The following is a 72,089-nucleotide window of genomic DNA, read 5'->3' on the forward strand; positions in this document are numbered from 1 at the left end:
AAGAGATGAGTATTTTGGAAAAAATCTATGAAACTTAGGGGCCAAGTTTTCTAGGCTTATAAAGAGAGGGGTATGACTATAGGAGGAAATGAACTAGCCATTTTGAGCCTCTTGTGCCATCTATATGAGAGTATTGTTCTAGGGTTTTAGAGGACAAAAAAGAGTAGTGCTTAGGCTATGTATTATGTGAGAGCTTTGTGAGAAAAAAATCTTTGTAATCTGTCTAAAATAGGGTTGATCTCTACTGCAATGAAGTTTATTTTTCTTCATATTATTGTGCTCACCTCCTTTTAGTTTTCCTCTATTGGTTCCCTTGCAAGTTTGCAAGTTTTTCGGTTTCCAGATTTGATTTTAGTTTTGACTTTTTGGCTGAAATTTCAACACCTTATGAGGTCATTCTTCTTGTTGTTAGAGAAATTTGCATACGAATGCTTATGTGATGGAATCTTGAATTCCCTTACCTCTAGACAATCAACTTCAACAGTTTCATTGCTCGGTGTTCATCTTTCTTGTTTCCTTGCAAGTTCTGATCTTTCAAGTGCTAAGACAGATGGATTGATCTTAAATGGAACATATGGTTCATATACCATATGTGGAGTCATGTTATCTCGATTTTCTCTTGTTAAAACTTCTCTCTATTTTTGCTTTTCGCTTGAGTTTTGAGGTGAGTTGGGTGATCCAAATAGGAGAAGGCCATCAATTTCGCAAGAAATTTGTTGAGGCGCCTATTCACCTCCCCTCTAGTCGCTAATCTCGTTCCTACAATTGGTATCAGAGCCGGTTTGATCACTTGTTGACCTTTACCAGCTTTGTGATCCGTATGTGATAATGGAGAGAACTGGAAAGATTCCTCTGTTTAGTGGTCGAGATTTTTCGTATTAGAAGGTGCGCGTGGAGGCTTATCTTCTAAGCCAAGGAAGTGTAATTTGGGATATAGTTGATTCTAACTATGTGATTCCTGCTACTCGCACAACTCAGATTCAAATCGAGCAGTATGAGAACAACAACAAGGCTAGAAATATTTTGTTCACAAGTATGAGTCAGAATGAGTTTGACAGGGTCCAGCACCTCCGTACTGCCTAGGAAGTCTGATCTACTCTGAGTGTCTTTCATCAAAGCATCAATCAGATTAAGGCTATACGCCAAAGCACAAATAACCAAGAATATCAAATGTTTGTGCAAGACCTCAGAGAGTCTTTAGATACAATGCTTGCTCGCTTTAATGGGATTGTTAGCAATCTTTGATCCACTGGTCTTCTGCTCTATTCTAACCATGAGAGAGAATCAAGCTTTTCTATGCTCTTGACCGTAGCATATGGGAAGTGAAGATCTCGAGCATTGAGGAGTCACCAAGTTATGAAACATTGACTTGTGATGAACTCTTCCGCAAGTTCAAGTCTACCGAGATAGCCAAGATGGCTCGGATAGGTCTTGAAAACCCTCTGTCTCAGAACATGACATTGGTTTACGAATTGATATATGGGTGTTTGCATAGCCCGTTGGGTTGAACTTGGTTGCCTAGTTTGAACTTGACATAGCACTAGTTTGTCTAATCTTTACATTGATCATAAACTATGGATATTTTTGTGGTAACATCTTTTGGATAATTGAACAATATGATCAATACTTGCTTCACTCCCGGTGCTTGTGACATGAACTCACTTCAAGACTTTGTGCGTCTTTGAGTTATATTGTTTACTCCTCATAGTGTTTTGACATCTCTAGTCCTTGCAGGTGCTTTGTGATTTATATGTGACGCTTTGTAGGCTTGCATTTCATCTGCATCTTTGGCATTGTATTGTATACTTGATGTTTTCATTGCCAAAGGGGGAGAAAATATGCCCAAAGATATTATGCACAGATATTCAATAAAGGAGGAGAAAATTGCATTTATCTAGAAATAAAAGGGGGAAAATAGGAAATATGCAATCATCAAGGAGTAACATGTGTTTTTGAGTTTTTCTTGCACTTTTGAGGTTTTTGGTCCGTCTTTTCCTCTTTTAGGTTTTTTTGACCTTTATTATGTCAAGTGATATATTTTGCTCTTTCTCGAGTTTTTAGTCACTTGGATGAGCTTATTTTATTTTATTTTCTTCAAATCAAAATCTTTGTGCTTTGAGGGTTGTCAATGCACTCATCAAGGGGGAGATTGACAAACCAAGTTGAAATGTTCCTTGGTTTACTTGTGATGAGTGATTATCATTGGTATTTCTTTGGTTTGAAGACCTTTGGTTTTGCATGAGCTTTGATGTGATTTAAATTGATTTAGGATTTTATTTTGACTAACTAGAATTAGAGTTGGAGATATGTGTTTGCTTGTCTCATGGTGTGTAGGTAATGAATATAACTTGGCGATCGACGGCGTGATGATCGGGGCCAAGCGGAGTGCTTGATGCCAGACGATCAAGGAGGCCGAGCGGAGTCAAGGGTGATCCTAGCTGAACACGTGAAGGTCGAGCAAAGCATGAAAGGGGGATGGAGATGACGTGTTGACAAAGTCAAGCGAAGGGGATGTAAGTACAAGTGACAAGGCGACCAGAGGGACCAGGAGTGGAAGAGACTTGCAGGTGGTCAGGGTCGCAAGAATGAGTAAACCCGTCAATATCGGAGCGCTTGCTTAAGGTGTAAGCAAGTGGGGAGTCACACTTTGAGAATCGTGCTAGGGTTTCGCGGTTTGGCCTCAAAACTGTGGGAGGACTGGAGGAGTACGTGGCACTTTTGCGAAGCTTACGTCGATGCGAAGCTTAGTCGTGAAGGCGCCACGGTCGTCCGATGAATCAAGAAGAAAATAGACCAAAATACCCTCGGTGATAGGTAGGAGTGTACTACAAGAGAGGGGTATTTTAGGAAAAAGCTAAGAAACTTAGTGGTCAAGTTTTTTAGGCTTATAAATAGAGGGGTATGGCTATGGGAGAGATGAACCAGCCATTTTAAACCCTTTGTGACATCCATATGAGAGCATTATGCTAGAGTTTTAGAGAAGATAAAGATGAGTGTTTAGCCTATGTATTTAGTGAGAGCTTTATAAAGAAAAATCTTTATAACCTGCCTAAAATAGGATTGATCTCTACTACAATAAAATTTATTTTTCTTCATGTTATTGTATTCAACTCGTTCTAGTTTTCCTCTATTAATCTCTTGCAAGTTTTTCAGTTTTTCGATTTGATTTTTTGGCTGAAATTTCAGCACCTTGTGAGGTCGTTTTTCTTATTGTTAGAGGCATAAAATTTGAATACACACGTTTATGTAATGAGGTCTTGAATTCCCTTGCCTCTAAATAATCAACTTGTAGAGTTTCGGTGTTCAGTGTTCATCTTTTCTTTTACTTTGCAAGTTGTGATCTTTTAAATGCTAAGACATATGGATTAATCTTAAATATAATCTATGGTTCATATACAATATGTGGAGTCGCGTTGCCTCGATTTTCTCTTGTTAAAACTTTTCTCTATTTTTGCTTTTACTTGAGTTTTAAGTACGTTAGATGATCCAAATAGAAGAAGATCATCAATTTCATAAAAAATTTATTAAGACGCATATTCATCTCTCCCTAATTATCAATCTTATTCCTACCGTATGTTTATATGTCATCTTGTAATCACAAAAGACAAAACACTAATGATAGGCCACCATCGGTAGGATAGGGAAATGGAGGAAGGCCACCCTCGAGGGAAACAAAATCTATGACATCTAGGCCGGCCACAGATGTTAACCCGTACCCTTTCGTGGAAAAGCCTCTTTGTTATCCCAGCGAGTTACTATGTTTATATTATTATTTAAAAGAAATAAATGTCCTAGTCCATCTTTATTTGTGTACATATGACGACGAAGTCCTCACTGCATGCAACCGTGCACATGCGTTGGAACCAGCCTTGCGTGCAACGTGCTACACGTGTGGCGATCAGGGTGTCATACACTGACACACACGCAGTCACGTACTCCTCGTGGCCGTGCATGTTGGCAGGGGCAGTCCTTGGATTAGTGACTGCCACTGCATGCCCGACAAACCTGACGATCATCTACAGAAACAGTAACATCAGTAGCCGTGCAAAGGCACTTCTCTATTTTCCAAGAATTAAAGAGTAGTAATATGTCAGGCACCCAAGTGGCTGTGAAGCTTACTATTATTTCCTCATATAAGGGAAATCGAAGGACAAAATGTGTTCAGTGATTTCAATTTGTAGTCTGGTACTCTGCGTGTCTCCCTTTTTCTTGTTCGACGAACTAAAAAAAGCACGCATGCTCTTCAATCAGCACCACAGAATGGTCTGACTCCAAAATTTCACTGAAGAAAGAGCAAAGTTTTCATACCTAGAAAGACGGTGCACGGAAAAGAACTCAAAGGCTGGGTTCAGGATATATCACCAAAAAGTTCAGGCGCAGAGAGCCAAGAGCTGGGGAGTTTTCAAATCAGGAAGAGTGCGGTCTGGTGTAGCATCTAGGTCTCTAGGTAAGAGGTAAGAGTTTCGGTGATTAATGACAACCGTATCATTGTGACTAATGTATACGTTTTGAACAGTATCAAAGAAAAAGAAAAACTTAATTGACAATGATGTCTTGATACTCTTGCCCTTTAAGCGCTTATATGGACGATCAAAGGACCGGTACATGAAGGTTAAGGATCTTCTAGTTCTAAGTGTCATAAGAAGATGAAGGACACTTAGAGTAGTATAGGTTCTATTTCTTTTTAGTCTTTTGACCGTACTATAAAGATGGGTTAAGAGTTATAGTTTGACCTAGATAAGTCTAGACATAGTTGATGCACACTTGTGAAGTTCTATAGCTAGGTTGGTCATACAAGCTTTTGGTTCAGTATCCAAGAAGTTAGAACTCAAGATTGTTTGAATTAGATAAATTCAGCGAAAATTCAACTCACCGGATGATCCTCTGTATAAAGAGTGTACTCACCGGAGTAATTTCCTAAGAGTTCTGAGTTGTAAAATTGTTGAAGACCACGCCGGATGGTCCGGCGTTCGAGTGGTGAGATCACCGGAGAAATATTTGCAGTGAAGTCTCGGCTTAAGTCTACACGCCGGATGGTCCGGCGTTGTGAAGAGTAAACGCCGGATGAATTTATACAGAGAGGTTGCAAACTATCGTCTAGCCGGTTTCAATGCGCCGGATGGTTCGGCGTAGAAAAGAGTAATCACCGGATGAATTTATACAGAGAGGTTGCAAACTATCATCTGGCCGGTTTCCATGCGCCGGATGATCCCGCGTTAGTCCGGATGAAACACCAGAGCTTTAACGGCTAATGGAACAGTTAACAGCTATTCTGTCAGGGGTATTAGCACCGGATATTCCGATGTGAACCGAGTTATTCACACCGGACCTTTCGGCGTTAAGAAAACTTCTGGGTTGTTAGGCAACGGCTAATTCTTGATCCTTAGCCTATAAATACCGACTCATTTGGTCTCTTTTCGTGCTCTTGCGACCCTGTAGCAGTTCATACACTTGGTGTGTCATTTAGAAGCAAGAGAGAGCACATGTGTTAATTCCAAGTTCTTAGTTGAAGATTAAGGACTTATTTAGTGCTTGAAGAGTAACAAGTGTCCATCCAGCTATTGTCTAGGCTTGGTCTCTGTCAAGTGAAGCTTGAGGCTTGTTACTCTTGGTGGTTGGCAACACCTAGACGGTCTTGGTGATCGGAGGTTTTCTCGGTGAGCTCTTGGAGGACTTGTGGGAGCCCCGGGAAGAGATGATGTACTTGGTTTGATGCCCGCCAATCCGGAGATGGAGAAGGGGCAATCAAGAGGGAGCACTTGAGTCTTGGTGACTCAAGGGGGAGCTACATCCTTGGTAGATGCTCCAACGAGGACTAGGGGGAAGTGCCAACTTCTCGAAACTTCGGGAAAAAAATTGGTGTTCTCTTCTCCAACTATTTACTTTCCCGCATTTTACTTTGAGTATCTTTGTTCTTGCGAGTCCTTCTTTAAAATTCTCTCTCTTGGTTATCTTGCTTGTTTAGTTGCCTTGTCCTAGTTTAAATCACGTAGTCGCATTCTCTTTCATCTAGGCTAAGGTTTTTATTTGTTTTAAGCGGTAGAAGTTTTAATTAGCGCCTAATTCACCCCCCCCCCCTCTTGGGTCATTCGATCCTTTCACCTGGCATGGTGGATGAGAGCCACTCTGGCTATCCAAGATGATCAGCCCATGCAGCCACCGCAAGAATTTCCCTTCCTGTTGCCATGGCTGATTGAGGGCATGCATAGGCAAGGCATTCTTGACTACCAAAAGGGAGGCTCTCCATCTCCATATAAGGTTCCCCTCTTCTTCTTCTTCTTCAGTTGCTCCTCTGTTGAGTTTGGTGTTTGTGTGGCAGCACTGCCACCTTACAGCAGGTTTTTTTAGATAATGGAATAATTTAAAAGCATCCCAGTCTCTACATCTGACGATGTATCTGGCCAGTCCTTATTACAACCTTCTTTCTATGATGTAGACATTGTCTACCATATAGATAACTTCTCTCACTTATTACAATAGGATGGATTATAATGTAGACTCCGTCCGTAACATAGTCACCACACTCACATGATGTAAGAGAGACAAAACGACCATCACAATTTAGTATTATTGTAATCTATTACTAAACCTCCATCCATATCTTGCAAAAATTTCCATTGTGGTGGTTTCCAAGAGTCGGCACACCATTTGCATACTAAGCTGCACCTCCTCCTTCTGTAGTAAGGTACAGAATCTCATCCAATAAGTACCGCTGGAGACAACCTGCATATAAGAATTAATATTTGCTTTATCAAAAATCACATCATTCCAGCTGAGCCAAAGTGCCTAGCATATGGCACCTGTCCCCACCAAAATTTGTTTTTTCGTTTCCAAACATATTCCATCTAGCTATGTTCCAAACATGTTTGAAACATTAAGTGGAGGTATTAAACCAAACATCATGTGCACCGTATGCCAAATAAATTTTACTAAATGACATTCAAAGAAAAGACGTTGTATTGTTTTATTTGTATCACAGAAGCAACATCTCTCACTTTCTTTCCAATTTCTTCTAGTTAAATTATCCTTTGTTAAGATTACACCTCTATGCAAAAACCATAAGAAGACTTTAATCTTTAGTGGGAGTTTCAGTTTCCATAAATAGCGATTAGAATCCACTATATTGGAATTAATTAGAGCTCGATGCATTGAACTAACAGTAAAAATTCCATTTTGGTTACGCGACGACCTAAAAACATCCGATTGATCATTTAATTGAACCGATACTAATATTGCCACTAGATTATACCAAGCCACTAACTTATTACCCACTAGATCTCTCCTAAAATTTATATTAAGAGGTTCCGACCAAAACACTTCTGCTATTGTTGCTGACTTTCTATATGCTATATTATATAAAATTGGATATTGCTCACTTAAAGTGGTACCATCTAGCCATACATCTTCCCAAAATCTAATCTGAGTGTCATCTCTTAGTTCAAACTTTCCCAGATTTAAAAATAGAGGTTTGACACTCATTAGACTAGACCAAAACTGTGAGTCACCAGGCTTTTTCTCCACCTGAGCAATAGACTTTCCCCTTAGGTAATTGTTCCTAAGAAGTTGCTACCATACACCCTCTTCATTTATTAGTTTAAAAAGCCATTTGCTCATTAGACTCTTATTTTGAATATCTAGGTCCTAGATGCCTAATCCACTCTGATCCTTCGGTCTACATAGCATATTCCATTTTGAAAGTCTTTTTTTATGCCCATCAGTCTGCCAAAAGAATATGGATCGGTAACAATCTAATTTCTTTAAAACTCCTCTTGGAACTTTAAAGAATGATAACATAAACATTGCCTTATAAGATAATACTGAGTTTATAAGAACTAGTCCACCTCCATAGGATAAGTGTTTACCTTTCCAGGTACTTAGTTTCTTTTCAAATTTTTCCTCCACCGCTTTCCAATCCTTATTTCAAAGAGACTTATGATGCATTGGAATACCAAGATACCTAAAGGAGTAAATTCCCATCGCACATCCAAAGATTTGCGAGTAATGGTCTTCAAATTCTTTGGCCTCTCCATAGCAAAACAATTTACTTTTATGAAAATTGACCCTCAAACTAGATAGTTGCTCAAAAGCACATAGCATGAGCTTTGTATTCTTATCTTGTTCTAGATCATGATCCATAAATAATATTGTGTCATTCACATATTGGAGAATCAATAAACCATCATCAACCAAATTTGGAACTACCCCTTTTATTTGTCCATCTTCCTTAGCTCTTGCAATTAAAATGGCCAACATATCAACTACAATATTAAAAAGAATTGGTGAAAGAGGATCACCTTGTCTTAGGCCTTTCCTAGTCTGAAAAAACCTACCTATATCATCATCCACCCTTATACCTACACTACCTCTTGAAATAAATTGTTCTATCCAACTGCACCAGTGTTCTGAAAAGCCTTTCATTCTTATTGCTTGTTGCAAAAAATGTCATTTAACCTTGTCATATTCCTTTTCAAAGTCTAACTTTAAGATGACCCCATTCAATTTCTTTCTATGCATTTCATGAATTTTTTCATGTAGAACCACTACTCCTTCCATTATATTCCTTCGTAGCATGAAAGCAGTTTGTGTTGATCTTATTATATCATCAGCAACGTTCTTCAAATGGTTTACCCCTACTTTCGTGAAAATCTTGAAGCTCACATTTAGCAAACATATTAGACAAAATTGTTGTATTTTTTAAGCACCCTTTTGTTTTGGTAGCAATGTAATAATTCCAAAATTAAGGCTGTAAAGAGGCAACCTCCCTTTGTGAAACTCAATAAAAAGGGCCATTTCATCACCTTTTATAACCTCCCAAAAGGCATGGTAGAACTCAGCTGGGAATCCATCAGGTCCTGGCGCCTTATTATGCTTCATTTGGAAGGCCGCCTCTTTGACCTCATTCTCAGTGAACATTTCTATTAATCTCTCATTATTAGTATTGGATACCTGAGGAATGTCATCCCTCGAAGTCTCATCCTATTCCTATTATCTAGAGGACCAAAACGGCCTTTGTAGTATTGGGTAAGATTTGCTTTTAGTTGTTCCTCTCCTCTAATGATTTGATCTCCATGTTCAAGCTGAAAAATTCTTGATTTCCTATATTTTCCATTAGCTACCAATTGAAAATACTTGGTATTGCAATCCCCTTGTAACATTTAATCTCTTATTCCCTTAAGAGATGGACCAATCGTTCCTTCAGACAATGTTTAAGGTTCACTTCATGTGGTTGCAATATCGTACTCTCTGCCTTCTTATCCAAATCGTCAATACATTTGAGAAGTTCTTGTTTCTCCTTTTTTTTATATGTGCCACTGATATTTTTGGCCCATCCTCTTAAAAACTGGCGAAGCCTTCTAGTCTTATTTTGCCAGATTTCAAGAGGCGAATGGCTCATATGCTCTCCCTTCCACACCTTTTCTACTATCTCAAAAAAAAAAAACCTTCCGAGTAAGCCAACCAAGTTCAAATTGAACCTATGTTGATTAACACCCCGAGTAGCATTTCTAGTATTGAGTAATAAAGGTGTGTGATCCAAGATTTCTCTTGTCAGGGTCTGCACATTTGATCTTGGAAATTTGAGTTCCCATTTTGTACTCGCTAGAATCATGTCTAGCTTTTCATATGTAGGAACCTCTCATGAATTACCCCATGTGTATTGACGACCTGATAATTGAAGTTTTTTCAAATCCAAGCTATTAATAAGTACATTAAATAAAAAGGCCACTTCTTATCATAATTACCATTACTTTTCTCACCAGGGTTTCTAATAATATTAAAATCCCTGCCAATCAAAATAGGTAACAACTCCATTCTGCAAGCATGAACTAACTCAATTAGAAAACTTTGTTTGTACTTTGATTAGGTCGCTCCATATACTGCAACCAAAATCCATTGAAAACCATCCTCTTTATTTGTTATCTTAAAATTTATATAAAAGTCACCATGAGCAATGGTTCCAATATCAAAAGCATCTAGGTTGACCCTATGAGCATCCCACCAAAACGACCATGAGGCTTTTTCCAACTCCATAAAAAATTCCTTCCCCCACAAAAATGTTTAAGCTCAGAGACAATGAAATCCTTTCTATTTGTCTCTACTAAACCAATGAAATCTAATTGCTGCTCTAGTGAAAGTATTAGATAAAAAATGAGACTTAGCTAGATCACGAAAACCTTGGCAATTCCAAAAAACACCCTTCATGATAGAAGTTGTACTTGCTTTTTGACAGATACTCCCTTTTGTGGTTTAACCTTTTTAGAAGAGCTGGATTTATTTTTCCTTGGGACGGCTTTAAAGTCACAAAAATGACTATCATCATCATACATTACTTCCTCCGTCAAGTCCCCACACAGATAACTAAGATCATCTTTATGTATACCCTCCTCCTCCTCCAAATCACTTTCCTGCAAATGTATAGTATTGTCATCTACAACAAATTTATTTTTAGGAGTTGCTGATAACCTATCTCTCTCAATTTTCTTAATTTGATTAATACCAACAGTCAAGTCATGTTCCATAGAAACTCCTAATTTAAAAAAAATAGAGGATATACGCTTATCTGGAATTGAAAGGATTGAATTTTTATACGTACCCTCCGCTGGTGTCTCAAGGTTGCGAATAGCCACCATATGAGAGGCTCTAGAGAGAGAATCTTCATCTGTTGTGCTTTGCCGGCGCTTGCTCCTGCGCTCTAGCAATGGTGCAGACCTACCTCAGCGAAGCACAAGATTAGTCAATGCCTCCTCTGACTTCAACTCATCTCTATTTTTTGTCCTCTCACCATCGTGATCAATCTAGGCCGGTTGCAGCTCAAGCTTTGGCCCAAACTGCTGTTGCTTCTCAAAGCAAGATTCTTGCAAATTCTCGGTTGGCACCTGACCAACGGATGCTTCACCAATTTCCTTGTCATTGTTGTTCTCTTGCCCATTGTTTTTCGGTCTCTTTACCTCTCTATGTTTCATGTTCTCATCTTCTTTTGCTGCGTTTGCATCATTATCTCCATTGGGGTTATCAATATTCATGTCCCCCTCATTTCCCTCTAGAACTTGTTCCACAAGAAGATGAATGTTATAGAATCTATCTTCAATGACCACACTAATGACCTTCAGGACCAAGTCTACATCCAATACAGCAACTCGAATCCTACCAAATTTGTTTTTGACTGTTGTAACCATATCAACAGACTGTGTAGCTCCAATCAACGAACCCACTGCCCACATAATAGAGAAGCAACGAAGAAGATTCTTTGGTAGGTTCGAAACACGGATCCAGACCTTTGGTAGTACAAACCCCTCCTCCTATTCCTGTCATTCCTCAAAGTGAATGCTTATTCCATCCTTCAGCTCAACCTTGCCAAAAGCAATTGCTCTCTGTAAATCAGTCTTTGAAGAGAACAACACCACAAAGCTATCTTCTTCATGAGCCTTAGGTTCTCATGACCATTTACCAGGCACAAGCCTTTGGAGCTGCAAGACCAACTGTTACATTGTAAGTTGTCCCCCAACCACCCTCACCAATGCACATCTGCTCTCTTTCTTTGATTCTTGAATTGGTGCATGTGGAATGTAGTAAAAGCCTAAACCCTCAATAGCATAACCCATTGCTTGAGCCACCATCTTTGGTCCTTTGAAGATATGACATCTATGAGTAACGTGCTCATTACTTTTACATATTTCATACAACAAGGTCATCGTGCAGCCAGGCATGCCATGACTCTTGTGGTAGCATCTAAAACAAAATTTCACTTTTGATGCAATGTTACCATTTTCCTGTTGATCCTTTGAGGAGCCAGCCCCAATATCAACCTTGCTTCTGCCCTTGCCTAGAGTGAATGTCCTAGGAACAACCTCTAGCATTGCATTGCCATTGTGTGTTGCTTCTTCAATCTCCTTTCCTGCACCTTGTGATCCTTGTTGTCCTCTATATCTGCCCCAAGTTGAGCATATGGCTCCGCCTGTGCCAGTACCTTTGGTTCTTGAGCTGCATGATCGGTTACTCCTCCACTTCGGCCACCGACAGAACCAGCAAAACCAACCCTTCCTCGCCTGGCAAAATCAGCACATTCTCCATGATGGCCATCGTATCTAGGTCAACGTCTGCCGAAACCCCACGCACCCCAACGACCATAGGAGTTCGCGCGAGGCAACCGACATCCTCCATATCCACCATAGCCACCATGGTTGTATCCTGGATGAAACCTCGGCATGCCTCCATAGTTTCCTCCATAGATGAAGGTTCATCTAGCACTAAGTATGGTTTTGATAATTAATGACAATACCTATAGACTAATAATTATGTTGAGAATTATTTGTAGTATTTTTCATAGGTGATGCATAATTAATAGAGAATGAATTCATTGAGGAATACCATGAAGATCAAGAAAGATGCATCGAGATCAATGAGCTCTAGGTGATGCTCATGAGTTGAAGGAGAAGATTGACAATAACCATGAATGCTAAGTTACTTGTGGAGTTCAAGTACCAAAAGGTATGAGATTCTCAAATGAGTTTTATATATTAACCCACATGCTATGTGCTTCAGAGTGGGGTTAGGTTTCATATGAAGATTGATAATAAAGAGTGAAGGCTAAGTTACTTGTGAAGATCAAGTGACTTAAGGTATAAAGTTGTCAATTAGATTTTATGGACTAACCCATGTGCTTTGTGCTTGAGGGTGAGTTGGGGTTAGATTACATAAGAAGGCATGAGTTGAATTGAGATATTCAAAATGTCAAGTTTAAATAAGCAAGAATAAGACAAGCTTAGTGGAAAACTTGTATGCTTGATGCTTGTGGTTCATGCCTAAGTGGTGAACTGGATGAAGATGATGTGAAAAGAGAAGTCTTACATGCTTGGTGTATGGGAAGCAATCAAGTGAATTTCATCAAGCTTTCGAAAGATCAAGTAAAAATCAAAATAGAAGGGAGGATGATCATCATCATCAAGAGAAGAGGAGTTGATAACGAGCCTTGAAGAGCTATGAGAAGCATCACTGCTTGGATAATGTGTTCGTCAATTCCGACAAGATTGCTCAAGGCAAAGGTATAACTAGAATAGGTTTTTCTAGTTTTGCAAGTCTCAAGGAGTTTGGCGGGAGACCGGGTTATAGGATTGATAGCCGTACTATCAAGAGGGACTGCCGAAAGTGTTGTTCCATCGTTGTGTCGAGTGCTCAAACCACGTGCTTAGTGCAGGATGGGTTTGTGTTGAGAATTCGCTTTCGGAGTCTAGGGTATCTAAAAGGTGTTTTAGATCTAACCCTTTGTGTTATCAGTCTTAGTGACGAAAAATGGTTGTGGTTAAATCTTAGTGGTGTTTGGCATGTTCCATATGATTCCTAGTTTAATCTTGGGGGGGGAGGGGGGTTAAGCTTTCGAAAATAGGTGGAAGTGTCTGAATCTTCTTCAGAAAGTTACTAGCTTTGATCTAATGTGTTTGAGATCATGAATTCAGTAGAGATGTGTAGCCCTCTGAATAAGCTTTTCATAGAGTCCAAAATCGTCGAAATCGAACTTCAGGATCAAAAGTTGTCGCCGTTTTTAGAGGGTTAGCTGTACTGATATTGAAAGTTCCGATTCCTAAAATTAGAAGTTCTAATATCAGTCAGAAATTCTGATGTTTTAGAAATCTGATGCTCTCGGGTTTGGAGTTAGCTTTTAATCAGAAGTTCTGATCTAAAACATTGGAAGTTCCTATGTGTGCTGGAAATAGGTTGTAATGGCTAGTTTTTGACCGTTGGGATTCATAAGATCGAAAGTTCCGATTTGGGGGATCAGGAAGTTCTGATCTGTGTAGTTTGAGTCCAACAGGCTAGTTTTTCAAAGTGGGGTACTTATACCCCTTGTCCTCCTAATGTGGAGGTTTCTTGGCTGCCTTTGTGGTGCTTGTGAGAGGTGTTTGAACTTGGTGTTCTACCTTTCAGTACTTTTCTTCCCTCTCTATCAAGATTTGATGAGACTCAAGCCTTTGTGGCTTAGTGAATAGAGGGAGAGAGCTGTGAAGGGTGTGGTGCTTTGGTAGCCCACAATTGTCACATTAGCTGTGTGTGTTTGAGCACTTTGCGTTGATCATGCGCGAGTTCGAGAGTTTGTTACTCTTGGAGACCACCGTCTCCTAGACGGCTCGGTGGTGGATTGTCGACGATCTTCTCAAGTGAAGATTGTGAGGAGGCCTGGAAGTGGTTGCGAAACTCATCATCTCCAGAGTTGAGGAAGAGTTGACCATAGTGGAGGCGAGGAGTACGTGTGTGTAACCTCCTGAGGAAAAAGGTTAAAAAAGATCCGAGTCAAGTGTGACCGAGCTTCCTCAACAGATACATAGGATATCGGTGGATATCCGAACTTCGGTAACAAATCATTTGTCTTTATATTTTCTTACTCTTATGCATTACTTTGATATACATACTTGTATGCTTATTTGTATGTACATTGAGTTAATTTCATGATTTTAAAATTTATTGTTTTGAACTGATCAGAACTTCCGATTTGGGAAATCGGAACATCCGATGAACAGTAAAATCAGAACTTTTGATGAACACTAATTTCACAACTTCTTATTAGAGTTTTGTTGCATATATAGCATTTAGGCTAAATAGTAAAAGGGGTCAAAGCTTTGTAAAAACGCCTATTCACCCCCCTAGGCAACATCATTATCCTTTCAATAGCCACCATCAAACCCTCTGCCATCATAGCCAATGCGAGGTCCCTAATTCATGCCTCTACGCCTGGTATCAGCTCCCCTTACATTTGCCACACCACGCCCAACGCCTCCACCCTTCTCACCATCATGTGCCATTGCTCTCTGCACCACCTCGGCATAACTTGGATGAGAGGCAACAGGGCAAGCAGCCGCCATAGAAGGATTAGGGTTGTTCTATTGAAACGTGATTATCATGGGTAGTTGTTTAGGTCTTCCTGATCTTGTAAAAAGAGTTTTGAGTCCAACCGATACATGAAACAATGTCGTTTTATTTCCATTATGCACCAACACAACCTTTGACGAGACTGGCCCAGGTACAATTTGGTGCCCACGAATACTTTGAGTATCCTGTTTTAAAATCGGCATCTTAGAAATATTCAATTTCTCCAGCTCTTTCGGTGCTTGTAATTCCTGATCCACTTTTTTCTCCCATAATTGATACGAATTTTGAATTTGTGGCCCCGCTTTTGTCTCTTGCAACATCATCATCTTCATTTCCAATGATCTGCACCTGACTCAGTAGCACCCGGGCTAGTTCCCGATGATTGTATCTCACCAGCTTCCTTCCGTAGTTGTACCTCAGTGGCGATCACCTTCGCCGTTGTATAGCCTGCCTTTACCGCTGTATGAAAAATTTCCACTGACGTTGGCATAGCAATACCATCATGTTCAAGGTCATCGTCATCCAATGACACCTAGAATTTGCCTTCACTCGCCTCCGATCCGTCAGGGGATCAGACCCTCCTTCCCGCCTATTCTCTGCAAACACAGTGCTGGTGTACATACCTCATTCGCCGGTGACGGAGCAGTCACCATCATACTCTGACTGCAGCGTCTTGGATGAGAAGATGCTGAGATCCTACTCGCCTGCAGGCTCCAGCCTGTGGACAAGGAGAGGGGTCAGGTGATGCATGCCTCATTTTGGTGAATGGCATCTATCATCTGTTGTTTTCCTTTCAAATGGCAACAAAGGTGTGGTGTTGTTGGAAATCAATGGTAAGGATGGACGCGCAAGAATTTTAGATCTTCTGTGAGTGTAGGGAATTTCTATGGATATAGGTCCAAGTTCTCGCTATAGAAATCGGCCTTGAAAGGAACACATTGTGGCGTTTGAGGAAGATGAACGTTCACATCACACTTTGGCTCACCATATCTGGCTACGATTTGATTCACGGCTACTACACTAAATGTTAAGTTACATAAACATTCACGCTAACATAACATGTGTATATGTTTTAAAAAAAAAATCAAAAAATCACGCTCATAGAGTTTAATCTTGAGAATCTATGTGTGATTTGTTTTAAAGAGGCTTTCAAAGCTTGTTGGCATGTATGAGTGCATGTGTCTACAAGTTGTACTAATATTTCTAAAAAAAAAGTTTGTTAGCATGTTTATAGGAATTTTCACAATTCTACCGAAATGGTGGTTTATACCGGACATTTTTCCCTATTAAAATAGATGCAATGTTTGCCCTAGCAGCTCAACTATAACATGATTTTTACAATATTGGCCCATAGATTTACTTCGATGAAGAAGTACCAAATACACAGATTTGTAAACAAAACCAGTAGTTGTGACATGATTCGCCCATATATTTGCTGCCCCTTTTGACAACTTTATTCCGTTCAAAGGGGCAAATACTAGATTCGAGCATTGGAATGATTCTGCAAGTCGTCATAACCTAAAAGTTGGATTTCATTTTCCATAAGAAAAAAAAAAGACAGGTTTCCCTCCTATTCATGTAACTTTCAGATGGATAAAAGCATCTGAAAGGCGTTGTCGCTTCAAAGGGCCAAGTGTATGAATTCTGATAACAATCTCTTCGAAAGAAGGGGGGATGCATCCAAAGAAGCAGCGCCCGATAGGACGTGCAATGGTGCACACCTTTAAGATGCCGCCCTTTTGCAAATATGATTGAAATTATGAGCATATCATTGATAATGCATGCATCTCAGAAAAAGAGAAATATCCCATACGTTGCACTTGCGAGGGTGGTGCAAAATGAAAATTCAACTCAGAATTACCGTATATAAGCACATGGCATGAGTTGTTCCATGAAAGACATCCATACAAACAGTATTCACCAAACCCAGACCAGGTAAAATAAATAGAGACAAAATGGCGTTTCACATTCTGCGACGTTTAAATATGTCAACATGTGGCACAACAAAGGGAAAAAAATTAAGTTTGCATTTAACGTTGGCAATAACACATGCCCATAAGTCTAGAATTTGAATGCAAGCAAAAAGAGAAGGCAATGCACCACAGTCGTTTATTTTACAGGTGGGGATTTCTGCATCTCTAGTATCATGCTTGTATTCAGCGAAACTCTTAAGATTTTACTGCCTACCCTGCACAACAACAAAAGAACAAGTATCAGTGATCAGCAATAGATAACAGCAAAAGAATAGCCAGAGTAGAAACATTAGTTCATAAAGTATATTATTAGTGCCTTGTTGCTTCGGCTTGCGCCTGATAAAGACCGACTCTCGGTGACAGACAAGATGACAGCTGTCTCAATGTCTGGCAGGAACTTTAATTTACTAGTGTTTGGTTGCTTCTTTTGATATGTAACATATACGAAACTTCTAAGTGTGGTTGTAAGCTTGGTTAGCTTGTGCAAGAGTTGTGTGATCTGGTAAGCTGGTGACGTCAGCAGAAGGTTGAAGAAAAATGTAACTGCTTTCTATAAAAGCAGGTGAGGCAATTTTCTACATAAAAAAGAAACATAAGTTCATAGGCATATTCCACTGGAGAAGGGCTGCTGCAGAATGAGTTCTAGCTCTTATATTTTGATATAAATGGGTTTAATGCGTTCTTGCAATGTTATTATTGCACTCTACAATAACAATTTCAGTAAATCGAGGGGCATGCAAATTGAAAATGAACAAATTAGTTCATAAATCTAAAAATCATTTAATAGGAAGAAAACTGTAGCCAGACATCTGACCTATGCATAGTCACTGTATGAATTCAATCTATCACTAGCCAAACACTACAGGCAAGATAGTAGCAGGTTTCTTTGAACTTTCAGGTTGCACACCGAATGATGCCATATTGTAGATCTAGATATACTGGCAGTCTAAAATGGTATATTCCAGTCCAAACAGTAGTACCATTTTACAAGTAAAAAAGTGTATATCAAATGCTCTCATACCTGCCAGTTCCCTTGTCCTTCACCTGGGCTAGGATACTGACCAGAACCCTCTTGCCAGTTATCTCTACCATATGCAGGTCCTGCCCCCTGTTTGATGTCTCCACAATAACTAGGATTCACACCAGGAACCCCTTGGTTACTACCAGGATACGTTGATGGAGGTGGCTGCCCATAATTTCCAGGTGTTGATGGTTGGCCATAAGTTCCAGGTGCTGAAGGGCCACCAGGCCTGAAATCTCCTCCCTGCCCTTGCGAAAAGTTCCTGCGATCTTGTGGATTGTTGTAACCTTGACCTTGAGCGGTTGGATTTACATGCCCTTGGTACTGCGGTGCTTGACTGTGAAATCCACCAGGCGGTCCATTGTAACCTGAACGGTCTGCATAATCATTCCTCCCATAACCTCTAGCATCTTGTCCAGCCTGTGCATAATTCTGCGGTGGGGCATAGCTTCTTCCATCTTGCTGCGAGCGGTATGTTTGGAAGTTTCCTTGCTGTGGCAGGCTATTCTGGTAACTTCCTTGTGGAGGGCTGTTCTGGTAATTTCCTTGCTGTGGAGGACCACTCTGGTAGTTTCCTCGGTAGTTACGGTTCCTGTCAGTCCTTGATGGCTTGCTATAATGAACAGGTGGTGGTCTTGGAGTGATGACACCATTGTCATATTTGTCTCCTGATGAAATCAATACATACATACAGCATGAATTTCTATCAAGTATCATGAAATTGATGCACTAAAAAAATTAATCGTGGCACAATTAGAAACTATAGGGAACGCATGGATTGCTTATTCACTCAGAACACATCAGGAGTATGTAAAGTTAATAAATAGTAAATTCAGGAAAGAGAAAACAAGAATAGAACATACCTCCATACTCCTTTGTCTCTGGATATAGATATGAATCAGGCAAAATGAAAACTACTCCAGGCAATCCTGACCAAAATACCAAAACAGGCAGGTAAGTACTATAAAGTTATAATCATATTAGTTGCAAGAACATAAATTTAGTTATCCTGATCGCTCACCGCGAAATTTCTCTGACATTTCCTCAGTCATTACAGCCTGAAAACCAATATAAGTTGTTGTACTAAAAGCATACATCCTCCTCTTAGCCTCCTCATAACTACAAGAAGCTCAGGGCTTAGTAATTGAGGCAATATGTTACAGTTGCTTGAACTTAACTGTTTATCTCAGATATAACAAAGGTTAAGCACCCTAAGTAAGAGCAACAAGTCAACAACTTGACTAGTTAAGAGCTATACCGCAAATATACACAATAATGGCCTCAGGCATCAAAAGAACAATAAATTGACGAGTTAAGAGCTAAATTATCATGTATATACAATAACTGCATGGGGGACCGTTCACCAAACATAGATCACTGGCACAAAGATTCCAGCTAGTGAAACACAGAATAATATGAACAGCACAATGCTGCAGAAACAAGAAACAATAGGTGGTGTACACATGGTGTGATCCTGGAAGCGGAAACATTATTTGGCAATGGATTACTGTACATCTTCTGGTAACTGAAATTTTATATTACTCAAAATCAAGTTAATAATTACTAATCCTCCAAAGATAAATCCTTCTTCTTACACTTTCTAGAATTAATCTATCTTAACACAGAAAACAACAAAATAGGAGCAATGTAACAGTTCAGAGCAAACACGTGTTGCTTTTAGGCAGACCTTGAGATACTACTTTCAAGTTTCAACATTTGCCCTCATGTCGCCCTTGGCTAATTTATTCCCTAAATTAAAAGCAGGATGGCTCACCCGTTGAAATGTTTATAATGATCAAGTAAAAATTCAAACAGGAGAGGGAGTTAGATGGTTTTGACACTATGTGGCAACTTTTTAATCCCACGTTAACACAAACTAATATGTACATGAAACCACTTTTGATGCTCATACTTCCATTGCAATACTAGACGAAACTTGCATACTGTCCCTCAAATCACCCATCACTCAATATACACCCTCCTCACTCGTACTCCAATATAAGCCCTCATTAACTACCCCTGATATCAAGCACAAAAGAGTTTCTCAATGACACACCAGAAGTAGAACCGATTCATCACTTTATGACATAAAGGAAAATGGTGAGATAATTTACATCTGCAGACACCAAATATGAATGAATTACTCACATGCTTGAAGCTAACACACTAAAAACAAATGTCCAAGATTCGACTTACTCCAAGCAATTGAAACTTCAGATTAGTACCAAACTGCTTTGCAAAGGGAAATGAACCCTCTTGACGCCTAAAAAAGGAATGCTCCCTCCAGTCACAAACAATTACATTTTTTGGGAATTGGCAAGGTCTCCAAAATGGACAGTGGCCATTTATCGTATTGTATTATATTTGTAAAACCCAATAGGCCAATACTACGAAAGTATTTTTTAAAGACGAATTTGCCTGTATCATCTCATATTTGCCAATCAAAAATCAAAGTTGAAAAAGCTTGACTGCAAGCATTCTGAAACAACACTTATTTTTTACTGGGCTAGTACATACTAGTATCAAACACCAGACCAGATTAGAGTAAAAAAAGGCCACCAATCCGCATCAGCACCACAACAATACCAACACGTGCAGCACTTCAAATCAAACACCCTACTGATCCCCTATCACCCAGACCATACACAACACATGGCCTGTTTGGTAGAGCTCCCCATGATCCAAATTCTCTTGAGGGAATGATTCTCTGAAGAAAGTGATTATGTGGATGAAATTGATTCCATAGTGATTCTCTAAAGTAAACTCTATAGAGGAAGTGATTCTATGTGAAAAGTGAATAAGAGAAAACTACTTTTTTCAACTCCCAGCATCTTAGTTCATTTTAGATAATCACTCTTCCAAAATCACTCTGGAAGCTAAAACCTAAAATCTGAAAACTACTGTTTGGCGGAGCTCTCCCTGATTCCACTCCGAGAGCTCTGCCAAACAGGCCCACAGCGAGACCAACCAATCGCACAATTCTGTATCACATTTCACCACCTATGGGAACAAATTCATAGCGGCACCAAGCCCAATTCCCAACAAAAGTCAAACATTTCTGATACAGAACCGATACGCCGGCATGAAATTGATGGACCTTAGCTATACCTTCCAACGACCTTGGCGAGGGTCTGGAGGTAGGTCTCGATCATCTCCTCGCGGGAGGGCTTGGGGTCGGGGAACTCCATGGTGATGAGCCAGTGGTTGTAATCGCACCCCTCGAAGAGGATCTCGTCGGGGGAGATCTTGCTGTCCTCCGCCCCGTAGTCCCCTCCCCGCGCCGCAGCCGCCGCCGTCGACCGGAACCCGGCGGCGGCACCGGGGAGGAGGAGCCACGGCCGCGGGAGCGGCAGCGGGACGAAGGGAGCGAGGAGGAGGGACCCGGAGTGGGGTGGCGCGGCTGAGGCGGCCACCGGGCGGAGGAGTGGCGCGGAGATGGAGGCGGCGGCGAGGGCCCGCCGGAGGCGAAGCGCGAGGGCCATGGCGGGCTAGGGTTTCGGGGAGGAGAAGCTTCTGGGGTTTAGGGGTTTGTGTGGGGGCGAGGGAGCCGGGGATTTATTAGCAGGTAAGTGGCTGTGAGGTTGAGTCCCTGACAGGTGGGGTCCAGCCGGGTTCTTACGGTGGGCCCAGCGAATGCCATTTTCGTGCGGCGATTGGGTTCGATTTTCTGGGGTTAGTAAGGGTCACAGGCAGGTGGGCCATGAGTTGCTTTCTATCCGGCCATTATGAACCCTGGCAGGTGGGCCAGCGAGGATGGATATTGTCCGGTTGGCAATAGCATATGAGCAATTATCTCTTTATATATAAGCGTTACAAACGTAAGTATGAGTTCATGACCTGGGCAAATCAGGATTCAATCCAAATCTACCACATCATCGTTTTAAAGTGCTGCTCATAAAAATTTAATCCGTACATATTTACCCATTGCGCTATTCAAATATGTTGAGCAAATAGGAGTACTACTAGAGGCACGTCTCTCTTCTATACTAAAAGGAAGACAAACCACTCTTCGATCATGGTATATTTAACAAACGACTTTAGTCAATGACTATATGCGACACGACCATCTCTTGAATAAGCCCTACATCGGAGGAGATGAAAATGTATCACACCACCAACATATATACATCCCATATGGCTATTTGACTCATTGGCACTCAAAAACTTGGAACATTGCTCACATGTGTTGGAGCCACCTAGGGCAAATGACCACAATCTTATCTACACCCAATCAATGGTCATTCACCTTCCGTTTCTTCATTTCGGATAGCCAAAATTACATCATCGTAGCCCGTGCACGCTTCTTACATGCCCCATACTATGACCGGCTCGCTAGCCACAAAACATCATTCACCACTGGAGCTTTGGCTTTGCCATGCTTGTAAATCTATGTTCTTGTTTCCTATCTTGCCACTACTCCAGCAATTCAATTCGGCAAAGAGCTCTTGATCTGGATAAGTGGTGATAGGTGCCTCTAACAGTGATTCCGTCTTCTACACTTATAAGAATGTTTACATATTTTTGTGAAAGAGGAAGCTTTATTAATAATGAAGTAATATCATTACAAACTAAGACATTGACACACTCTGGAACAATAGAAAAAGACACACAACGATGACTCAACCTAATAGCTAATTGCTCAAGCTCATGCGCAACTTTATTCTACCCTCTTCATATCTTGATAACTTCAACACTCTGCAATTGTCGGGCTTCCTATACGGTTTGTTGAATAATCGGTTCCACCAAGGAACAATCAAGCGAATTTGCTTAGAGCTTATGTACTATTATCGAGCAGACGGACTCAAGGATCATTGCCTGGTTAGGCCAATAGCCAGCCAACTGATCCCTTCCAAGCACATTGTAGCTTTAGCTTTCTCTGCATCCCTGCAATAGAATAAAACACGCCAAGTGGTCAAATTTGGTTGCCCTTCTTGATTATCGATAATGATACCAATCGCACCTGCACCCGTCTACTCATTGAACCCACCATCGCATTGATCTTTAGAGCTCCCTCCCTAGGAGGAATCCATCTCTTATCCTGCGGATCACCATGTGCATTGCCTTCTATTTCCCCACCAATTGTTTGTCTTTAGCATCCAATGGGTGATCATGTTGTCGAATTTGGCTCAGTGATCCATATATCATTTCAGGAATTGAACCGAACCCTCAATAAAAATTCTTTCCCCAGCTTGCATTAGCCCATTACGTACACTCCAAGCGTGCCAAATAATCATAAAAAAATCAGAGGTTACCTCAGCAAGGTACTTAGCGACAATCATCAGCAACCAATTTGGGCCAGAGACCTTAATGTTGCTTTGAGCAGGCAGACTTGATCTTATAGCATGTCGTAGCGTAGAGGCATGAGGGCATATGGCTCTCAAATAATCAAGTTATCTTGAAACAGAACTGAAACCCTTCTTGCTCCAAGATCACAGAGGAATCTGTACATGTTGTAGTGTTGTCATGACACCACCTAGCCCTTCCTTGTTGGGAGTCGTACACCAGACCTCCTTGATTCCAGTAGCAAGCATTGCCAACCTTTCCACATGATTTCATATCGAAAGATCTTCACTTTATGGCGTTCCCACCTGCGATAATAACTAGCAGAAAAATCTCCAAAAGGAGGTGAAGTGGAGGACTCAGACATAGGGATGGTAATAGGTACCTGTTACCCGCTATCTGACAGGTAATTACTCTATTAAAGGCCGGGTATGAGCTATTTTTCATACCCACGGATTTATTAATGGGTAAAAATCTCACTCATTGGGTGGAGCGGGTACAAGTATATTCTCATAGTACCTAGACTCGTTTACCCATGGGTCCGAGTCCCTCATCAAGCCACCAGCCCATCTCCTACTTTTGTTGGCCCAAAAGGCCAAGAAACCCTAATCAGCTAAGGGCTAACCTCATCGCCCCCAAGTCGCCGCCCACACCCCATTCCCCAATCCGTAGTTCCGCACTCTATAGTCCTTGCCTGGCCGCCGCACGCCGCGCCCCACCGCAGTGCGACAACGACGCGCTAACACAACATCACTCGGTTGCTCCTGGGCCTCAGCCTCCTGCAAGCGGCAAGCCACATTCTCGCTCAGGCGGTTGGCGTATCGCCCCAGCCCCCATAGTCCTACTCGGCAGCTCGGTGTGTGTGTGTTGACCGTCGTGCGAACAATCGATCGGCGTTGCCCAGTGATACAGCCTTCGTCGAGTGCCTTGGCTCGCCGCCCCATGTAGGTGTGGCCTCCCAGCCGCTGTCACAGCCCCATGCCACCTCCCAGCCACTGCCGCCGCCAGATCCATCGAAAGCTTCCCAGAATCTTGAAGGATTCTTCATTGTTTCTATCTTTTGCTTTCTTGGAACTGATCGAGCTTAACTAGGTTTCTATTATTTTGTTCAGAGCTGTGTTCACCTATGATGAACTAATCATCTAAATGAGATCAGGAAATGATGTTTTGTTAGTTCTTGAATCAGTTTTTGTGTTCTGACAAAAACTCATAGAATATTGGTTACTTGCTTTGGCAATCTATACAGCTTCCGTACCCCAATGTGAGAATGCAGTTGCCTTGTGTTATGCTGCTACTACCTGCTAAAGTGGGGTAGGTAACTCATCGGGTACCTGTTACCTGCTAAGTGCGGGTATAGATAAATAATGTATCCATAAGCGGGTACGGGTATTATAGTGATAATGTATAATTGAGACGGATATGGATATAAGATGGTAATACTTGGCAGATTTGTACCTATTGTCATCCTGCTCAAACATTAGCAAAGAGGGGGGGAAATGCCGATTTCTTCACGAGCTTAAGTGGTTAAAGAAAACAGCATACTGTAGAAAACGCGCCTCCGTTTCTCTTCTTACATTTTGTACTTTCATTCATTTTGCATATTTGTCCTTGAGATACTCGCATATTGTCGAGTTCTCAGGCATGGCATGACTCATGCCGCCGCCTTCGGCTGCCGTCTTACCACCTCTGACAAAAATTATAAACGCTATCCTTTTCTCGCTGTAGGTAGACTCAGTTGTTTACAGGAAAGGCTATTCTTTTCTCAAAAAAAGTCTAGAAACGCAGAAAATTATCAATTTTTATGTTAGAAAGGATCCATGATGCCACCACGTCACACCTGTTCCGGTCGACATCCTCCGACCATGTTCTTCATGGGCTGACGCATAAATAAATATAGTTTGAGGACCTTAATGTAAAAATGGCGAGACATTCTTGTTAGTCCAGTTCCCGTCCCAATACATGCGGAGCCAGCCAAAAAGTCACGGGACTCGCTGACGAGCCCCTCCTGCTCTGCTCTGCGCCGCCCCCTGCTCTCTGAATCGTCGGAATATTTCTTTCTTCCCCAATTCCGGCCGGATTCCCCCTCCCAGAATGGTGGGATCAGACGCGCTGCAGTCCATCGTCTACGCCCGTGGATCGCTCCGCCTCCTTGATCAGGTTTGTGTCCCTTCGTCTTTTCTGCTTCCTGTGAAACGTGGATGCGCAGTTCTTGATTGGGTTTTCGGGTTGGTTTTGGTTCGGTGCAGAGGAAGCTGCCGCTCTTGGTGGTCTACATCGACGTGAAGGGCTCCGCCGATGGCTGGTGAGCTGGAGATTTTCTCTTCTCGATTCATCTCCTCGTTCTTGGTAGTGACTAGTGTGACGGGTGTTCTGGGGAAGTTGGAGTCGTTTGCTGCAGCAGATGAATGTTCCCAATTTGCTAGTTTGGGACCCCGCGTTCTTGGTTCATCCCTGGCTCTGTCCCATCCGCGGAGCTGACGGCGAGGAGGGGGATGGTGGTTTCGAGATTTCTTTTTTCTTGAAAAGAAACATCCACACACTTTGTGTTGTTATTTTACTCAAACTGAAAAGTGCAATGTTGTCCTGCTGAAGTATGAGACTTTCAGTGGTCGAGAGCTAAACTTTCCTTTTAAAATTGAAGGGTGCTATTAAAGCTCCAAGCTTTTGGTTTCTCTTCGCTTTTGAGTACTTTTGTTCAGTTCAGAAGGGAATCTTAGGGAAGTGAAGGGAAATGTTGCAAACTTGCAATGGAGGCACATATGTAATATGTTGAGATGGTCAATGTGGAGTACAGGAGGGAGTATATGAGGGGGAAAAAATGATGAATTGATGATTCATCCATGTTCGTTCATAGTCATAAAACCTATTTGACTTTTAATTGCCAGCCATCATTAGAACGAAAGTTATCTCTTAGAATAACTATTTCGGGCAAGTAGAACTGTGCCTTTGTCGTTGCCATGGTCAAAATCAAAGAATCATTCTTCATTGGTTTACAACCGTTCCTTCTGTGGTTCAATTGATTTGTGTATATTTCTAACCAATTTGGTGGAGCTCGTGATAACTGATAAGTTTTTTTTACATTATTTATAATGCAAAAGTGCTTTCTGCCTGTTCAGTGATTATCGCAGTGACTTACTTTTTGGTAATTTCGTCACTAGAGCTGTAGAAGGATATCATACTGAATCTGTGATAAGTGAAGTCCTGACCTTCTGAATTTCCATTGATGAAATTAGAGAAGAAAGATACGAATAGATACATTTCAGTAACTTCGTGGTATATTCTCCAAGTAATAAACCTACTGCCCCATTGAAGTGTAACCAGTGATGCATACCACTGGATAAGCTTCAGATGCCAGCTCCGGTGAATCTTTTTGTTTTTCAGTTAATAATGCTTATTTCATACTGACCATTGAACTCCACAATATTCTTCAGGAATGCGATCAGAGACATGGTTGTCCGTGGTGCTCCAGCAATAGCCATAGCAGCGGCACTAGCGTTAGCTGTGGAAGTTTCTGGTCTAGATTTCACTGGTACGCCTGCAGAAGCAGCTTCTTTTGTTTCCAAGAAACTGGAATACCTTGTATCCAGGTAAGCATAGTTCAACTATTGAATATTAACTGTTAATGACGTGTATAATTCCTTTTTTACTCGTGTGGGACAAGTTTGGTCCTGCTGTTCATGTTATCCGTGTGAACAGCGTGTCTAGTTCTAGTATGCATATCTAACCTGTTTTATTTTTTTAATTTCTGTATCAGCCGACCAACTGCAGTGAACCTATCTGATGCTGCAACAAAACTTCAGACAATTGTGTCGAAGACAGCTGAAAATGCGAAAGATGCCAAAGCTATCTTTCAGGTGCGAACCTAGATAAATATTTTTAGTGCACTTTCTGCTCACCAATACTTATTAACTTACAGAAACAAATTCAATTGGAATGAACTATGGCAATGTGGTGTTGCCAGCACCTACATAGTTAATCCATCCTGCAACCTACGTTTCTTTTAATCTAAGCTAGTAGTAACTAACGTGATGAAGTGAATAGGAGATGGCATGAATGTGGAGCCACAGATTAGTTGTATTGAACCAACATTGGAACTGTGATTCTTTAGGGTCCACTTAAAGTTTTCCCTCCAGCGTTTGCACTGAACTGTAGAGTTAAAAGTCAAAGCTGAAAATTATCTAAATTTGAATATATTCTTCAGTTTTTCTCAAGCTTACCCAGGAACTTACCACAGCTTACTCGAAATGTTGAAATTGTGCGACCCAGATTAAGAGAAACAAAAATTAGTTAACATGCGCAGGATCAAAATGTGGTTAAGTAAAATGTTCATGTATTTAGTTTTTCGTCAGTTCTAGCTACACTATGTTCTTATGGCATGTAATTCATTACTTCACATGACCCTTCCGAATTTGGGAGGAAAACCTCAAAGTTTTCCTGTTTGGTTGAGAGTTGGATGGACATATCTTACCTCTTACTAACATGTTCAATACTCCTTACTTCAACCAGGCCTACATTGAGGCTGCTGAGACTATGCTAGTTGATGATGTGGCTGATAATAAGGCTATTGGGTCACATGGAGCCGAATTTCTTCAACAGCAGCTCGGAAATTCAAAAAATATCTCTGTTCTAACTCACTGTAATACTGGAAGGTAAATTTTGTAAATCAAAATGAATTGAATTTTTCTATATGTCATGCTCAAATATCTTATGTAATGATATTTTATCGCATTCTTTTTAATTCAGCCTTGCCACTGCTGGTTATGGAACTGCCCTTGGGGTTATTCGTGCTCTTCACTCTGGTGGAGTTTTGGAGAAGGCCTTTTGCACTGAAACTCGTCCATTTAACCAGGTAACATTACCATGGGAATATTGACTTAGCTTCTCATTTTTTGTTCCAAGGCATGGAATTTGACTACAGCCATTTAAATCTATGGTACAACTTCAAATGACTAGCCACTGAATATCAATTTAGTTAGGTCAAATATATTCCAACAGGGATAGCTGATTATTTTAGTTTGGTTAAACATATTCCAATAGGCATAACTGATTACAACATTTTCTTCAGCATTGTTCTTAAGATAAATTTTCCCAGTGTTGTTTATGGACATGTAAAGTTCATGCTGATTTGCTGTCCAGGGATCCAGGCTTACAGCTTTCGAGTTGGTTCATGACAAAATACCTGCAACACTGATAGCAGATTCTGCTGCAGCTGCACTAATGAAACAAGGACGTGTTCAGGCGGTAATAGTTGGCGCTGATCGTATAGCCACGAACGGTAAACATCCACATCATATCTCAAACCTACGGAAAGTTATATGTTCCTTTTGTTGACTGTTTTTCCTTTGTGGAATTTCAAGGTGACACGGCCAATAAGATTGGTACATACAACCTTGCCATTTCTGCGAAGCTTCATGGTGTCCAGTTCTATGTTGCAGCGCCCATAACTTCCATTGATCTCTCACTCCCATCTGGGGAACAAATTGTCATTGAAGAGAGGTCACCTAAGGAGTTGCTGAACTCTGAAGGTGGTCTAGGAAAGCAAGTTGCCGCCTCGGGTATATCAGTCTGGAACCCAGCCTTTGATGTTACTCCAGCAAATCTGATTACTGCAATCATAACGGAAAAGGTATATATATATATATCCATCCTTTTGAAATGTCTTTGCGTTATGCACTTCTGCTACTGGTCCAATATGCAGCAGAACATTGACTGATAAACTTTTGTGCTAACTGGAATTTTCACCTTTATTAACAGGGTGTAATCACAAAATCTGATGCTAATGGAGCTTTCGACATCAATGGTTTCATTCAGTCTGCGAAATAATGCTCTCCAGTTAGGCTCATTTTTTTGTATATGGCATAAATGCGCTGGAGCATCCTCATCGTCCAAGTGATGGTAGATGGCTCATGTTTTACTCTATACAATAAGATTGCTCCTAGTGGCAATGGAAAATAAAGTTTCGGTATCGGCATGTGCTGTACTACGAGGATGTGGCCACGCCTGCTGGGACTAATAAAAACTTTCTTGAGAAATCCATGGTTTCATTGCGACTTAGACCTTTCCAGCTCGTTTAGACAAATGACAGGATTTCTGCTCATTCATTTCATTGAAGGTAGAATAAAGTTCAATATAATACATTAGATGTCCCAGGTGGGCACATAGGAAAGAACCACCAACATACAGGATACTTCATTAGCAACACCTAGCTACTCAACTAAGACGAAAGGGATACATCAAAGATTAAATTTCACATATTATATTTTATGGTCCAAGTGAAAGAAAAGCCGAGCCCTAGGTTATATGTCACGTGTCACTTAAGCCTCTATTATCCTTGTCCAAAAGGCAGCAACTCCAACGTTGGCTTGAATAATGTGTGAGATGCCACTGGATCTCCCCTTCAATCTCAGATGATTATCTAGCTTGTATCCCTTTCAACTCAATGAGAAGGGACTCTCAACTGGAAACCTCCATCCTAGCATCACTGCGTCCTTATCGACACCGACACTTCTCGCGTTCGATGATTTGCAACTTTTCGCAGACTCAATTCAGCACGATTGCGAGATGATTTTTAAGCAAATCGGCAACTAGATGTATTAACTACGGATTAGACCAAGTCTCAATCCCCATTTTAAGCTGCTATTCACATAAATAAGTTCATCCTGATCATCTTGTATTCGCGTTATATAATGTTCATCCTGATCATGGATAGTTGTAAGTAATCAGATGGGTGGAACGTAATAAAATCCTCATCGGCGACGGAGATGGATTTTTTCAAAGAGATGCAATTTTTCAGCCGCAATCATGGATGTATTCAATATGCCAACGCGAAAATGTAGCTAAAAATGGCCCAACTCTTTCGTTTCACTTAATAGTGAGGTGAGAGGGGTGCGTGCGACAACGTTTAGCTGCTTCACAGGGCTCAACATATGCAGTCAACCTTATGAGTTATAAAAGCGCCTCGTGTCACAAAATCGTTTTTACCATCCTTTTCTGTCCAGTTAAAATTTTACTCCACAATAACTTAACATACAAAATAAGCAAATGGGTACAACCCAGAAAAGCAAAAAGTGAGATGTTTGAGTGAACAAAAAATGATTGGATTGGGCGCAGGCGCACACAAAAAGACCAATGGAAAGCAGCATTCGTAAGTCTGAACCCATAATGCGCATGAATCACATGACATCGACAAAAGTGAAAGAACGGATGCAGCACATGCCAACCCAGGCATCAGTAATATATACTGATACACCTAGAACACACCTCTTGTTAAACGCTATTCTACACCCATGAAAATAAAACCATAGGAAAGAATATAGGAACATAGAATACACGATTTACAGGGCTACTCTGCAGGACGCCTATACAGGTGGGGGAGACACAAATGAGGTGCAAAGAATTAGTCGGCTGGCCAGCCAGCCATTATCATAGGGTGGCCCTAGAACAACCTCTACTAATTACACAGCTACGGGAACCAGCCGCTGGCAAGAGGCGGTAGCAGCACTCTAGCACTTGAGCAACGAGACTAACACTATAGTAGCACCTTTCATTTCCGCCGATGTTGGGCCATCTTTGCATGAGCCTGCGCTATCCTATCGGCATACATTGGGAGGCGCCTGATCTCGTCGATCTCTTCGAGAAGCTTTTCTTCAGTGATGTTATCCGTGATGCTCCTCATCACCTGTAGGTAACGATAATAAATAATGAGAATACTGCATTAGTTCCACTTCCTCATCCCACATGTCCGGTTCTTGTTGAACTTATGAGCAAAATATGATGCTCAAGTAGCAGCAGAACAATTTTAACTCTGGTGCATGAGTTGAAAATTGTTAAAATGAACATATTAGATAATAAGCATGATCCTAACAAGATGATGAAAGCATAGAATACAACTTTGGTATTGTTTAACTTTTAAGGAGAGTTAGCCATGCATAGAATACGATGAAGAAAGGCAATGCACCTACTGTATTCTGGAACAGTGATTTTGCAGTAACAGCAAAACCATTTCTCAAATGGATACATATAACTTTTTCAGAAAGGATTGCGATCATTTCACATGCAGACATATGCTTAAAGAAATAAATTAACAAAGGCTGTAAGAGGATATGAGAACCAGCCTTTCGGTATGTGTTGATGTCATTTGGAGTCGATTTATCAGATCTAATACGCATGCAGACCCAGCACTGTTCTTCCTTATTCCAAGAACACTCAACAATCCTCCCAATGACAGAGGATGGGTCTATTTCATCTGCACAAGTTTCAGAACATTAGCAATAAACATGCAGATAGTACTGAAATTCCAGCACATAGAATGAAGAGAAATAGGGTATTTCATTCCAGTTTTCATTTTGATGCATGGTTCATTCTGTTAATGCACGAATTAATGAGATATTTATACTGTGTCTGGAATATAGGGAAGAGAGCGAGAAAGGAAAGCTAATGCAACCAACCACCATGCAAAGAAGGCAGAATAAGGAATATGGCACCCTACTAAAAATCACGATTCTCAAGATTGGCGTTAGTTACTGAGAATCCTACACATAGGCACGTTGCTAAATGATTAATACTACTAGAAATATTTAAAATTTGTAGAAAAGAATATTACTCCACCAACTTAAGAGAGACAAATAATGAAATAAGCTGTGAACATCATAAAAATTGAAGGGCATGCTTACCTGGAAATGCTATCCTAGCACCGTCCATGAGTTTCTTTTTTCCTCTCTCGTAAAGGAAAACCAGCTGACGATTATCATTCGTAAGCTGCAACAGTCAGATGTGACAAAACAAACCCCAACACCAAAAAATTATGTTCATTGCGACTAAACCATTTAAAACAATATAGTTAAAAACACAAATCACAGGAACCTCAAACAAAAAGTCGACTGAATTCATCTCAGGGTATTTCCACTTTAAAAGACCTTCATGAGTACGAGTTACATATGGATCATCCCAACCCTGCAAGAACATATGAAGAGCATATCAGCCTAATAAAAACAAAGTGTACTTCCAATATTGTCTGAAAAGAAGTGTTAACCACAAAACAAATAGTTAATAAAGGATGCTCAAGGTCACTGTTTGAAGTGAAGTTCCATATCTAGTACTGTTTCAAAGGTCCTTGCTTCTACACCTCCACAACAAAAAGTTCTAGCTATATATAAAACCAACAAATAGAAATATATTCCATGATTAAGTACAAAACATGAAAGAACTCCAGTTGAAACCACATTTAAGAAGAAAAAAACACAAACTTGAACATATGCATAACATGAGAGAACGTTTTGGTGTGAACAATAAAAAAATTGCACTTTAAGAAGAAAAAAAATGTAAAAGAAAGCTGCACAGATATATAAAGGGAAAGAGAACATCTTGGTGTGAACAGTAAAATATGGGAAACAAAGTATAGCTCAAACCACCACAACTGCTAAAAGTCTGCATTACTAGAGTCTTGGATCTATATATTCATCACCTCCTCTTTCATTCTTCCGACTAAATATAAGATGAATTCTGCTCTGTGAATCATCAAGTGAGCAGCAAAATGAAGTAAAGAGACTAAAAGGTTTTAGTTTGTTGTAAACACCACATATGTATACAACCAGCATTTATGTGATGCTGCAAACCCAAAAAACAAGTGATCTCGAACAGGAAACGACCATGGCCATAACTAAAAATGTTAAGTTGGGAAAGAAGCCAACAAGACAAGAAAGTCATACTAACAAATAAGCATCAAGTAAGTTTATCTATCACAGCACTGCATATTGACAATAACTAGCACAACTTAAAAAGAAAAGAAAAGACCATTATAAGGATGATTACTGCGATAAAATGAGCTATTCCCAAAACCAAAGCAATAAGTCAACAGTCCATATGCATCAAGAAGTCCCAGTAGCACATAAAAACTAGGTAGGCCAAAATCATTGTACAGTTGCTAGTTTTTGCAAGTGGTTGTATCCAAATAAGATATATCAGATTATTAGCATTGATCAGCACAGTTGATCCACGATAGTAATTTTCATTCTTGTTCAAAAGACTACATATTAACTCCGCCTATGTTGTCTCGACATAGCCGGTCCCAAGCCCGGGTAAAGGAGGAGGGTTGTGATAGGCTTGGCGAGCCAACGCAAAACTCAGCCACTCTTATGGAGATAAAACCCGAAAGAAAATCGTTGGGACGTAACCCTCCTAGCGACACGCCACATTGGAACCCGGATGTGGTGTTAAATGAGCAAGAGCCGGGCCGTCACCCCCTTGGTGGCGCGCCGTATCTTGATCTGGATACGGTGATAAGTGGGCAAGGATCGGGTCGTCGCATCCTTAGTGGCGCGCTGCATCGGCGCCCGGGTGTAGTGAAAAATGAGCAAGGGTCTTCGCATTTGACTCAACGAGTGCGAAGGGTAAGGAAGCTAGCCGAGCCAAGTAGGATCCGCTTAGGTAGCTGGAACGTAGGGTCCCTGACAGGTAAGCTACGGGAGTTAGTTGATACAGCGGTAAGGAGACGGGTTAATATCCTATGCGTCCAAGAAACCAAATGGAAAGGACAGAAGGCGAAGGAGGTGGAGGATACCGGCTTCAAGCTATGGTACACGGGGACAACTACAAATAAAAATAGAGTAGGCATCTTGATCGACAAGAGCCTCAAGTATGGAGTGGTAGACGTCAAGAGGCAAGAGGACCGGATTATCCTGGTCAAGCTGGTCGTTGGGGATTTAGTTCTCAATGTTATCAGCGCGTATGCCCCTCAAGTAGGCCACAATGAGAGCACCAAGAGGGAGTTCTGGGAAGGCCTGGAGGACATGGTTAGGAGTGTACCTATTGGCGAGAAGCTCTTCATAGGAGGAGACTTCTGATGGGATAAGTCCTTGAGCAGCACATGGTCTTTGTGGGGCTGCTGCATGGTCTTTGTGGGGCTGCCACATGGTGGTCTTGCTGCCCATATGCTTTAGGACAGCATCTAGGACACTAGGACAGCATCTAGGACAGCATCTTAGACTAGAGGACAGCATCTAGGACAGCATCTTAGACTAGCATCTTAGACTAGAGGACAGCATCTAGGACAGCATCTTAGACTAGCATCTTAGCATATGCTTGGCTGGCCATGGGCCTATAAATATGTATCCCCAACCCCTCAGGTTGGTATGGCATTTGTGTGAGAAATAAAGGAAAAATTGCCCCAACTCCTAGTGTCATCCTCTCTCAATGAGAGTAAGAATTCAGCTACTACCAACAGTAAGAATTCAGCGACTAACAAGTGGTATCAGAGCCTGTTTATCCTGTAGCCTGAGCATCTCCTGCTCATCTCCCCCCTCAGCCTCGCAGCAGCCCCAGCTAAGAGCAGCAGCAGCCCCAGTTGCTCCTGCTCACCCCTCTCCCTCTGCGCAGAGCAGCAGTAGCTCGTCTGAAGCAGCCCTCTCCCCACGCAGCAGCCCTCCCCCGGTAGCGCGTCATGTCCGCAGGGCAGTCTCAGCGCTCGGTCGCCTCGAGCACGCGGCGTGGCAAGAGGCCGAACTTGCCGCGGCAGAGGAACGCGAGCGAGCGGCGGCAGAGACCGCTGCAGCGGCGGCAAGGGCGTCGAGGCTGGCAGCGGCGGAGCTAGCAGCAGCCAGAGCGGAGGCAGAAGCAGCGGCGGCGGCGGTTGCAGCGCGTGCGGCGGCAGCGGAGGTCGAGGCTCTGCGCGGCAGCACCGGCAGCTCCATTTCTGCTGACGACAGCGCCGACGCGGACCTCGAGCTGCCGGAGGCAGAGGCAGCGCGAGAGCGGGCGACACAGTGGGCAGCGGCGCACGCCCACGAGCGGGGCGGCAGCCCAGACAGGCGCGGACGCGCCGGCGGCGCTCCTGGAGGAGGCGCGCTCGGCAACGGTGGCGGACGGGTCGATGGAGAGCGCGGCCTTTACAGGCGGCGTGGCTCTCTCTCCCCGGATCGGTACCGTGGTCACCACGGGTTCCAGGCTGTTGTCAGGGACGTCGGCCCCGGCGGTGGGTGGCCTACCCTCACTAAGACCAACTACGTCGAGTGGGCTGCGGTGATGAGGGTAAAGCTCCAGGTGCGGCATATGTGGGAGGCAGTCCGGTACGGCGACGTCGACTACGACCAGGATCGACGGGCGCTGGATGCCCTCATCGCAGCAGTCCCGTCCGAGATGCAGTTCTCGCTTACCAATAAACGGACTGCCAAGGAGGCTTGGGACGCCATCGCTGCGGCACGCATCGGCAGCGACCGCGCCCGCAAGTCCACACTGCAGGCACTTCTCAAGGAGTGGGAGAACTTGGCCTTCAAGCCAGGTGAGGACGTTGATGACTTTGCTCTCCGTCTCAACACTGTTGCAGAAGATGGTGCAGTTCGGCGATGACACCTACGGCGAGGAGAGAGCTGTCGAAAAGCTCTTCCGTTGCGTCCCCGAGAAGTACAAGCAGATGGCTCGCTCGATCGAATCTCTGCTGGATCTCTCCACGATGTCGATCGAGGAGGCGATAGGTCGCCTCAAGGTCGTCGACAGCGATGAGCCACAATCTCTCTCGGGGCCCATCACCACTGGCGGGAAGCTCCTTCTCACTCGGGAGCAGTGGGATGCCTGCCAGGGTGACCGGAGGAAGGGGGAGCCTTCTTCCACGACAGGCGGCCGCAAGCGTGGCAAGCCGCGCAAGGCGCGCAGAGACGCCCAGGCCGGGGGGCGAGGACGTGCCGAGGGTGATGCCCGCGGAGGCGCCCAGGGCGGCGCCGCCGGCAAGCACAAGCCGGCACGAGACGACACCTCCCGCAACTGCGGCCGGCTTGGCCATTGGGCCAAGGACTGTCGTCAGCCACGACGCGGCCAGGCCCACGTCGCACAGGCGGAGGAGGATGAGCCGGCTCTGTTCATGGCTCATGCGAGCATAGAGCTACCTCCAGCGGCACCGGCCGCAGCGGCTCTCCTCCACCTTGACGAGCCAAAAGCACACGCCCTCCTCGGCGACGGCTCCGGCAACGACAAGACTGACGGGTGGTGCCTCGACACCGGCGCCACCCATCACATGACCGGTCAACGGGAGTTCTTCACCGAGCTTGACTCTAGCGTCCGAGGCTCCGTCAAATTTGGGGATGCCTCCGGCGTGGAGATCAAGGGCGTCGGTTCCGTCATCTTCACCGCCGTGTCTGGTGAGCACAGGCTGCTCACCGGAGTCTACTACATTCCCGCGTTGAGGAACTCTATCATCAGCTTGGGACAGCTGGATGAGAACGGTTTGCGCGTGGTTGTTGAGGATGGAGTCATGAGGATTTGGGATCGCCGTCGTCGCCTTCTTGCCAAGGTAACCAGAGGCACAAATCGACTCTACGTCCTTAGCGTGCAGGTGGCACAACCCCTCTGTCTCGCCGCTCGTCGGGACGACGAGGCGTGGCAGTGGCACGAGCGCTTCGGGCACCTTCACTTCGAGGCCCTGAAGCGGCTCAGTGCCGCAGAGATGGTGCGAGGCCTGCCGTGCCTCGACCATGTGGAGCAGCTCTGCGACGTCTGCGTGTTGACGAAGCAGAGGCGACTCCCCTTTCCCCAGCGGGCGAGCTTCCGAGCCAAGGAGAGGCTCGAGCTTGTGCACGGGGACTTGTGCGGCCCGGTGACACCGGCCACACCAGGAGGACGACGCTACTTTCTGCTGCTCGTCGACGACCTCTCCCGCTACATGTGGGTGATTGTCCTCGGCAGCAAGGGAGAGGCTGCGGACGCCATCAGGCGCGCGCAGGCTGCTGCGGAGGCGGAGTGCGGCCGCAAGCTGCGCGTGCTGCGCACCGACAACGGCGGCGAATTCACGGCGGCTGAATTCGCGTCGTACTGCGCTGATAAGGGCATTCAGCGCCACTACTCCGCGCCGTACAGCCCGCAGCAGAACGGCGTCGTCGAGCGGCGCAACCAGACGGTTGTGGGGATGGCTCGGGCCCTCCTCAAGCAGAGGGGGATGCCGGCTGTCTTCTGGGGAGAGGCGGTGGTGACGGCCGTCTACATCCTCAACCGCTCGCCTACCAAGGCGTTCGACGGCAGGACGCCGTACGAGGCTTGGCATGGGCGCAAGCCGGCGGTCTCCCACTTGCGGGTCTTCGGCTGCCTCGCGTTCGCCAAGGAGCTTGGCCACATCAGCAAGCTCGACGACAGGAGCACTCCGGGAGTGTTCATCGGCTACGCGGAGGGCTCGAAGGCCTACCGCATCCTCGACCCGAAGACACAGCGTGTGCACACGGCGCGCGACGTTGTGTTCAACGAAGGGCGAGGATGGGCGTGGGACAAGGCGATGGACGACAGATCGGCTCCGACGTACGACGACTTCACTGTCGAGTACGTCCACTTCGAGGGAGCTGGGGGAGTAGGCAGCTCTTCTTCGACGAGCGTGTCTACCCCAGTCCCCGAGCCTCCACCGACCCCGGCGCCTGCTACTTCGACAGCACCACGTTCTCCAGCCAGGACCTCGGCTGCGATGAGTTCTTCGCCGGCTCCACCACAGCTGGCAACGCCACGCACTCCAGCACCGACAGGCACCTCTCCGGGCACGTCTACTCCAACACCAGCTCGTGTCGAGCACAGCCCGGTTGAGCTCGCTACTCCGCTCTCTCACGACGAGGAGCGCATCGACGCGTACCACGACGGCGAGCCGTTGCGGTACCGTACGATGGAGAACCTTCTCGACGACCAGCCGGTGCCGGGACTGGTGCCTCACGATCTGGAGGCGCAGTTGCACCTTGCGCGTGACGACGGCGAGCCTCGGTCGTTTGCAGAGGCCGAGAGACACGCGGCATGGCGCGCCGCGATGCAGTTGGAGATGGATGCGGTTGAGAAGAACCGCACATGGGAGCTTGCTGACCCCCCTCGTGGTCACCGAGCGATCACCCTTAAGTGGGTGTTCAAGCTGAAGAGGGATGAAGCCGGCGCCATCGTCAAGCACAAGGCTCGCTTGGTGGCACGAGGTTTCGTGCAGCAGGAGGGGGTCGACTTCGACGACGCCTTCGCTCCCGTGGCACGGATGGAGTCCGTGCGACTCCTCCTTGCGCTAGCTGCCCAGGAGGGCTGGCGTGTTCATCACATGGACGTCAAGTCGGCGTTCCTTAACGGCGACTTGAAGGAGGAGGTCTACGTGCACCAGCCGCCGGGATTTACGATCCCCGGCAAGGAGGGCAAGGTGCTCCGCCTGCGCAAGGCCCTCTATGGCTTGCGGCAGGCACCGAGGGCGTGGAATGCCAAGTTGGATTCCACGCTAAAAGGGATGGGCTTCGAGCAAAGCCCGCACGAGGCGGCCATTTACCGACGGGGCAGTGGAGGAACTGCTCTGCTGGTGGGTGTCTACGTCGACGACTTGGTGATCACCGGCACCAAGGATGCGGAGGTGGCGGCATTCAAGGAAGAGATGAAGGCCACCTTCCAGATGAGTGACCTGGGACCTCTCTCCTTCTACCTGGGGATCGAGGTGCACCAGGATGACTCCGGGATCACGCTTCGACAGACCGCCTACGCCAAGCGCGTCGTTGAGCTAGCTGGGCTCACCGACTGCAACCCAGCTCTCACTCCGATGGAGGAGAGGCTGAAGCTGAGCCGCGACAGCACGACGGAGGAGGTGGACGCTACGCAGTACCGGCGTCTTGTGGGGAGCCTTCGCTACCTCGCCCACACATGGCCGGACTTGGCATTCTCCGTCGGCTACGTTAGTCGGTTCATGCAGCGACCGACGACGGAGCACCAGCAGGCTGTGAAGAGGATCATCCGCTACGTTGCGGGGACTCTCGACCACGGCCTCTACTACCCTAGGTGCCCTGGGGCGGCACACTTCGTCGGGTACAGCGACAGCGACCACGCCAGCGACATCGACACCAGCAAGAGCACAAGCGGGATCCTCTTCTTCCTCGGCAAGTGCCTCGTTAGCTGGCAGTCGGTCAAGCAGCAGGTGGTGGCCCTGTCCAGCTGCGAGGCCGAGTACATAGCGGCCTCCACCGCTTCGACTCAGGCGCTCTGGCTCGCTCGACTGCTTGGTGATCTCCTCGGCAGAGACACTAGAGCGGTGGAGCTCAGGGTGGACAGCAAGTCCGCTCTAGCCCTGGCAAAGAACCCCGTTTTCCATGAACAGAGCAAGCACATCCGGGTGAGGTACCACTTCATCCGAGGCTGTTTGGAGGAAGGGAGCATCAAGGCGAGCTACATCAACACCAAGGATCAGCTTGCGGACCTGCTCACCAAGCCTCTTGGGAGGCTCAAGTTCCTTGAGCTCTGCTCCAGGACCGGGATGGTTCAATCTTCCCACAAGACGACGCACAAGACTTAGGGGGAGAATGATGGGATAAGTCCTTGAGCAGCACATGGTCTTTGTGGGGCTGCTGCATGGTCTTTGTGGGGCTGCCACATGGTGGTCTTGCTGCCCATATGCTTTAGGACAGCATCTAGGACACTAGGACAGCATCTAGGACAGCATCTTAGACTAGCATCTTAGCATATGCTTGGCTGGCCATGGGCCTATAAATATGTATCCCCAACCCCTCAGGTTGGTATGGCATTTGTGTGAGAAATAAAGGAAAAATTGCTCCAACTCCTAGTGTCATCCTCTCTCAATGAGAGTAAGAATTCAACTACTACCAAGAGTAAGAATTCAGCGACTAACAAACTCAATGGCCACGTGGGTACATCTAACACAGGTTTCGAGGGGGTGCATGGGGGCTTTGGTTATGGAAGCAGGAATCAAGAAGGAGAGGATGTCTTAAGCTTTGCTCTAGCCTACGACATGATCGTAGCTAACACCCTCTTTAAGAAAAGGGAATCACATCTAGTGACCTTTAGTAGTGGCCAACACTCTAGCCAGATCGATTTTGTCCTCTCGAGAAGAGAAGACAGGCGTGCTTGCCTAGATTGTAAGGTGATATCTGGAGAGTGTTGTCCCTCAACATAAGCTTTTGGTGGCTGACTTCCGCTTCCGGATACGTGTCCAGCGGGATAAGCGCGCTAAAGTCGCTAGAACGAAGTGGTGGAAGCTCAGGGGGGAAGCGGCTCAAGCTTTCAAGGAGAGGGTAATTAAGGAGGGCTCTTGGGAGGAAGGAGGTGATGCAAACAATATGTGGATAAAGATGGCGACTTGCATTCGGAAGGTGGCTTCCGAGGAGTTTGGGGTGACGAGGGGAAGTAGAAGCGAAGCGAAAGATACCTGGTGGTGGAACGAGGATGTCCAGAAGGCTATCAAGGAGAAGAAAGAATGTTTCAAACGCCTACACTTGGACATAAGTGTTGACAACGTAGAGAAGTACAAGGTGGCGAAGAAGACCGCAAAGCGAGCAGTGAGTGAAGCAAGAGGTCGGGCGTATGAGGACCTCTACCAGCGGTTAAACACGAAGGAAGGGGAAAGGGACATCTATAAGATGGCCAAGATCCGTGAGAGTAAGACGAGGGATGCCAACCAAGTCAAATGCATCAAGAATGGGACAGATCGACTTCTGGTGAAGGAAGATGAGATTAAGAATAGATGGCGAGAGTACTTCGACCAGCTGTTCAATGGAGGTGAGAGCTCTTCCATTGAGCTGGACGACTCCTTTGATGATGCCAACAGGCGTTTTGTACGAAGGATTCAGGAGTTTGAGGTCAAGGAGGCTTTAAAAAGGATGAAAGGAGGCAAGGCAATGGGCCCTGATGGTATCCCTATTGAGGTGTAGAGATGCATTGGAGATATAACAATTGTATGGCTAACTAAGCTTTTCAACCTCATTTTTTGGGCAAACAAGATGCCCGAAGAATGGAGGCGGAGTATATTAGTACCAATCTTCAAGAATAAGGGGGATATTCAAAGTTGTACTAATTACCGTGGGATTAAGCTGATGAGCCATACGATGAAGCTATGGGAGAGAGTCATTGAACACCGCTTACGAAGAATGACAAGCGTGACCAAAAATCAGTTTGGTTTCATGCCTGGGAGGTCGACCATGGAAGCTATCTTCTTGGTACGACAACTTATGGAGAGATACAGGGAGCAACAGAAGGACTTGCATATGGTGTTCATTGACTTAGAGAAGGCCTACGATAAGATACCGCGGAATGTTATGTGGTGGGCCTCGGAGAAGCACAAAGTCCCAACAAAGTATATTACCCTTATCAAGGATATGTACGATAATGTTGTGACAAGTGTTCGGACAAGCGATGGTGACACCAATGATTTTCCAATTAGAATAGGACTGCACCAAGGGTCAGCTTTGAGCCCTTATCTTTTTGCTTTGGTGGTGGATGAGGTCACAAGGGATATACAAGGTGATATCCCATGGTGTATGCTCTTTGCAGATGATGTGGTGCTAGTCGACGATAGTCGGACGGGGGTAAATGGAAAGTTGGAGCTATGGAGACAGACCTTGGAGTCGAAGGGTTTTAGGCTTAGTAGAACTAAAACTGAGTACATGAGGTGCGATTTTAGTACTACTAGGCACGAGGAGGATGAGGTTTGCCTTGACGGGCAGGTGATACCTCAGAAGGATACCTTTCGATATTTGGGGTCGATGCTGCAGAAGGATGGTGAAATCGATGAAGATGTGAGCCATCGAATCAAAGCCGGATGGATGAAGTGGCGCCAAGCTTCCGGCGTCCTCTGCGACAAGAGAGTACCACAAAAGCTAAAAGGCAGGTTCTATAGGACGACAATTAGACCTGCGATGTTGTATGGCGCAGAATGTTGGCCAACTAAAAGGCGACATGTCCAACGGTTGAGTATAGCGGAAATGCGCATGCTGAGATGGATGTGGCCACACAAGAAAGGATCGGGTTCGGAATGATGACATACGTGATAGAGTTGGTGTAGCACCAATTGAAGAGAAGCTTGTCCAACATCGTTTGAGATGGTTTGAGCATATACAACGCAGGCCCTCAGAAGCGCCTGTACATAGCGGAAGAATAAAGCGTGCGGATAATGTCAAGAGAGGTCGAGATAGACCAAACTTGACATGGGTGGAGTCTGTAAAGAGGGATCTGAAAGACTGGAATATCACCAAAGAACTAGCTATGGACAGGGGTGCGTGGAAGTTAGCTATCCACGTGCCAGAGCCATGACTAGACTTGCAAGATCTTATGGGTTTCATCTCTAGCCTACCTCAACTTGTTTGGGACTGAAAGGTTTTGTTGTTGTTGTTGTTGTTCAAAAGACTACATATTGCACCAGCTTTTACGGAAAAACTTGATATATGTATACATGCCACAGAAAGCAGACCACATATCTTCCCAACTTCATAGTAAACAAACAGAAGACAAACCTACCTGAAATATAAGGCCATCAGCGTCATGGCAAAGTGATGGAATAAACTCCTTAAGCACCTTTTTCACTGTGGAGAGCAACCAAAAATCCTTTCTCCTAACCTGGTAGTGTCACATAATAAAAAAATGGAAATTATGCTTCCGAAAACTCATGAGATGGAACAGAAAAATTAAGATGTTTTATATCCATATACCGAAAATAGTTCCATATCATATTTATACAATGGGTTGCTCTTAGCACCACTCTCAAACTGCTTTTTCTCATAATAACGTGGCCGTATTATTTCATCTTCCAGCATTCTCCACCTTTCAGAAAATGGCAACTGCATACATACATTTTCAAAGTTAAAGATAGTCCTAAGGCCAAATAATAATTTGTGTCTATAAGACCCAACTGTAGAATAAGAGCTCATATACGCAAGTTACAAAGGAAAATAATTTATGCATCAATTATAGTCCATGAAACATGTGGCAACAGGAACTTTGTAGTCCCTTCTGCTTATCATAAGGAGGAAAAAAAGCGACCAAGCAAAGGTGATTATGGTGGAGATCAAAGCAAAACATGGGTAATGGACATAGAGGGCAGCTTCCAGGAAATAATTCAAAAAGGGTGCTCACTATATCTCTTTGTTTATTACTACATGCACTGAACAGAAGGACACCAAAGTTCGAAAGATAAAAGAGCAAGACAGAAATAACACTTTAGATATCATTCCACACCATGTTACCTTGGTTTTGGACACTGAGTCAAGTGCCATCAGATCATATGCCAAGTACCTCCTCTTCAATCCTGAATCTGGTACCGTGTCTATAATCATTTCTCCATCAATCAAAGTCATGTCATGCAGACCCTTTAATGGCAAAGAAATAAGGTTAAAGTTTTGCAGAAAACAACATGCACTATGATTGTTTCTCCAGCACAAACGGAACCTTACTTCGAGGTTCTTATGGGGAAAGCGCATCTGAACTCTTCTAAAGCAAAAATTCCGATCAATCAAGAAACAGCCATCTCTCATTATAAGCATCATATATCGTGTTCCATCAGCTTTCCATGTAGCATAGTAGTATCGCTGTCTAAGTAGTTGCAGATTATCACTGAACACAGCAAAGAGAAATGCATTAGATCAAAAAGGATCTTGATTAAACATAGACTGGCTCAATAGCCCGGATGATTACATAAAAGAGCAATGGATTACAGGAACTCAGCACACGTGTGAGGGAGAGAATCCAAAAAAACTCTGCATCATGCATAATTTAAGCTCATTCCATGCATGCATCTGCCTACCCTAGGCTTTTATATATTAACTTTATAAAAATCTGCATTTTCTAATAGTGCCTGACATGAATTTCTATTCGTGGCAAGTTCTGTATATAACATAAACATCATTATAAAATGCACAAGGAAATAAGGAATATCAGAATGCACAAAGAAATAAGTAAGAGAAATTTTAGTTGCTGATTACTGTTACCTGTTAAGAGAAACCGGATGTGATCCTGGAAATTGTGTGTGACCTCTTACCTATAACCAAATAAAGGCTATAATAGCACCCTAAGTAAAAAGCACTACTTGTTTGAGAGCAACAGATGCATAAATTTCCAGAAATGATAAGTTTCAGAACAAGTATCAACTCAAAGTAATGCACAGAACAATAGATACAAAACACGGTGTATCTGCACATTGTAACAAGTTTAATAAACATTATATTAAAGACCAAATACTAAAATTTTCACTCAAAATGCCATAACTACATAACTGAGCCTTAACTTCACAAGATTCCAGACGGATGATGTTAAAGCGCATTGTTAATAGCATGCCTTGTAGTTTAGTAAAAAGCTAACATGTATGTTGCAGCATGTCGAACTGTCACATCATGTGAAATGAGCTAATTATTTCAGAAAAGGCCTGCATTGCATGGCATGCACACTGTAAACATTCATGGATTTGCTCAATGTTAACTGTAAGCTATGCATCCGGAAAAGAAAAGAAAGGCTCACAGTGAACATACTACAGAAGATGGAATCAGTAGTATTTCAACCAAAGATGGAATCGGTAGTGTTGGAACTCTATTCTACAAATGAGTAACACTTTATAAAATATTATCATTATGCAGAGCTGGAAATTAATATATATTGGATGGATCTAGAAACACTAATACTTACAGGGGGCATTTCAAGCAACCGGTAACATAGGACACGCAAAGCTTCTTGTTGGTCATATGGTACAGTATCCCCTAACACGTCGTCATTAGTGATGATTTTATCCTCTGACTCATTCTGCAAGATACATGGGGTGTCAAAATAGTAACAAGACACTAATGGAAGCAATGTTTCTAAGCAATGAAATCATATAATGATGCTACTATCAAGACCATAAGCAAAAATAGACATAATTACTTAATCTAAGGTAATGTAACAGAAAGCTATTTAATAGTGAGCTGGGTAAGTACAGAACAATTTCAAATTCTGTAGAAATTTTGGAGAAGAAAATACATACATGCGGCGGTGCAAGATCACCATTGTCATCGTCGTCGTCCTGCTTAGCTTCACCATTTAAATCGAGATCATCAGGTCTCTTCCATTCTGGTGTTGGTGGGCATGCTATCATCATATTCTCAGGGACCTCATGATAAAATGAATACAGCGCTTCAATGTAGTCCCTCTTGTATATGCCAGGCGGTCGCCTTTGAGCAAATATATTTATAGCCTAGAAAAAATGTGATCAAGAAAAACTGAAGAACTGAATCAAATCAAATAACATTCAGATAGTTTCCCTACCTGAGCAACACAAGAGACATGCGTGCGCATAAGGTAATGAATAATCATAAAACCTGTACGATTGTGACCATGGGTACAGTGAACCAGAATATATTTAGGATTCTTTGATTGCTTTTGTCGGTCAAGGAACATCATTGCCTGAAAGAACAGCAAAAAAAATGTTAACAAAGATGGCTTACGGGAAGCTCTTTCTTGAAACATGGTAGCTACTGACTTAAATATGTATCAATATGATCTACACGGCAAGAAAGGCTAACCATAGATATTGATGACAGTTGGAAGACCATCTATACCATTTACACACCAAGCATGTGTTTAGGAAAAAAGAAATGAACATGTAACTGATATGCAGCATCCAAGTCAATATGAATATGCAAAAGAGTGCAGCCCCCCTTGAAGTCAGTAACAAGATGAGCATAGAGCAGAACATGGAGAAATGGTTATGTGTTCGCATCACACACAACCTGGCAATTATCCACCAAGCCATAAACAATCAGACATCATTATAAGGTAGGTACAATAAATAACCAACTTGTCTTGGAGTATAAACTATGGTGCTGCAGAAGAAGGTGAAATATTTGGCGGTGGAAAAGGAAAGAAAATATTCTTAACAATTAAGCATCAGACCCCCATATTGGGCATATATTTACAACATCCTGAGTCAAATATACTGCTGTAACAAGGATCTGTATCCATATACTGGTGTTACCTCATAGACAAACACGTTCACAGATTCATTGTCAGGTACAGCATCTCTTCCCTTGCATGGAATCTAAAATGAAAACATGTTAATCCAAAAAAAGGGTCCTTGATCAGCAATGATGCATTTAAGTGGAGCGCGCTCACCTTGACATGCTTAGTACCTTGCTTCGTCCACTCTGCTGGTGAATAATACCGAGTAGTATTTGTCAAATCAATCACCAGACCTATCTGCAAAGAAAAAAGAAAAATTAATGCATAATGTTCTATCAGCAATATACCACTAACTAGGTATATATTCACACAAGAAATGGGGTAAAGAAAAAATTTAAAACTGTTATTAGAAAATATTCAAGTCTATAGGGAAGTCCATAAACGTCACCTATAAATCACATGCCATAAACTTCAGTGGTTTATCATCTGTTAGTCAGTGTGCATGTGGAATACACGTCACCACATAAATTAAGAATATAAAGGGGGTGTTTGAACCAAGGGGGTGATGGTAGAGAACTAACTTCAAACCTGAGCCCTTAGATTCCATTGATTGGGGTTAAATATAGACTGTGGGTAGGGTGAAAATGAACTATTAGATTCCATACAGTTTTGAATCAATTGGGACACAAAGTGGTGTGCACAAAGCAAAGAACTGGTTCTCTTTTTACACTAGTACAGATGATTCCACCCTCTTGCCTTCTTTTGTTATTTAGGGCATCAAAGGCAATAATGGCACTGGAAACGGTTGGAAGAATCTCAGAGCAAGCAAAGAGGAAGGAGGATGTGGTGCGAACTACTAGCATGAGAAGACAGAAGAGAAGATAAAAAACAATGGAAGGGTGTTGCACACTGTTCTAAAAAGGCACCACACTACGATGTCTTTGAGGCGCCTGACCACTGAGCACCATCCTCCTACCTAGCACATAATCACCACCCACCTATTACTTATTAGGCACTAGGTAGCTAGTCGTTCAGGCAATCAGGGCTTCAAGTTCTACTATTAGTAGTTTAGTACTATACAACTAAGTGTACCATACAAGGGCACAACTAAACAAATATATATGCCAGATTCTACTCATCTACCAGGCTCAAAAAAAACCTGGGCTGAAATTCCAAGCCCTGTTGGACTCAGATCCTACGAGAGGTGGGTTGATAGAACACACACACGAGCACACACTGGACACATGAAGTTTTCTCGCTGTCAACAGCTTCTGATGTTTATTCAAACACCCAAAAACCTATAGCTGCTAACAGTTTTTAACGGATTACATCGGATGAGGCACATTCGATGCTTCCATCCGACGAAGCACATTCGGTGCTTTTCTGGCTGCCAGCAGCTTCTGATGTTTATTCCAACATCCAAAAGCCTATAGCTGCTGACAGTCTCTAATCGGATGAAGCTCATCCTGAGCATCTATCCGGGAGCACACGGCACACCTTTTGGGGGGGGGGGGTGTCACCACATATTTATAGGCCAGCACCGACTTACTATAGATACAGGGTTGATACACTAACCAACGGACTGTTCATACAGTAACCGAGATACTTCTGCTACACTAACCGTGAACAGTAACACGCGAGGATTGTCCTAATGATACTCCCACAAAGCCTTGTGTAGCCGACCAGCCGTTCCTCCTCTACCAATCATGTGATGATCAGATCATCCACGTACACTCCAAAGAGCAGAGCTTGTTGCCATGGCCGCACCGGTACGTTGCAGGTTCGTGCACGCCCTGCTCGAAGCCGAGAGCCCTCAAAGTGCTGTCGAGCTTCACGTTCCATGCGCGCGGTGCTTGTCGCAGGCCGTAGAGCGCCTTCTGCAACCGCAGGACCTTGTGCTCTTCTCCGGCAACAACAAACCCCGGCAGCTGTGCAACATACACGTCGTCCTCCAATTCACCATTTGAGAAATGCTAATTCCACATCCATGTGATGGACTGGCCATTCTTCTTGGGCAACTAGGGCCAGCAACAGGCGCACAGACTCCCGACGGACTCAAGTGCGGATTTCACATCCATGTGCGAATACCTCGTCAAAGTCCACGCCCGACTACTACACATAGCCCTTGGCAACGAGGCAGGCTTTGTGCAAGATCACAACTTCGGCTTCGTCTTGAGTTTGAACACCAATTTGAGCCCAATTGGGTGGTGTCCACTCGACAACTCTACCAACGTCCATGTCCCATTCTCCTCAACGACGTTGACGCCATGCTCGACTATGTCCCACAGGCCTCGCGCCTGCAACGCAACATGACCTTCATCATGAGGGACCAATTAGCATAATTGGTCTACGTCAGTGTCAGGTATGCACCTGATCCGCCAATCTCCTTCACCACTCGTCGTACCACCAGGTCGCTGCCATCGCTGATGCCACTTCTGCTGGTGCCGCTATCACAGACCCTGAGACGTGGTGGCGTTTGCGATTGCGAACCATTGGATGTTCGTCCTTCGGCTAAGGTGGGCCCGTCAGCCGTCGGGAGATGGACTTGACTCACCATGAACTCCACATCAAAGTCGCTTGGCAGGGCCACTCTCCCAGCAGCATCCACCTCCCAGCTCCATCCGACGTCCTCGTCAAAGATCACATCTCACGACGCGCTTGGTGCTCAGGTCATAGGTACGCCTTCGCGCCACGTTTGTTGCCGATGAAGACACAAGGCGTGCTCCTGTCATCAAGCTTCCGCAAATGCGATTGTACCTCCTTGATGTATGCCAGACAGCCGAATGTGCGCAAGAAGTTCACCATTGGCTTCCGACCGTGCCACGCCTCGAACGACATCATGACATCCAAACTCTTAGTTGGTGTGCGATTGAGCATAAAGACGACATTCTCACCGCCTCTCCCCAAAATTCCACCAGCATGCCCCTCTGTTTTAGGAGCGCGCGTCGCCGCAATGATTGACTAATTGTGCCTCCACCATGCCGTTCTTCTATGGGTTGTACGATGCGGAGAAATGTCGCTGGACGCCGCGATCTGCGCAGTGACGTGAATTCAATGGACGTGAATTCGCCGCAATTGTTGGTACGAAGGATGTGAAGCTTCCGACCGCTCTCCAACTCCGCCTCCGCTTGGATTGCCTTGATCCGCAAGAAGCCGGCCTCAATCAGCACCTTGGAACCGCCCTCGTCCAGCTAGCCCACGCTGATGATGTTGTTCAGTCGTGGGACGAAGTAGACGCCGAAGAGCGCCTTGTGCTCTCTGTTCTTCCCGACAAACAGGATGGTGTCACAGTCGCGGATGTCGACCTTCGAGCCATCTCCGAAACGAATAGAGCCCACTACACCTCGACGTATTGTTCGCAACAGTAAATGACTTATTGTTCAAAACAGATAGAGCCCACCACACCTCGACGTATTGTTCACAACAGTAACCGACGTATTGTCCGCAATAGTAACCGATCGAGCTTCGCGAAGACATAGTGGCGACCCATCATATGGTTAGTGGCACTGGTGTCGAAGTACCAGCCCTTCAGGTGGTCGCCGTCGTCGCTGGCACCAAGGTGGACTGCGCACGCAGCTCGTCGAGGTGGTCGTGGCTTAGCGGGGGCTCACGCGCATCACTGAGAGCGCACACTTGCTGCATTAGGAGCGTAGGCTCGTCTTTTTCATCCTCGCCTTGGGCCAAAGCACCCGCAATTGCGGCACTTGTGGGAGAAATCGCGCACAACCTCCTTGCTATCGGAGCTACCGCCTCCCCCTTTCTTTCGTTGTGCTCGTGCACGGCGACAGGCATTTCCGCTGCTCAAGGACCCTTGGCCTTGCTTTCACTCCTTCATGCGAGCGAGCCATTGCTCCTCGATGAGGAGGAACTTTCCGTCAACAGCAGGGGATTCTTTCGGATCGAGACGATACTTCATCGCCTTTAGCCTCCAAGTCACTTCCTCTAGCGTGAGCGACGAGAGATCGAGAAGAGTCCATGGACAGAGCAATCTGCAAAAATATCTTGGGGACTACTCGTAGATATCTTTCTACCACCTTTTGTTCTTCCATCATTTCTCCGAGCGTGGCGAGGTTGGTGACGAGGCCGGAGAGACGATCCTCCACCGCCTTTAGCCTTCCAGTCAATTCCTTTAGCGTGAGCATCAAGAGATCTATAAGAGTCTCAATGGACAGAGCAATCTGCAAAAATCTCTTAGGGACTACTCACATGTATATTTCTACCATCTTCTGTTCTCCCATCATTTCTCCGAGCGTGACAAGGTTGGTGACGAGGCTAGATAGACGATCCTCCACCACCTTTAGCCTTCCAGTCACTTCCTCCAGCGTGAGCGAGGTTGGTGACGAGGCTGGAAGGACGATCCTCCACCGCCTTTAGCATTCGAATCACTTCCTCCAGTGTGAGCCAGGTTGGTGACAAGGCCAGAGGGACGATCCTCCACCGCCACGGAACAAAATTGCCTTGAATTCCTTCCACAACTGTTACGCCGAGGACTTGAGGATGCGATTGTCGCCGACGCGATCGACGTGATAGCGTCCCAAGCCTGCTTGGCGCTTATTTTGATAGCGAGCGTGCCGATCATCTCCTGGGGCATGGCCTGGAGGATGGCCTCTAGCGTCATGTGGTCTTCCTGGAAATCAGCAACGCCAAACTCCACTGCATCCCAGAGGCCACGAGCCTGCAGCATGATCTTCATGAGCAAACTCCAGTCGGCATAGTTGCTCCATGCGAGAATCGGGTACGATGCACCGCCAACCTCCTTGACCACACGTTGGACGACCACATCATCACCACCGATGTTTCGGCGTTGCAATCAACGTAGCAACGGCGAGAGGAGCGTCGGTGGTTGAAGCGCCACCTGAGACTCAGAGTCCCACCTACCCGTAGGAGCCGACATCGCAGGGATTGATCAACCCTGGCTCTATTCGAACATACCCAACTTGGGCAAATGACCAGGAACGTTCCTTCTTAGCACGTGTCCAGTACTGGCACATGCCATGCCGTGTGACCACTCAAGGCCTACACGCACCATGCACCCTATGCCCGCGCCCATGGCATGCACAAGCTCGTGTAACCGCGAGGGTCAGCTCTGATACCAATTGTTGGACTCCGATCCCACAAGGGGCGGGTTGATATAACACACGCGAGCACACACTGGACACATGAATTTTTCTCGCTACCAACCGTTTCTGATGTTTATTCAAACAACCAAAAATCTATAATTGCTAACAGCTTCTGATGAATTACATCGGATAAAGCACATTCGGTGCTTCCATTCAACGAAGCACATTCGGTGCTTTTCTTGCTGCCAATGGCTTCTGATGTTTATTTCAACATCCAAAAGTCTATAGCTCCTGACAACCTCTAACCGGATGAAGCTCATCCCGAGCTTCCATCCGGGAGCACACATCACACCTTACCAGGGGGGTTCACCATATATTTATAGGCCAGCACCGGCCTACTGTGGATACATTATATCAGGTGCTACAGTAACCGATTCATTGTTTATATAGTGGCCAAGGTACTTAAACTAGATACTACAGTAACACACAAGGATTATCCTAACAAGCCCAACTCACCATCCAGGCAAGTCGTCCGCACCTAAACTCCGACTAGTCGTGTTTAGCCGTCGACTAGCCGAACGCCGCTCCAATCGAGTCGCTGCACCTAGTCGGTGCCCACCGACCGACTGGGCGATTAGTCGGACTACTTAATAACATTGCACTAGGGTTACAAACAAGAAAAGAAATTCACTTCTAGGGTGTATGAGGTCAATGAACCAAATTGCAGCATAAATCAGAATTTGATCAAAAACAGCACTACCTTCACATATATTATTAGTACAACAAGAGGGGCTACAGTATGATCCACCAGAACAATCAAGCAATTAATACTTACTTCGCGACCAGCTTTTCTTTGTTTGTTAACTAGTTGCTTCGAGGAGTATCGCTTCCCAGGAGGCACTGACTCATTGAACGTTTCATCAAGAGGAACTTTAGATGGTATGATTTTATCTATTGGCTCTCCAAATGCAGGACATTCCAACCATCCTGAAATCACAGCAAGATAGTACATATAAAATCAACATAGAAAATGCAATAGTGCAACTAAAGAATAACAAAAGGTGGAACAGACATCATTAATTGTACTTCAAAATTGCCAGATACTTCATACCCTGAGGTGTCTCTTTAATGCGACTATGTCTTTTGATTTGAGGAGCATAATCATTTCTAATTTGTTGGGAATGTAGCCTCGACCCTTCATCCTGCTGCTCTCTCTTTAGTCTCCTGCGTCTCTCTTCACGCTCCTATCAAACAACCACAAGACTCACATAAAGATATGGATAGAAAATCAATTAAACCAAGCTTGCATGCTAGATATGAAAAAAGACTAAAAAATAATGTTTAAACAACCATAAGTCCCTTTTGGGTAGTAACTATTTTCAATAACAACAGCATGGCAAACAGATGCAAGAAGAAGAAGAATGCATGGCATGCCAGCATCTATGAAAAAGAAAGGTAGTCAAACAGGGAAAATATTGTTGAACATCAAAATCATTGGATCTAACAAAAAGTCCAGTGTATAATTAAGTATATGTCCAAATATGCCTCTGATGAAAACTACGGTGCACTAGGATTTGTGCGTACATATTCTGTATTATATTTGACAGCTTCATCTCTTTGCAGAGGTCATTTTCTTAAGCTAACAATGTCAACCAAGCAACTGTACACATGCATGCTGAATGACATGGTGTAAGGTTCCTCTTTCAATCGTAATTAATCAGAAATCATTAGTAAGATCCAAGAACAGATATGTCAAGAGTATGATATATGGGACGATCAGCAATACCAATAAAGATAAATGCGTACCCTTCGCATGGTTGCGACAGCAGACTCAGCATGTTCCTCCTGAGCATACTCAACCGGCTCTTCATAAGGCTGTTGCTCATCTTCTTCGGGCAACGGTGATGCATTCAAATCCATAGAGAAGGTCATTCAACGCCCACTACTTCATATATCCCGCAACGACCATTTGCACTTGCACCTAACAGCAAGAAAATATACTGAGACAGGTTGTATGTGGGCAAAGAAAGCATCTTGGGAGTTGGGACGTCCCAGACCGTTAGAAGCAAAAACGGCCGCACGCATTCAAACAATTAATGCAAAGACAGCGCATGTTGAGCAATCCCTAAACCAGAGTGGCACAAAACCCGTACCACACGAACGACCGCAGGGAACACCACACCGGCAAAGAAAGCATCTGGGGGCGTTCCAAGGTATTAGAGGCAAATAGAGCAAGAGGCATTCAAGCAATTAGTGGAAAGACAGCTGAGCAAACCCTAAGCCATAGCAGCAAGGAACCCGCACGAACCGCTACAGGGAACACCACACCGGCGAAGAAAGCATCTTGGAGGCGTCCCAAGCCATTATAAGCAAATAGAGCAACAGGCATTTCAAACAATTAGCGGAAAGAAATTGCACGCTGAGCAAACCCTAAGCCATAGCAGCGCGGAACCCGCGCGAGCAATTCCCCCGGCCGGGAACCACCTAGGGTTCGCGCGCCCGCGCCCAATTCCCCACGAGCGCGCGCTCACGGAGCCGCGCCAAACCAACCTGACAAGCCGCGGCGAACACAACCGCCCAAGAAGAAACAGAGCGGGCCGGATGGTACCCTACCTCGCGCGGCGTCGGAGGGCGCCGATAGCAGCTTTCCTGCCGGGCGGGGCGGCGGAACGGGCACGGAGTCCGCGCCGGCCGGCACGGCGGCAGGAGGCGACGGCGGGCGGCGGAGGGGACAGATGGAGCAGAGGACGGGGAGGGGTTGGGGGAGGGGAGGGATCTGCGGGTTAGGGTTTGGGAGCCACCATGCGACGGGGGCACAGGAGGACGAAACGAATCGAGTCGAGGGGGAACAGCAGCTGGCGGGGGGGGGGGGCTCGGGGTGGGCGGGGGTTTATGAGCGTCCCGCGTGAGCCAGGTGCACCACGTGCGCCCATGCGCCCGAACGGGCGCCCCCCACGTGGCGCGGATCCGGATACTCCAGCAGATCAAACCAGACGACATGGTGACGCCAGCTAGCAACCCGAGAACAGAGGAGGGGACCGAACAAGGGACGTGTCTGCCCGCTCGAGGAGAGTAGGCATCTGGGGCAGCAGCTTTTTTACAGGCGCCTTTCATTGCGTGGTCTTGGAGATTTTTAAGTGTGAAATAGGAGTTAAACTCTTGCTGGCTCTCTCTATCTTTAGAGTTTTGTCACCGGACTATCAATTCGTCCATAGCAAGGAGCAGCTGTTTGGTCTACGTATGTTTGGTTTGAGGTACAGTCAATCGCACGAGTAGCCCCTCTCGCTCATCCTTCCGATAGTCCTTTTTAGGTAAGCTCCACTCCACGCTCTTTCACTTTAAAGACTGATTTAAGTCATCTTCAACAGAAATTCTAAAAATTCATTCTTTATAATACTATTACAGTATCCTCTAACACTATTACAGCATCCTCTATTTTTTTCATCTCCAACAGCTATCATATTTCCTATCTTCTATTACTCTCCTCCTTTTCTCGAACCCACGTGCATACGCTAGCTACAGTGATACGGGAGCCGTATCCGACCACAAATTTACCGGCTCCCGTCCTCAACCCGCTTCACTGTAGCGTGAAAAAAGCAACTATACAGTAGCTGTTGGAGAGGGAAGCAAATGCTGGAATCGGCAAATCACGTTCTACAGGATTTTGCGGCAGTGGATACCGTCTCCGTTGGAGACGGCCTTAGAGGTAAAAACACTTTTTGTTGAAGTGCTATTAGTTGATTGTCCTAAGAATCTGCTGACTGAAGAAGCAAATTGTTTGATAATTCTGATTTTCATATGGATGATTATCTATTCTAAATATGAAAAGACTAGAATGCCCCTGAGAAGTATGACAACTTATTATTTGAATAAGGTACCGACTCTTATTTAGCCGTAGTCGATGGGAAGTTATCTTCCTTGACGTTCAAATAGATAGATCTGTTTTGGCTAATCTTCCCAATACGTGTCCTGATAAGTGTCCGGCTCATTCTGGGGCAAGGGCAATCGGCTTGTTAGGGTCTCGAGCCAAGCTTGAATTGAGCCTAGAGCTAATTGAGTTTGAGTTGCTTGCGAGCCTCGAGCTTTTTTGATAGCCCTATCTGTGAACCACATGTGTATATAGTCACGTGGTCTTGAGGTTAGGTGATTGGAATTTGGGTTGGATGGTGAGGTTAAAAAATGAACTTGACTAAAGTGAATGCACACAAGCTTTGTCTCGATAAAAAGCAGTTAGAGTTAGCTGAGCTTTTGACGAGCTATTCGAGCTCGAGCTCGATAAGCTCGCGAGCTTGTGGCTAGGCTTGAGTTTTGCTTGTTAGGGTCTCTAGCTAAGCTCAAATCGAGCCGATAGCGAGTTGAATTTGAGTAGCCCACGAGCCTCGAACTTTTTTGACAGTCCTAGTGATGACTCGAACATGTTGTCTTTTTAGAAGGAGAATATAACCATTGACCGCATGTTCAACAGCTCGGTATCCTATGAATCTAAAAGGCAGTATAAGACGGTGGCCCGAGAAGTGCTGCAGCCATCCCTAAGAGTCACCAGGCGGTCAAGTGGTCAAACGTTGAGATCTCCTTTGACCAAGATGACTGTTCGAAGAATATCATATGGCTATGCCGCTTCTCAATAATGGTCAAGCCCATCATCAACAACTGTAAGTTTACTTGAATATTAATCGACGGAGGAAGCTCCCTCAATATCCTCTTCACAACTGCACTCGATGTGATGCAGATCTTCTGATCTGCCATCAAGCCAGTTACTCATGCCTTTTGCAATATATTACTCAGATCTTCGTCCACACCTATTTGAAAGGACAATGATGTCACATAGAGGGGGTGGTTAATAGACGTTTTTACAAAAATTCGTCCTATTTTACCGTTAGTCTAAACTTGCAGCGAAAAAAAAACTAACGGATTTTTCATAAGTGGAAATCCTAAATATGCTAGGCTCAACTAATGCATAATCACCCTAAATAAGTGCAAAAGTTACAACTCTAGAGTGACAAAAATTATTCAATTCTAGCAAAAGATATGCAAGAAAACTCTAATTGAAAATCCTAAAAACACTATTCACCAGTTCATCCTGGTTCAGAACTGATTGTACAGTATTTGGAGTATCCGAGTTAAATTCGGAACCTCCGGATTCAACAAAAAATGAGTTTGAAACTGAAATTAAACAACATTTGAAGAGTTTTAGCTCAAACCAAATGATGCCGTATATTCCAAGTAGATCCATGGAGAACCTACAATAAATTTTATATGAGCAAGTAGATCAAGCAATATGCACAAATATTGAGTAAGAACACAAGAACATGAAAATAAGAGGAGACAATATTTGTTTCCCAAAGTTCGGACACCTCGTCTAGAGGTTCCTACGTCTCCGTCGAGGAGCTCGATCACTCTTGAGCCATGTATCTCTCAATTCTTTTCCTCTCCAAGCTCGGTCACACTTGATCTTAACTTCTACTCTTGATTTCTTTCCTTGCAGAGGCAAAATCGAAGCCTTCAAAAACTTCTCACGGCACACCACAACCTTAGGTGCTCACCAGCAACGCCTAACCGCCCAGGAGCTTCAAGCTCTAAGAGTAACAAAGGCTTCACGAACTTCATGCCGATAAACTCGAGTGCTCAAGAATGGATTTTAGCTCACTTGCACTCAATATTTAAATCTCTCAACCCAACTCACTTTTCTTCTCAAATCTCTCACTAAAATAGAGTGGGAGGGAGTTCTTTTAGCTCTAAAAGGTTTTTCTTTCGTACCCAAGTAGCAGAAATAAAGAATAGGGGTGAGAGGGTATATATATCCAACCCCTAAAAACTAGCCATTACACATCTTTCTATACTGACCCGGAGTATTCGGATCAATTCAGAGTCTCCAAGTTAGCACTAGAACGTTAACCGAGAGCCCTGGCTAAAGTATAACTTGGAGGGTCCAGAACCTGGAGTCTCTGGGTTAACCCGGAGTATCCGGGTGAAACACTTAGGCCCTAACAGACGACTCGGCTCGGAACTTCACTCGGAGACTCCGGACAACCCAGAGTATCCGAATTCAGCACAGCTGGCCCTCTGAAAAACAGCGATAATTTTTTATCCTGAAGTCCGATTTCAACGATTTTGGACTCTATAGAAAACTTATTTAGAGGGCTACATATCTCAACTGAATTCATGACCTCAAACATATTGGATCAAACTAGGAACACTCTGAAACCAAATTCAGACACTTCCAAACTTTCCGCATCGGGCTCCTTAAGGTAACTCTCACTTTGGGTTGAATCGCCAATAGCTCAGGGAATTCAATGTTCGCTTTGTCCCTCGTACTACAATCAAGTCGCAGATACTCGATGACTTTTGTCGCTGAATGGACAGAACTGGACCAACCCCCAGATAGCCGTGGTGACATAGCCGACATATGGACTCTCTATTTTGGCGGGTTGCTGACGCTCCAGGGCTCGTGGGCTGGGATAATACTAATCTCTCCTATAGGAGAAAGACATCAATATGCTTAGCAGTTAAACTTCCCAGCTACAAACAACGTAGCCGAGTATGAGAGTCTGCTCGCTGGTCTTTGAGTAGTTTTTGCGCTTGGTATCTGTTGCTTTCTCGTGAGAGGGGATTCACAATTACCCGTGAAGCAAGTTAGCAAGTAGTATCAAACATCAAATAAGATCATGATAGATTACATTGCAGAAGCAATCGCGGTCTACATCGATATCTCGCTAAGACTACGCATGAGGTGCCCTCAACTAGATGTAGACGTAAAATTGTTATCATTCGGGAGCTCTAAATCTATATAAATCTCTGTCTTTCGATGCACGATTCAATAAGAGGGAGCACTCCTACTTTAACAACGAATTCTTAAGATCGACGGTTTACTAATTGTCGAAACTAAGCCTTATAAACACATGAGTTGTGTAAAATGGTTCAATTTCTAATAGACAGACTTCTTGCATGCGTGCAATGAGCTCATGATTTGTCGGGGATGTGTGTTGGGATGCATCCCGTGATCACCTAAGTACCTAACCCAATAGGGAGTGATTTACCTCGTCCCGTTGGGAGAAGAAAATCCTTGTCTCCTGCTGGAGAAATTATCCACGGGCATTACGCAGTGGGGATCCATTGCCATCCTTACTACAGGTGAGTGAATGGCCTTTCTGTGTTGCGGATGCTCCTAGCAACTTTGGTTGTTGGCGTTTTCTCGGTATCGTCAGAAAGGCGGGAAACGACTAGTGCGGTGGTTCAACTGAGTTAGCAGTGGTGTGTTTGTTTATCTGAATCTCTTTCAATTACATTAGATGGATATGTATAATCTTTAAAAGATACGTGTTTAATTGCTCGTATTTACCGTTTCAGTTTAAGTCATCAGACGTAAATATATAGTCTCATTCTGAACCGAGATTCGAGCTTCACTCCACAGCCTAACTCGATAGATACAGATTCTGCATCCACTCATATAGATAGTTGATGTATGAGATCAGGAATACCAAAGGCTATGGTGGCGTGAGATTTTGAGCTCACTATGTGATTTGTATTTGTAAAATATGGTAGCCACTGGTATGTAGGTTTCTCCATATGGTGTAGATCATTGGCATGTTAGGCGCAAAGCCACAAATGAAAATGCTTTAAAAAAGGATAAAAAGAAATATAGGAACACGATCTTGAGAAGAAAACTTCAGTATATTAGGTTGGTTAGGTGATTTTTTGTTTATATTTATATTTTTTAATATTTATAAAAATACACGGTTATTTTAAAATATTGTATATTTAGGTTATCATCGTATGTTGGAAGGACGATAGTAAGGTATCAAAAATTAAATACACTAGTTGATGTGACGTCAACATCAACATATCATAACCAACATGCGACATATTTATTATCGCTTGTTAGAAGAGCGTCAAGGCTCTGCTGGGCTCATTAAAAAAATGTATTATCCGTTCAAGACATATTTTCACACGTGTTAGGGCTAGCTTTTTTTAGTCCAAAAGCATGCATGCATGCACACCCGTTGCAACAGCATGCATGCAGGACCAGCAAACTTTTCAGTCTTGAAAAGCATGCATGCAATAACATAACAATAGTGTGTATATGTGTGAAAATATGTTACTCATTGAACGAGCAATATTTTTTTAATGGATCTAATAGAGTCCTGTGTCTCACTTTTAATGGACGACGGCAAATGTGTTGTTCATTGATTGGGCGACATATTGACGTGAATGCCACGTCGGTTAGGATATTTAATTACTGACCCTACGTTGTGGGCCTCATAAGGTTTCCTCAATTAGATAGATGACATCTTGATGTCTCTCTTTCAACTGATAATGATGATCTAGATATACAAATGTTTCGAAATGACAATGTATTTTTTAAATATTAAAAAAATAAAAATATATAAATAAAAAAGCTCTGGTTAGACGTCAAACTTGACACAGGTTGATGGGCATGAAGCCCATGAGCTCAATCACCGAAATCGTAAACGACGGACGGACAATCCTGGTGTCATCCGGAGGAGCATGTCTAGCGTGTGACAAAAATCTGAGACATCATTTAGAATATGTTTATATAAGAGGGATTATGATCCAAATCATTAGAAATTAGGCTAAATTTGAATTAGATTTATTAAAAAATTAGCGCAATACCCATTAGCAAATGAAAAGACTTGTGGGCGAAGAACGGCCCAAGACAAACCAATGCCTTATGTTTGTCTAGAGGCGCACGTTGCATTTTTAGCGTCGCGTGGCCTCTATCACGTTTTGCTGAGAAAGATAGAGGAGCTAGTGGGCTTTGAGAGTTCAGCCCATGTAGTTCGTGTTTGCCTCTCAGCTTCTGGACTCATCCACTCAAAAAGCCATTGGTGTTTTTTGTTCACAAATTCAGAAAAGGGAAAAAAGATGAATGGACGTGTGCTTATGTCACAAAAGTTTTGTGAATTACGTAGCCCAAAAATTAGGCTGGAATAAAGACTTGTAGTGTTTTAAGATATAATGTGCACATGCATTTATAGCTCGAGCTTACAATGACATAATTAAATATATAGTTTTGCTCTTTTAAAGTGAAAACCAACTATTTTTCAACCTCAGAACCTCAGATCAACTACTTATGGGTTGTGGTGGTTGGATTTCATCTAAGGGCCTAAGATAGTGATTGAAAATTAAAATGGTTTCAAACACTTGAAAATCACTACATTAGGTCGAGCTTATACATAGCCTTATTAGGTCGAGCTTGATGCTCGAGCCTTCTCTAGAGATTGAAGCGTCAAGCTCTACAAGTTTGGACAGGATATTCTGAACTCGAGCTTCATTCGAGCTTAGCGGAGCTCAGAAGCAATTGAGGACCTAATTGCATCCTATTACTGACATCCTATAACTAATTGCATGGTGACAGTATTGTACCACTGTTAATCTTAACCCTTAGACAATAAAAAAACTATGACAGATAACTATCAAATAGCTTAGTGCTTTATTGACTTATAGCATGATGTCTAGTAGCAATGTATAGTTGTATAAAGGTGAAAACAAAACTGATCAGTACATGTCATAATTAAATAAAAAGAAAAACCATCGGGATTATCAAAATAAATATTGAAGAATAAATTCTTTTTTATGAAAATAATGTTATATAATACTACCACAAAAACAGTGATAGGCGTCGGCTTATCACTGTTAGCTTATCACCAACTGACAATAATAATCAACCATCACTGTCGACGTTTCATGACATGAACCAACAATGATAATAGATTATTAGTGTCGGTTCTAATTTTGTAGCTCAGAAATTCATAATTTTTTTTATACTAAATTAGATGGAGATAATTTTTATATATGAAAATTATAGCTCTTGACGAGATCTATAACTTTGTATTTGACAATTTTTTTTATTTGAAGTCATCTAGGTACCCAACAACCAATTTGCCATATGTAACTTATTGGGCTCAACTTCTTTTGTCCTAGTTCACTCATGAGAGCATCTAGCACTATAAATGAAAAAGGATCAAGCTAGTAAGAAAACGATGTAATGATAATATACGCAATGTTTAAGCGCTAAATAATGATTAACATGTTGTACATGTATGAAATGCACTCATCCAAGCTTTTCTCAGACTTTGCCATGGGCTAACTCAGTTCCACCCTTGAAGAATATGGAATAATATATACAACAATGTAAGTTAAATAAATGAACATATCTAATAGTAGTAATTACATGGTAGAATAATAATATGTGCAATGCTTAAGTTAGTTCATGTTGAAGCTAGGAAAAATAAATGTCTGTTTGCATGTTTGTATTGAAATAATTAGAAACTTATAAAATTTTCATACAAAGTTGAATGGAAAAAATGTTAATTCAAAAATTATAGTTCTCGAAGATATCTACAACTTAGTAGTTGACCAATTTTATATTTGAAGTCATTAAATGCCTAAATAATTGATACACGTTTCGGACAACAAGAGTCATAGGAAAAATATCTTATTGCTATCAACAATTAGTGAGAGGTGAGAGGTCAGAACTTTGACTCCCATGAACTGTGTGTGCATTTCATAAAAAAATCGTATGACTTTCGACTGTGTGTGGGTGGTCGGTGCAATTTTTTTCCTCAAAAAACTAATTTTTTTGAACCAACTATCACTGTCGATTCATATAACCGACAATGATAATCTTTTTATCACTGTCAGTTCCGCAACAATAACTGACAGTAATACCAGTTATGAACAGATGTTGATGTCCATTTCTTTAGTAGTGTAAGAGAAGTTGGGTGGCAGATGGCAACAGGTTCAGAACTATATACCTATTGTTAGGTTAGTCGAGGACATTGAACAGCATCACACAATGTCAACTCGTACTAGTACTGCTGTTTTTATATACCTGTTTGTCAGCCTGTTTTATAGTACCTGCTGGTTTGCATCGACGACTTCTCTGCCCCTTGTATTTCCCTCTCTCTTTTCATGAAAATAAATAGCCATTAGTTCGTCACATATAAAGGCCTGGTAAAATCTATGAAATCATAGAACAATAAACCGTGTTTTCATGTAAGTCTGTAACTGTTTGTTTCCGTTTAGACATAGCTGATTATATCCATAATCACAGTTTGATAACTTTGACTTCATATTCAGAACCTCAGAGGTAACCAATGAACCCAAACGTAGAATTCTAGACCTTAATGATGGCACAATAGTTTAATCGTTGGTCATGGCGATTTTAAAAAGGAGACATGCACTATCATAATCAAGCTGTTATGTCGTTGTCCACCCATGCATGCCCGCTACAAGCTCGAATGGTAGCGGCGTTGTGGCCCGCACTATCAGAACAGAGAACAAACATCACTCTTACCGGCATGGACCCAAATTTTCTGTCTGTAAAAATAGCATAAACACTCCATAAGTCACCCTATTTTCCGATTTCCACGATGCCCTGTTAAATAGTAATTCTATCGAAATAGCCACCGTGACGTTAACGCTATTTCTCTTGGTTCTCTGTTCCAATGTTTTGGTTTTTGTCCCCATGATTTAGTGACTTCGGTAACATCTATGATCCATGGTTAATTTGAACGCTGGAACATTAGGCCACTCCTCGTGCACGATTTCTTCGCTTATGTCTTGACCAGTACATGTCAGATGGAAATACAATGGACACAGCAAGCCCCAGTGCATTGTATCTTCTTCGGTCAAACTAATTATTTTTTATGGTAAAAACTAATTTTCAGTCGTGCATGTTGATGCACTTCCATTCGCATGCCATCCAGAGCCACATGATCATAATTTGGTGACTTCACCTAAAGTCCGTCAGCTTCATCATGGTCACGGGAACCACTCCATTCCAATTATCCACATGTGCTACTCTTCTCCCCCCCTCCTCTCTCACGTGTGCTCCTCTTAGCCACACAACCAGCAGCGCTGCCCCTAAGGTGGTGTTTGGATAAACGTTGGGAAAGGGATATGGAAACGTGGTTAGATATGAGGAAGTGCTAGGTTTGGATTTAGGAAATAAGTTTTTAACGCTATCTTTTGTTTGGATCCATCATGTTTGAGATTGATATATAAAAACTTCTAGACCAAATTGCCTCTTATCCTAATAGATTTCATCATCAGCCCCTCCAACAAGCAACAATTGACTGATGTGTCCAAGTTTCATATTGCAGCTAAACCCACCTCCCTTTGGGTTACGATCGGTGGGATATGAACCCCTTATTTCCCTTTTCCTAATCTAGCTCTTGTCCCATTCCCTCCAAACAAACATAGCTTTATGTATCCCAATGCTCATATCCTTTTCCCACCCCTCATTTCCCTGTATCCAAATGCCACCTAAACTAATTTCTCTTTCATTCCCTGCAATAAGTTTCAGACATCCCTCGGCTAGCATGCATAGCAGTCTGAGTGCTCTAAGAGCGTGCCACAATTGGTGGTATGATTTTTTCTGACGAAGTTCTGTGGTTTTTAATCTGATTTCTCTTATAAATTAAATTAATTCTCTTTTTCTATTAAAAATCAGTAATGCTCTTGCTGTCCTTTCTAATTTTTTTTCTTCCGACGAAGCGGCTCTTGGTGAGAAGCGGCTGCTTGACCGTGAATGACCATGTCTATGAGGCTTTTCTGTTCATGGTATGTTGATTTATTTCGTAGTGTTGGAGTTGGCTCTGCTGGTCCTTGTGCCCGCTACGTTGGCGGCGTGGGTTGACCTTGACAACAATGGTGAAGGTCCAGACATGCTGGAAGACCTGCTGGCATTCTACTGGGAGACAGTGAGAGGTGCTTGAGGGAAGTCCACGGCGAGGAACGACGAGGAGCTCACGGTTTGTTTTCCCTGTAAACCTGTACTGATTTTGATCTACAGATAATAATTTGTTTTTCAATATGTATCGATTTGCTCACTATCCTGTATTGATTGCTTGTCAATCTATATTGATTTGCTCCTGCAACTAATACTACCTAGAGAATTAGCACGCTGTTAGCCCGCTATGTTGACCTATTATTGAAAAATAAATGAGTTGTAGCATATAAATACTAAGTTCAAAAGTATAGACGTTATATTTTCATGCAGATTATGATGGTAGTTTACATCGATGACATAAAATACTTACATCAAAAGATAGTGTTTTTATGAAAGGAAATGGCAGCGGCTATTCTCTAGTGTAACAGAAAGAGTTATAGCTTTATATTTTAAAAAAATAAGACATGTTATATACAGTCACAGAAGTCACTTACTAAACCACTAATGTTTTTACCAAAGCGATCTCCAAAATGCTACAACAAAATCCTTTCAAAAGTCAGACTGTAGTTGATGGTGCTTGTGAAAAGGATAGTTTATCAGTAAAAGGACTTCATTTGGAGGAAACAAATAATTGCAACAGATTACACTGTAAATTTCATCATAAAAATTTGTAACTGTAAAAATAAATGAGCAATATATTTTAGATCTGAGTACCAACTGGTGGCAACTAACATGTGCATAGATAGATATATTCAAGACATAAGTACCAAGTGCAACATCATATTAGTTACCTAAGGAAAGGTTGACTGTTAACGCATTCATACTGGGTATTACTGGATATAGCATTGTCATATATACAACAAAATCATAGTATCTTCTACGTAGAGATTTTACTTATCTATACAACAAAATCACAGTGGGTGTTGCTTAAAGCTTTTGTACATAGCATTGCCATATGTAAAAAAAAAGTAGGTTGATCTTGTGAGAAAGCATGCTGTTACATATGTAGCAAGAATAAAATTTGTTTAGAAATTAAAGTAAAATATGTAAAAAATAAATGAGCAATATGTTTTAGATCCTGAATACCAACTGGTGGTAACTGGCATGCGCATAGACAAATATACTCAAAACATAAGTACTAAGTGCAACAACATATTAGTTATATAAGGAAAAGTTGACTGTTAGTGCATTCATATTGGGTAGTACTGCATATAGTACTGTCATATATACAACAAAATCACAGTAGCTACCGATTGTGCTTATCTATACAACAAAATCACAGTGGCAGCTGCTTATAGCGTTTGTACATAACATTGCTATATGTACATCAAAAAGTAGGTTGTTCATGTGAGAAAGCATGCTGTAAGTTAGAGATAAACATATTATTAAATACGTAGCAAGAATGAAATTTATTTGGAAATTAAAATTACCTTGAGATTATTATCATTTGGTAAGGCTGATCCTGTTAATTAAAATTAAATTCGAATAAAGCATATTGTTAAATACATTGAAAAAATAAAATATGTGTTATATTAAAATTACTTTGAAATTATTGTTGTCTGGTCTTTTTGCCAAGTACCCAGTGCACCATTATCATCCTGTTAATTCTCAATTTGTTGAAATTTTAGAACATAGGAAAAAAAAATTCAGCAGCCAAACTTGATTCTTTTGGGCCAGGCTAGGAGCTTAGGAAGGTGCAGACATAGTGTGTAGGTAAAAATTTGTGATAGAGAAGTAGGTAAAACAAACCATAGGTAAGTGAAAAGAATCAAAGAATATATAAAATGGTGTGTTTGGTTGTTTGAATTAGTCCTAATCTAGTTTAGTGGATGCGTATGATCTTAGAAAAAATGTGTTTGGTTGCTCGTATCCACTGTTCCAGCTTAGCTCGACGGATGTAAATATATGCTTTCAGCCTTGCTCGGAAGCTAAGCTCGATTCGAGCTTCACTCCGTAGCCTAACCCGACGGATGCAGGCTCCTGCATCCGCTCATGCAGGCGAGCTTACTCTTCAGTGTTACAAAATCATCTCTATACGAGTAATCAATCGCAATCTCAACTCTTGTATCCGCTTATGTGGCTTAAGATTCGGTCAACCAAATAGAAATTAAGTTCAGTTTGTCTAAACAGATACAATTAAACAAACACTCTTCTTTTTAACAAATATGACTCCGCTCAGCCTGCTTCCCCTCGACCCGCATATACAAGGCTTCTTTGTTCGCTGGCGATTCATTTGCCATTTTTATCAGATTGATCTCGTATTTAGATATTGTGTTTATAGTAACAAGAATATCATCTTCAAATATTAAGAGGACTATGAGCAACCCACTATTCATAAAGCCAGTTTGACGAATGGCAACCATCATACTCAAGTGCTGATTGTTATTGGTGATAATGAATGATCAAGCACCATAAACATAAAATAGCTCACCCATAAAATGTCTGCACCTTCCTACGGCACTGTATCGACAGTATGCTTCCCCTCAACCTTCTTTTTGTTAGGTCCGACCATTGGATCACGTGTGCGACCACTCCGGATTCGCGACAACGCAAGCGACCAGGCTCCGCGACCACCCGAGCAACCAAAGTATGGAGCACACCAACTCACGACCAGCTTGAGCGACCAGTCATACGTGCTCAACCACGACTAGTCAGGCTATCCGCCGTGTATGTGCTGCTCTCGATCACACCGATCGACCAGCAACGTCTAGCTACTCCTGAATCGCGTACTACTCGGCGAGAACGAACTCGCGTATCTCGACGGGAACAATAAAATAAGGTAAAAACTGTCTGGGGGAAATGTTAGACTCTATTCAATTCGTGACCAACTCATATTTATAGTGACCTCCGAATCCTAACATGAATCATGCCATCTCACGATCCTACTCTGACTCGAACTCTGCACACATACAAACGACGCTATAGCCGTATACGAACCGTATACAAACTCCTTACTTCCGCACTGTCATGAAACGAGTCCCCAGGGCCTACGACAAGGATTAAGTCCAATATACAATCTTGTTGTGGGTCTAGATCATGAACTCCCAAAAGATATCGCATGACCGCTAGTTTCACCGTCGACAATGCCTTCGTTAGAGCATCAGCTCGCTGCTCTTTCGTGCAAATAAAATCTACCTCAATCTGGCCTTTTTCAACACACTCATGGATGAAATGAAACTTGGTGTCAATGTGTTTACTGCGGCCATTAAACACTGGATTCTTCATCAAAGCAATCGCTGATTTGTTATCAACAAATAATTTGACTGCTTTGGCCCTTCTCCTGTCAGCTCCCCCAATAGACTTCTAAGCCACAGTGCTTGGTATGCCGCCGCCGTTGCCACCATAAACTCAGCTTCGCAGGAAGACAAAGCAACAATTTTCTGCTTCTGCGAGTTCCATGACACCAAGCTATCATTAATGTAGAAAGCCATACCTCAAGTACTCTTTCTGTCATCCATGTCACCAGCCAAATCACTATCTATGTAGCTGGTGATCACCTCTGTTTCTCCTCCTCTGGTATACACAATACTATAATGCACGGTGCCCTTCAAATACCGAAGAATTTGCTTTACTGCCTTGTAATGCATCACTGTGGGCTTCTCCGTGAATCTGCTTGCCACCATGACAGCAAATGAAATGTCAGGTCTTGTATGGAGCAAATACCTTAGACAACCAATGATGCGTAGATACTCGGTTGCATCCATTGGCTGTCCATCTGGATTCTTATGCAGCTGCGCCCTTTGTTCCATAGGGAATTTTGTGGGATTACAATCCAGCATACCGAATTGATCAAGGACCTTCTTCGCATACGCTGTTTGCTTGATTGTAATTCACCCATCTTCTTGCATTACCTCAATCCCGAGATAGAAATTGAGCAATCCAAGATTAGTCATCTTGAACTCACTCATCATCTGCTGCTTGAATCCCATGATCTCTTCTGGACTTTCTCCTGTCACAATGAGATCATCAACATATACTCCAACAATAACTCCATGTCGGCATGTTCCTCTTGTGTATACGGCGTGATCTTGAGCACACTTCACAAATCCAAGTTGCTTCAAGCTTCTATCAAGCCGGATATTCCAGGCCCGTGGCACTTGTCGAAGTCCATACAACGCCTTGCTGAGTTTGAGCACAAGATCCTCTTTGTTCTTCACTACAAATCCCTCCGACTCGGTTACGTATACTTCCTCTTCGAGCTCACCATTTAATAATATCGACTTGACATCCAGATGATGAACTTACCAACCTCAGTTGGCTGCAACAGTAAGAATGACGTGTACGGTGTCCAGCCTAGCCACTGGTGCAAATACTTCTTTGAAGTCGATTACTTGCCGCTACACATATCCCTTCGCGACCAGCCTTGCCTTGTGCTTGATCACATCTCCATTTGAGTTCTTTTTCAGTTTGTAAACCCATTTGAGCCCAATTGGCTTGTGACTAGCTGGCAACGCTGTGAGAGTCCATGTGTTATTCTTCTTTATGGACTTGATCTCCTTGGCCATGGCGTCCTCCCAGACCTACTGTCCAGCAGCCTCAAGGTAGCAAGACGGCTCCTCCATTTCCATGAGCATGAACTTTGCTTCCAAGTCTTCATCGAGATCCACCGTTAGAGCATCTCTGATGATGTAGTCGATGTGCCTGTAGCGCACAGGGCCCTCATATGTGCTGCTGCTCCCGCTCGATAGCGGTGTGGCTCGATCATCCACCCGCACTTCAGGTGCTGGCAGCACCACTAGATTGGTGGGGGTTGTTGGAGAGGCGACTGTCGTGCGTGCTGCAGCGTGTCTCCTGGTTACTGGCCCTTCTGGCTTCACCTCGCCGGCCAGCGGAGTCGATGAAGGAGCTAGATTATCATGTGCCGCGGGCGTTGGCACACCTGCCGGACCACCCACGAGTGGAATAGTACCGCCCACTGGCTCAGTGTTAATCGCCTCCTCGACATCGAAATCAGATGGACCAGCAACGTCCAGCTACTCCTGAATCGCGTACTACTCGGTAAGAACGAACCCACGTATCTCGACGAGAACAATAAAATAAGGCAAAAACTCTCTGGAGAAAATTTTAGATTCTATTCAACTGATGACTTGCATGACTCTATGTCTTGCTTACAATTTAGAGATTACAACTCATATTTATATACTCCGAATCCTTACACGAATCGTGCAATCCCACGATCTAACACTGACTCAAACTCTGCACACATACGAACGACGCTATAGTCGTATATGAACCGTATACGAACTCCTTGGTTCCACACTGTCGTGAAATGAGTCCCAATGCCTACGACAAGGATTAAGTCCAACACTTTTCAACAAGTATGGAGGAGGGAAGCGAGGGCGCAGCACTAGCAAGGCAGCTCTTGGCGTTCACCTTGAAAATTTGAGAAGCTCCAACGCCATCTGCATGACCGCCGGCAAGCACCCACTCTGCATCAGCAACAACAGCTTTCTCAGTGCTCCCTTGCACGTCACAGCTAGCGGCGTCCACTACCCTTCGGTCCCGGTACCGGTGGCACCGTGGCACACCACTGCCTCCGTGCCGCCCATCCAGCCCTCCGGTCTGTGGACTCGCAGATCGCTGCATGCCCCTCGACGCAGCCCACAACAGCCTCTAGCACGCGTCACGCGGAGCGCCTGGCTGTGGGAGCCAGCATCGGCGGGTAGCACATGCACGACCGTGGGGACAGCGCCGATGAGCCGAACTAGCTCGGTGACCAGATCCTCCGGCTCGGTGATCGTAGCCCTCGCGCCCATCACAGCATTGTGGAGGAGCAACTCCACCAGCCTCGCCGCTTGATGTGCACGTCCAGCGCAAGTGAATGGAGTTGACATCGATGAAGATGAGTGACAGCGGCGGCGGGTGAAGTCCTCGCCCAGGTGAGCGTGCCCGTGAGCACCACCGCCGCTGCGTTGGCTTGCTCCGGGGACAACAGCTTGCCCGTCGGATCTCCTATAGCGCAGGAAGGGATGGGCCCCGGTGTTGTCTTCCCCCCCCTCTGCTAGGGGCTAGCCGCTGTCGGTGGAGGTCGGGCAGGAGACCTCCGAGGGATGCTGCACACTATTGCCCAAGGTACGGAGGAGGCACAACTCGATAGCAAGGCCACCTATTGGTTTAGAGAAATACCCGATAAGTACATCCGTGATCAGAGCTTGTTTGTTTTCACTACGAATTATAGAAAACGGTTTTTATAAGCTGAAATGAAAATAAACAAATAGTTTTTAGATCTGAATTCCACAATCCGCTTCTTGTATTGTTACAATCCCACAATTCGGTGGTGTTGGAGCAAGAGTTTGTCTTGCCCCAGCAAGTACGGCGAGAGTTTCTTCTAAGGAGTAAATTCAAACTTGAAGACGAAGTTTAAAAGGAAGGAACATCATGAATATATTGATGGTAGAAAAAATAGATCGATCTGGGCGGAGCATCACAGCTTGACTTGGTGTTCTATCACCTCTGTGTCTTTCCGCCGTCTAGCTCATATCCTCTAGCCCAGGCGACCATAGCTCCTATTTATAGGGCCGTGCATAGCTTAGCGTACAAATTATCATAATGTACAAATATCTGGGATCTGACCGAATTGCTGGGTCTTATCCTAGATAATTACTTTCTACCATATCTAGGAGATAAATATCCACCGTAGTAACTATCATGGTGCCTGTCCCTGAAGGGGGCGAGCCGGTCGCCAATTGCGGCCCGATGCTGCACTGTCAGGAGTGTCAGGATAGCCTCCATTACGTCGGGGTGTCAAAGTGGTGTTCACCAGCATAGGCGTTTAATGCCAGTCACTTTCTTGCAGGCAAAGCATGACCGATACTCCCTTTCCAGCAGATCTTTCCTAAGGCCTGCTGACTCACCTTGTAGCCTCCGGGAAGCTGGCCCGAGCAGCTAGAGACAGGGGCCTCGGGAGGCATGGCTCCGGGAGGTGAAGGCTTCGGGAGGCAGGACTCCGGAAGGGCGGGGCTTCGAGAGGTCGAGGCTTCGGGGGACCGAGGCTTTGGGAGATCGAGGTCTCGGGAGGCCGGGCTTTGGGAGGCTGAGCCTTCGGGAGGCTGGGCCGGCTAAGCTAAGGGAAGGCTTCGCAGGTACGAAGAGGTACTGCGAAGGAGCTCGATAACTTTGGACGTTGAGCCTTTAGCTGAGGGTCCAAAGATTAAGGCTCCGGAAGGACCTGTATAGTAATCTTCAACCCCACTCGGATGGAACACCTTCTCGAGAACTCATAGGCGTTCAGTACCCCCAGTAGATGATCTGATAACCCATTGAACCCAGTCTGACGTATCATCCTAATCGAGAACTTGAGTATTACTCATTGATACAGTCGGGCAGAATGCTTATCTTTGTTGGCCAAGCACTTGACCTATCGAAGCCTCATTTCAGGTTCTGGTGGGGGGGGGGGCTGCCAATGTACTAGATCACAACCATATCCGAACATCCTAGGGTTTCCTATAATTCTCAGAGCATATCTCTATATCTGGGTGGAGGATTCCTAGATGAAAGAAAACTAACCGTAGGTACCCAAGGCATCCCATAATCGAGAAGATTTATCTCCAAAAATAGTAAGGAGGAGTCCAGAGAACATACGACACCCCTATATATATGCGGAGCCAAGGGGCCCTGCGGAAGACATTACGAGCTACACAAGCCCAAATTAGTGGTTAGATGCTAACAAAAGCCAAGGAGAAAGTCAAGGTTTATATCCCTCTAGGTTAGCTACCCCCTCTTGTAACATGCTCAGATTAATATAAGACAAATATGACATATGATTATTATCCTCAGGGAGGTTCGAACCTGCCTAAAATCATTGTGTGTTTCTGTTGTGATTTATGTACTCAAAGCATCCCCTAATTTGTTAATAAGTTCGTTAGATCGGCGGTTCAACAATCGTCGACAATCTTATATTGAACAGAGCTTGTTACAAGGGTGATGTATGGCTAGCTTAGATAGATCAAAACCTAGTCGATGACTTCCTTTCTCGGCTTGCTCTGATTGTAATGGCTTGTATTCGCTTCTAATGGATCTATCCTCCGCAGGGGCCCCAGGCTCTGTATATATATGGAGGTGTCGTACGTCCTCTGGAGTCTTCCTTCCCGTTCTTGGAGATAAATTCCCTATTTACGGTATACACCTATAGGTACCTATGGGTAGTTTTCTTTCATTCAAGGACCCCCTTCATGGAGATAGAGATATACCTCGAGAATTACAGGAAACTTTGGGTGCCCGGATATGGCAATTATCCACTATTTACCGTCAGATCCAATTAGAACAATAAAAACTATAGCCCTTAGATCTTTCAGGGTAGCCAATAAAATGGTACTCACTGTCTTTAGGATCTAATTCCCAATATGTAGACTAAAAATCTTAGCTTTAACAGGGAAGCCCCACACACGTAAATACCTTAACCTCAATTTTCTCCTAATCCATAATTCATAACATGTCTTAGGTACTGATTTACTAGGAACCCGATTAAGTATATATGTGGTTGTCTTTAGTGTTTCCATGGATAAACCAACTGATAAACTAGCATAGTTAAGCATGCTCCGTACCATATTTATAAGTGTATAGTTGTGTCTCTCAGC

At 43.8% G+C, this 72,089-nt stretch overlaps 3 protein-coding genes across 3 annotated transcripts; 1 reads left to right on the plus strand and 2 right to left on the minus strand.

The window, feature by feature from the left end:
• Positions 1-16,804: 16,804 nt before the first annotated feature.
• LOC133900500 (multiple organellar RNA editing factor 1, mitochondrial-like) lies at positions 16,805-21,390 on the minus strand. Its single transcript, XM_062341659.1, has 5 exons — positions 20,962-21,390; positions 18,875-18,972; positions 18,717-18,782; positions 17,854-18,521; positions 16,805-17,047 (listed from the first exon to the last, which is right to left on the minus strand). Exons 1-5 carry the CDS (start codon positions 21,333-21,335, stop codon positions 17,036-17,038), a joined length of 1,218 nt encoding a protein of 405 aa, XP_062197643.1. The 5' UTR covers positions 21,336-21,390; the 3' UTR covers positions 16,805-17,035.
• Positions 21,391-25,076: 3,686 nt separating this feature from the next.
• Positions 25,077-29,165, plus strand: LOC133900954 (methylthioribose-1-phosphate isomerase-like). The gene is made up of 9 exons (XM_062342252.1): positions 25,077-25,290; positions 25,380-25,435; positions 26,565-26,720; positions 26,888-26,987; positions 27,640-27,782; positions 27,877-27,982; positions 28,270-28,408; positions 28,491-28,759; positions 28,888-29,165. The coding sequence occupies exons 1-9, from the start codon at positions 25,225-25,227 to the stop codon at positions 28,954-28,956; spliced, it is 1,104 nt and encodes a 367-aa protein (XP_062198236.1). The 5' UTR covers positions 25,077-25,224; the 3' UTR covers positions 28,957-29,165.
• Positions 29,166-30,346: 1,181 nt separating this feature from the next.
• Positions 30,347-53,682, minus strand: LOC133900358 (uncharacterized). Its single transcript, XM_062341466.1, has 18 exons — positions 53,433-53,682; positions 52,626-52,800; positions 51,931-52,063; positions 51,655-51,806; positions 45,973-46,056; positions 45,836-45,898; positions 45,127-45,264; positions 44,846-45,055; positions 44,512-44,625; positions 43,821-43,870; positions 43,287-43,446; positions 43,080-43,202; positions 42,546-42,674; positions 42,355-42,453; positions 31,996-32,085; positions 31,806-31,890; positions 31,248-31,378; positions 30,347-30,811 (listed from the first exon to the last, which is right to left on the minus strand). The coding sequence occupies exons 2-18, from the start codon at positions 52,749-52,751 to the stop codon at positions 30,677-30,679; spliced, it is 2,022 nt and encodes a 673-aa protein (XP_062197450.1). The 5' UTR covers positions 52,752-52,800; positions 53,433-53,682; the 3' UTR covers positions 30,347-30,676.
• Positions 53,683-72,089: the final 18,407 nt, after the last annotated feature.

This window comes from Phragmites australis, chromosome 19 (genome assembly GCF_958298935.1).
Source record: "Phragmites australis chromosome 19, lpPhrAust1.1, whole genome shotgun sequence".
Lineage (NCBI taxonomy): Eukaryota > Viridiplantae > Streptophyta > Magnoliopsida > Poales > Poaceae > Phragmites > Phragmites australis.

Bases quoted from the DNA above. Each gene is read 5' to 3' on its own strand.
- LOC133900954 (XM_062342252.1), top strand. From the start codon at position 25,225: ATGGTGGGATCAGACGCGCTGCAGTCCATCGTCTACGCCCGTGGATCG. The intron at 25,291-25,379 runs GTTTGTGTCCCT...GGTTCGGTGCAG, and splicing joins CGCTCCGCCTCCTTGATCAG to AGGAAGCTGCCGCTCTTGGT. The intron at 27,983-28,269 runs GTAACATTACCA...TTTGCTGTCCAG, and splicing joins AAACTCGTCCATTTAACCAG to GGATCCAGGCTTACAGCTTT.
- LOC133900500 (XM_062341659.1), bottom strand. From the start codon at position 21,335: ATGGCCCTCGCGCTTCGCCTCCGGCGGGCCCTCGCCGCCGCCTCCATC. The intron at 18,973-20,961 runs GTATAGCTAAGG...AGCTTCTTGTAG, and splicing joins CTCGCCAAGGTCGTTGGAAG to TTATGAGGAGGCTAAGAGGA. The intron at 18,783-18,874 runs GTGAGCGATCAG...TATTTTGGTCAG, and splicing joins AATGTCAGAGAAATTTCGCG to GATTGCCTGGAGTAGTTTTC.
- LOC133900358 (XM_062341466.1), bottom strand. From the start codon at position 52,751: ATGACCTTCTCTATGGATTTGAATGCATCACCGTTGCCCGAAGAAGAT. The intron at 45,899-45,972 runs GTGAGCGCGCTC...TTTTCATTTTAG, and splicing joins AAGGTACTAAGCATGTCAAG to ATTCCATGCAAGGGAAGAGA. The intron at 45,056-45,126 runs GTAGGGAAACTA...CATTTTTTCTAG, and splicing joins ATGTCTCTTGTGTTGCTCAG to GCTATAAATATATTTGCTCA.